The 71,214-nt window shown below is 42.8% G+C and overlaps 4 protein-coding genes and 1 long non-coding RNA gene across 13 annotated transcripts in view; 3 read left to right on the top strand and 2 right to left on the bottom strand.

Annotated features, from left to right (window-relative positions):
• kank4 (KN motif and ankyrin repeat domains 4) overlaps positions 1-19,058 on the top strand; it is a 49,544-nt gene extending 30,486 nt beyond the window's left edge. For 6 of the 9 annotated variants that reach the window (XM_042056788.1, XM_042056787.1, XM_042056789.1 and 3 more), the window contains 9 exons: positions 3,688-3,757; positions 4,156-6,831; positions 9,098-9,191; positions 11,238-11,480; positions 12,214-12,298; positions 12,511-12,730; positions 13,101-13,243; positions 15,680-15,880; positions 16,371-19,058. In XM_042056788.1, coding sequence (XP_041912722.1) covers positions 3,739-3,757; positions 4,156-6,831; positions 9,098-9,191; positions 11,238-11,480; positions 12,214-12,298; positions 12,511-12,730; positions 13,101-13,243; positions 15,680-15,880; positions 16,371-16,481 — 3,792 coding nt within the window. In that variant the 5' untranslated portion in view covers positions 3,688-3,738 and the 3' untranslated portion in view covers positions 16,482-19,058. Of the gene's footprint in view, positions 1-1,132; positions 1,235-3,687; positions 3,758-4,155; positions 6,832-9,097; positions 9,192-11,237; positions 11,481-11,981; positions 12,159-12,213; positions 12,299-12,510; positions 12,731-13,100; positions 13,244-15,679; positions 15,881-16,370 lie in introns of those variants that run through there. The other 3 variants (XM_042056792.1, XM_042056794.1, XM_042056795.1) reach the window with 3 other exon arrangements.
• A 3,463-nt stretch (positions 19,059-22,521) lies between these two features.
• LOC121677888 lies at positions 22,522-25,818 on the top strand. The gene is made up of 5 exons (XM_042056992.1): positions 22,522-23,074; positions 24,027-24,257; positions 24,530-24,844; positions 25,082-25,216; positions 25,616-25,818. Exons 1-5 carry the CDS (start codon positions 22,976-22,978, stop codon positions 25,649-25,651), a joined length of 816 nt encoding a protein of 271 aa, XP_041912926.1. The 5' UTR covers positions 22,522-22,975; the 3' UTR covers positions 25,652-25,818.
• A 5,523-nt stretch (positions 25,819-31,341) lies between these two features.
• On the bottom strand, positions 31,342-34,870 carry LOC121677985. Its single transcript, XR_006021124.1, has 5 exons — positions 34,462-34,870; positions 33,292-33,387; positions 33,019-33,155; positions 32,781-32,855; positions 31,342-32,661 (listed from the first exon to the last, which is right to left on the bottom strand). It is a non-coding gene; the product is annotated as an uncharacterized LOC121677985 (long non-coding RNA).
• Positions 34,871-35,409: 539 nt separating this feature from the next.
• pomgnt1 (protein O-linked mannose N-acetylglucosaminyltransferase 1 (beta 1,2-)) lies at positions 35,410-54,207 on the top strand. The gene is made up of 22 exons (XM_042057235.1): positions 35,410-35,797; positions 36,103-36,312; positions 36,508-36,610; positions 39,770-39,885; positions 44,138-44,203; positions 44,733-44,846; positions 45,040-45,157; positions 45,446-45,544; positions 45,767-45,894; positions 46,044-46,114; positions 46,315-46,390; positions 46,629-46,712; positions 46,920-46,961; positions 47,309-47,367; positions 48,451-48,523; positions 49,613-49,741; positions 50,546-50,671; positions 50,933-50,997; positions 51,220-51,264; positions 51,733-51,868; positions 52,065-52,174; positions 52,456-54,207. Exons 2-22 carry the CDS (start codon positions 36,193-36,195, stop codon positions 52,535-52,537), a joined length of 1,962 nt encoding a protein of 653 aa, XP_041913169.1. The 5' UTR covers positions 35,410-35,797; positions 36,103-36,192; the 3' UTR covers positions 52,538-54,207.
• A 3,705-nt stretch (positions 54,208-57,912) lies between these two features.
• Positions 57,913-68,231, bottom strand: LOC121678057 (tetraspanin-1). The gene is made up of 8 exons (XM_042057236.1): positions 68,110-68,231; positions 67,852-67,915; positions 62,955-63,161; positions 62,339-62,413; positions 59,519-59,617; positions 59,122-59,268; positions 58,649-58,732; positions 57,913-58,324 (listed from the first exon to the last, which is right to left on the bottom strand). The coding sequence occupies exons 2-8, from the start codon at positions 67,906-67,908 to the stop codon at positions 58,265-58,267; spliced, it is 729 nt and encodes a 242-aa protein (XP_041913170.1). The 5' UTR covers positions 67,909-67,915; positions 68,110-68,231; the 3' UTR covers positions 57,913-58,264.
• Between the last annotated feature and the right edge of the window lie 2,983 nt (positions 68,232-71,214).

The raw sequence follows: 71,214 nt of genomic DNA, 5'->3' as shown, positions 1-71,214 counted from the left end.
GATGTTGTTGTTGTGGTGTGGTGTGTGTGTCTGCGTGACCCTGCTGCTGTTCACAGCCACTCTGCCTGAGCCTTGTGATTAGTTAAACTGGCAAAATAGCTTGCCACAGGTGTCATTTACTGAGACCTGCAAACATACAGTGTATGAGGGTGTGTGTATCTGTGTGGGGATTTATTTTAGTGTGTGTGTGTGTGCGTGTGTGCACCTGCACCCTGGTTGGTCTCTGGCAGGGAAATTGCATCCTCCCTCCTCACTTCCTCTCTGCTCTTATTATTAAATTAATGTAACTGGATTTCAGTGCCAGAGAATGGCGTAATAAACAGTGACTTTCAATTATGGCCTTTCCATTGTGCCCTGCGGTCCCCCTATTCACACTGTGCTCTGCTCAAAGACACTGGGGCTGTTTGTCATGCATGTTTCTCCAGCTTGCAGTGGCATAAGGAGGAAGCCTAATTCAACACCGGTAGGTTTGTCCTTTATGTCGGCTGAGAGGAAGAGGAAGATAGTGGTGTATTGTTTATTTGCAGGTTTGCAGATCCCTGTGGTGCAGCTCTGTACCTCAGATAGTACCAGGGACCGCAGGAAAGTGCCGTACAGAATTGCTGTTATCAATTTCAGGTTGACATTCCCTAACATGGTTTACTTGTGTAACACAGGTGAGGGATTGGGAGAGTAAAGAGACTAAACCTGTTTGAACCCAGTCACCTTGATCCTCCATATATCTTCATTATCCACAGCTGGGGAGGCTGTAGTCATCTTTCTCTCCATGCCAGTGGAATTGATGAGGCAGAGGGCTTTTTTTGTGGAAAACTGTTTTATTTCTGTTTTGCTTTATGGTGTTCTCATTAAAATATATTGCTGTATCAGCATTTCTTTCTCCATCCTAGCTGTCTGAAGGATGTGGTTATGAGTAATGTGACATTTGGGGTGTGCTGATATAAACAGGGAGGACTGAAGTCAGCAGATCAGACTGCTGTCTACAGAGCTCCGATTAGCAGGTTTATCTGCTACATACCTCATCATTAACAGCCACTTCCTGTAGGACTCTGTATCGCGCGCGCGACTTCTACCTTGGTGACACAGTTTAGTCATGCAGAAGCGATCTGGAAAGGTGATATGGTGCTCGACTTGGCTCTATCTGCAGTTAAGATTCCTGGGGCTCAGCGGTGCAGATACTGGCTCTGGAAAACAAGCTGGATATGGAGGAATGTCCAGGAATCGAATCACTTGTTTGGTGAGACCAATTGTGCTGAAGCCAGCTGCCCTCCATGAGATTGAGAGGGGAGGAGGATGGGGGGGGCGGTCAGGGGTCATGGAGAGGGCTGCTCATTAATGTGCATGCCTCCTGCCCCCTGGTTGGCCTCTGGATGGATTCATTTACCATATCTCTCTCTCTTTTTTTCTGTCTCTCAGTCAGTTTTCTGTTCTTCATCTGTGTTGTTCTCTGCCTACCTGTCTATCCATCCCTCTCTCTGTCGGTCTCTCTGGCCCTCTGTCTCCTGGTGGGTAGAGTAGAATTAAACAGGAAGCTGGGTTCTGTGAGGGTAATTGAGAATGGGGTGATGGGGTGTATTGGTTCCAGCCTTGCTCTAGTCAGCAATTAAGAACAACATTGCAGAATGGGCTAATTAAGCCTCAAGGACTGCGAGCGCATTTGCGTCATGCTAAGCTGTTTCACTACAAGGATAACCTCTCTCTCTCTCTCTCTCCTTTTTTCTCTTTCTCTCTCTTGCTCTCTCTCCCTCCCTTCTTGATGCACCCCCTAGGATGATTTAAGAGGCTATGCATTCACCATGGCTGGATTTGGGGGATTCAGCTGTCGCTCATGCTCAGACTTGGTCTTGCCTTACCGTCTCACAGACACACACTGCACACACATGTGCACACACACACACACACACACACACACACACACACACACACACACACACACACACACACACACACACACACATACACATATATCTTAATATTCACACAAAATCACTCATATTAGTAAGATTAGTAACTATTAGTAAGATTTAGTAGTTAGTTAGTAGTTTTTTGTCTCCTATCTGAGGCAAATGTGTTTTGGAAGGTTGTGCTATTTGTTCTGGTTCACATAATGAGCAATGAGGTTTGCATTTGTAGGGACTAAGTTTGTTATGTATGATTGATGTGCTGGAATATTGAGCATACTGGTGTTAGAAATGTCTGCTAAATGAAAAATGAATAAATGTACAAATGTCTAAGAGCCATTTTCTCTGAAATAAAGACAGCTGAATTACAGAGGCTAAATGGAACATCTTGCTCAGTATCCTACAAAGTCCTACAAAGTCTCACCTTTTTGTTATCAGCTCCAGTCTGTTCTGTAATAGAGTTGTTCCACCGTTAGCTGCACTTAGCGCTGCCTTCTCTGTGTTACAGTTGAGTGATAAGGGTTTGTATTTTAGGGGAAATGTTTGTAATATCTACAGTGTACATCTGTTATTAAGAGCACATGGGTAAGTGTTGCAGGAGGCCTGGCTTTGGCATTTGTTTCTGTAATGGTGGCCTGGGGGCAAGTCCGGTTCCTTCCTGATCCTGCTTTTGAGAGTCGCACACATCCCCCTCTTTGAAGAAAATCCCTTCCTCGAGATGCCCCCTTCGTTCAGCGCTCCAATCCCTGTCAAAATTCAGAGCTCTCACCCCACGTTGCAACATCCAAATCACTGCCATATGTTTTCCCACATACGAGCAAATTACCATTCTCTACCTCCCAGGGGGGAAGTCAACATTTCAGGAGCTCTGGCTTTTACTGTAGAGTAAAACCAGGCATCGCGTCCACTGCAAAGCCCTGCACTTACACTTGTTTCATAAGACAAAATAATAGCCGTATGGTCACTGTAATGGATTTCCAAAAGGCCTCCAACATGGTTAATTACAATAGTGTTGTAATTTCATTATTGATGACACAGTAATCATACATGTTTGGTGGTATACAAGAGAAGGGAGCAATGTTGCTCTTGTGCTTGTGCCTCTACTCTGAAGTGTCACTTGTGCCATGCCCTTAGTTAGCTCGGCCTCATTTAAACCAAACCTGCAGGCGTCAACACTGAGAGACGTCTAATTGGCATCAGCAGGTATACTCACAAGCTGGCATTTGCATGGAAATTGCGTGAATAATATGTTTATCTGACAAATTGCTTCTGAAATTTGCTGTGACTCCAAGGGATCTTGATGGTTCCGTTTTTAAAGATCATCGTCAGAGAAATAAGGGTTGCGGGCTTGAGGGATGTCAACGTCGTTCTTAACATGAGTTATTCTATTAAAAGGCTTACATAAGCGGTGGCAAGAGCTCCAATGACTAAATTTGCTGGATCATTTTCCACTCTTAATGCTTGAATCCGTTCCAAATAAACTAGGGGATAGAAGGGTGGGGGTGGCTCTTGGCCTTCCCATCTGGAACAAATGTAGGAGAATGGAAGTCAAATGAGGCACCCCTTTTTTTATCTGCCTTGTTTGTCAGATGCCATTGTGGAGACTCAACGTGGTGGCATTTTCAAAATATGCAGTTGGAATGTTATTCTTTCAGGATGTCAACATCTGAATGCAAAACTAATTCTGCCACTCCCACAGCTATAATTTCCTGCAAACTGTGCTTGTGTCTGTGTGTAGCATGTTGTGGTGTGTTCATTCTGTGATCGTGTTATGTGCTCTCTCTTCCAGATTGCCAGCCTTGAAAAATAGAAGCCAAGTCCATGCCATTGAGAAACACAAATGATGGACAAGAAAAGTGGTAAGAATCCCTCATTGTTTGTTTTACGGATGTATGCAAGGTCTCAAATACCTCTCTCCAATTCCATCTATTCCGGGAGCTTTACTTTAATCTATATCTATGAATAGTAATGTCACCTTGGTCTCCAACTTGGTGATCTAATCTAATAGGACACATAAATCATGAAGATGAAAAGAATCCACACATGCCTTCATGTGGCTACTACTGTAGCTCAGTTGGTGCAGTATACGGTTCAAATTTCAATGTCACTGATCAGTAGTGGCCTACAGATAAACTGTATGGCCTCATTTTACTATAAGGTTATTGCTCCATAGTGATTTAATTTCCTCTCTGGTTAAGTGTGTCAACTAAGTGACCGAAGTGGAAGCAAAAAAGTTTTTTCTCTCTCCACACTGTAGCAAATGGCTATCCCTCCAAAGTGGCTGAGGGAGGCAGCCAGAGGAAGCAGATCCCTTACTCTGTCGAGACACCCTATGGCTTCCACCTGGATTTGGACTTCCTCAAGTATGTGGATGACATTGAGAAGGGCAATACCATCAAGAGGGTGCACATCCAGAGGAAAAACAAGGGTCCCAAGTACAGCACACTGCCACGCAACTTCAGCCTTCCTGGACATGGAACCCGACCTCCTCCAAAGGACATGTGGGCATCTGGCACCTCCACCCTTGGGCCCAAGCCGAAGTCACGGGTCACTGAAGTCCAGCAGATCTATGACTTCAAACCCAGCGATGGTGGGTCCTCCAGCCTCTCCAGGATCCAAGGGAGCAGCTACTGTCCACCCCTAAGACCAGCAGAGGAGGTCAAATCTCGGGTATACGAGGAGCAGCCGCTGAGCCTCCAGGTGAGGCCTAACCTGCTCCGAGCCTCCAGCATGCCTGTAAACGTCCCCCGCAGGAAGGGCTCCGACTCCTCAGAGGACCGCAGCCCCGTGGCCACCAGCGAGTCACAGAAGGAGAACGGCTCCTACGAGAGGCTCTTCCGGGCAGTCGATGGAACCGACAGGCGGGGAAGTATACCCCAAGACCGGGCAAGCCTGCATCTCCAGATTACAAATGCATTAAAGAGAGTGCGGGAGCTAGAGGAGCAGGTGAGGACTATACCGGAGTTGAAGGCTCAGATCTGCTCCCTTACGGATGAGAAAGAACAACTTCTCAAGAGAATAGAGGAAAAAGAACAGCAACAGCAACAGCCTCCACCTGTTGCCCAGGCTGCAGAGGAGCGGGAGGAGGAGGAAGAGGAGGAGGAGGAAGATGCTGAAAGTCCCAAGCAAGGAACAGAAGACTCCTGCCTTCCAACCACCATGATCTATGTTGAGCCTCCTACCCCAGAGGATGAGACCAAAACTCAAATAGAGGACTCAGAATCAGCCCAAGAAGAGCCAGAGGACGAAGCTGCTGAGACACAGAAACCTTCAACGCAGATGTCAGAGATGCAAGCAGAGTCATTAGAGAAAGGACCAGAGGAGATCTCAGATGCCTTGGTATCGGTGTCAAAAACAGAGACGCAGGAAGACACATCAGAGAGCATCAAAGAGCAGGCAGATGGCACAGAGCCAGTGGAACAAGCAGAAACACAAACAACCCCAGCACAGGAATTTGAAAAGCCAGCTGAGGCATCCAGACAGGGTCTAGACCAACAACAAAACAGGGCAGAAAGTCCGACAGACCACTTTGGGGAGAAACAAATAGAGCCATCGGGGGCTGTTTCAAAGGAGACAGCGATGCCAAGAGTCCCATTAGAGTGTCCCGTATCTGTTGTGATAACAGAGGCAGAAGAGGAGAGTGAGGAAGCTGATATTAATGAAATGGAGGGAAAAAACGCTGACCAAGTTGAGCATCCTGTCAAAGAGAGCCAAAGTCTCATCATTCAGAAACTGCAGGCCAAACTGCAGGCCTTGGAAGAGAGACTGAACAGTTCCAGCCTAGAGTTAGAGAAGACGCATGCCTTACTGAGGGATCAGGTGGAGGAGAATAGGCTGAAGGATGAGAGAATACAAGAGCTTAATGAGAGAGCAAGAGAGTTAGCAGAAATGGCAAAGAATGATGCAGTAGAGAATGATGAGAGTCAGCCACAACCTGAGCCACTTCAAACCAGTGATGCAGCAGTTTGTACTGATTTGGACCACGTAAGTGTGTCTGAAAAGGCTGTGTCCACTGATGATGAGGCCCAGCCAAACAATGGCCCCAAAGAGACAGATCTGACATGCTCCAGTACTCAGACACCTTCTGTTGAGGCCAAAGATATGGAGGTGCTGGCCCAAGTGCTCACCTCAGAGAAGGAGGTAGGAGTTGAGATTATTACCTGTGACCAGGCAGTGGAGACAGAGGCCCAGATGGACATGGTCTCTGGGACAGAGGAGAGGAACGAAGGAGCAGAGGAAGTGGCAGAACAGGAAAGTGTGGTTTCCGTGGCTGTGGAAACCACAGAGAGCACGTCTATTGAGAATGTGGTGAGTGAAGTCAAAGTACCTGAGGAGGTCGCAGTGGAAGAGAAGGCAGTTGAGGATACTGTTGAGAAGAGCGTAGAGGCAGAAAGTGAGACAGAGGAGGAGAAAGTGATTGAGAAAATGGTGGTTGAAGAGGACAGGGTGGAGGAGAGTGCAGTTATAGAGAGTGCAGTCGCAGAACCTGCCCCTGCTGAAAGTGCAGCTGTCGAGAATACAAAAAGGGAGGATGTTGCCAAGGATCCTGCAGTCACCAAGGAGACGGCGGAATCTCCAAGTTCATCAGAACCGGACCTGAAACCACAGAAAGAGGGCCAGCCTGCCCAGGAGGCTCAGTCCCAGTCTCGCCGGTCCAGTGAGGGCTCAGGCTCAGGCTCTGCATCACCGGCGGCCATCGGCCATGTGGTCACCCGCATCCAGGGCCTCCTGAACGAGCAGTGGAGCAGCCTGGGCAGTGGGAGCCCCCAGGAGGCGTCGCAGAGCGCCCCCAAGCAGCAGAGTGCGCCCAAGCCGCAGCAGCCGTCCAAGTTCAGCTCCATCCAGAGTCAGCTGGTGAGCTCGCTCAGCGTCCTCTCCGCCTTCTACTCGCCCGGACAGAAGGAGAAGGCAGCGGCCGCCTCACGGCAGTCAGGTACCATCACATCTGTTTCTGTAAAATTGTGTAACATTATGTGAAATTGAATATGTATGAGCATGTACAATTTCTGTTTTCTCTCATGTGGGAGTAAAGGGAGTAGACTGTAAACCATTTGTGATAGTTAGTTTAAATGTTATTTAGTTGTTTGTTACAAATCTTGGATAAAAGTCTACCCAATAACAGTTCACAGATATGATGGGTGTCTTCTATTATGCAGTAGTGACATGAAAGTAGCAGCTTATTCAATGGCTGAGAACAGGCCTCAGATCAGAGGTAGTGTAGGACGTCTGATCTTAGCAGCAGAAATGTACACTTTAAGGTGAATCCACTAAATCCAGCCCACATGTTGGAGTGAGCAGGAGGAGGAACTGCTCTAGTGGCAGTTGATTTCATGACAGCTCCTTACTGTTCTCCATAAAAACTTATCCAGAGTACAACCCTGTTTCCAAAAAAGTTGTAAATAAAAACAGAATGTGATCATCTGCAAACCCATATTTAGTTGCAAACAGGGCATAGGCATTGAAACTTGAAAAATCTGGAAAGAAAACTGGAAAGCCTAAGTTAATGATGAATTATGTGCAGGTTTTGAACAACATATGCTGCTATACAGACATCTTTTTCAGGGAAGACCTTGAATATTTCAGCTAAACAGTGTCAAACTGCATTCTGCGCATATGAAGACAGTAGGCCTATGGCTCCATAGTAGAAGAGTTCAGGTGCTAAAATAGCCTGCCTGCAGTCTAGACCTGTCACACTGGGTGTATCATGGAATTAAAAACATGATTAAGAAGACCCCAGACTGTTGAGCAGCTAAAATCCTATATCGGGCCGGAATAGGGCAAAATTTTATTTTTAGAATGCCAGCAACTGGTCTCCTCAGTTCCCTTGTTCAGACTGTCGTTAAAAGAGTAGGCTTCAGTAGATTCTGTTTTTATTCACATTTGAAACAGCGTCCCAACTTTGTTGGAGACAGGGTTGTAGTTTGAAGCTCAAAGCTTTACTATCTCTTTCTGATGTTTGGCCTGCTTATTCTCTGTTGATATCACGTACCAGAGCCGCTGTGATGAGTGCAGAGGATCAGAGGGATTCTCCTGCATTACCTCTATTAAGTTTGAAATGCCAGTGCCCTGTAGGTCTGCCATGGTTGAATCCAGTCCGAAAAACAGGAACATGTGTTGGGCAAAACATTGGCTGTGTCCCAAACTTTATGTATGTGTAACGGATGCCAGCTAGCTTAGCTGTGAGTGTGGAATGTTGGTAAACCTCACTTCCCGACGCCTCAAGAGTGATGCTGGCATGCGAGCTAGTAGCCTGGGCTTTTAGCTCAACTGTCAGCACGCTCGCCTCCTGATCTGAGGTGCTGCTGTTCGCGGGTTCGAGTCTGGGCGTATTTAGGGCTGAATCGCGCAGGTTCAAAACAACGCAGGTTACAACATTTTGAATAATTTCAGATTTTTTTAATACATTCTTTTGACTAGTCCTGCTTCCAGATCTTTGTTATTGATTCTACTCGCTTCTAATATTTTTGTCCCCAACCTTCCAGAGACTCCACTCCAGACCTTTTGCTTTGCACCGCAGGCAAATTAAGACAACAAAAATATAAACCTGCCAATAGCGTTTCACTCTGGACTATCTAATTAACACTTGATTGAGGAGAGTCTGTGTGACTGGGGACCAGCAGCTGTCAGTTTGGGGCCCTTTAAGATTATTTTTGTTAATAATAGATACAAGTTAGTCTATTTCTCCACTCTTCATGATGGCGTTACACTGGAGGGTTGTGTGGTGATGGTAATGGGAATATGTGATAAATAACATCACATCTCTACATAGCAGTCCATGATATGGGAGAGTACTGGGAATATGTGATGAATAACATCACATCTCTACATAGCAGTCCATGATATGGGAGAATAATGGAAAAAGCAGAGGATGAAAACACAACATGAAACAGTGGAACCCAGGCCATTGGCCTGTTCAAAACACTGTTGTGTATTTCACACATAATTTGCTTTCTGTTCCTCACATGTAGTTTTATCTTTAACAAAATCTGTTATGATGGCCATTACAGCAGGAAATGTGCTACATATTGTTAATTAAAGGTTTAACCAGATTTGTTGGTTGTCCACCCATCAAAAAAGGCTGATCACCAGGCAGCCAGCCACATGAGTATCTACACCACCTGTACAACCATATGGGAGGGTGCACAGCTGAGGCAAGTAGCCACTAAGTAGCCTCTACGTACCTGTCTCTCTCTTTGTAGGTCTGAAATCCATAATGAAGAAAGATGGCTTACCTCAGAAGCCAGGGAATGGAGCAGCAAAGAAGAACCTAAAGTTTGTTGGAGTGAATGGGGGGTAAGACTTCTGACTCGACACGACTGACATTCTTCTTTTTTCCTCCCACGACTGAGTCATGCTAATATTTTGAATCTTGACATTAAGGTACCACACATGTCTCAACCCTAAACCCCCCATTCCTGTAGATAATGTACATGTTTGTCAGACTGAGAAAAATGTTTATGAATTGCCTGTAAACATTTTGAAGCCCTATAGAAGGTACTTTAATGGAAAGTGCCAGTCTATAGGCCTACTGTGTACAAACATGCATGATGATGGGGAAGACTTGCCTCTTGTGCAAGCCTGTTGTTTTCTCTCTCCCTCTCGTTACCCTTTCTCCTTCTCTCTGCTCTGCTCTGCTCCAACTCTCAGTGCAGTGTTGAGATAGAGAGAGGGCACTAGCTATAGAAGCTATCGCTGTGTATGTGTGTGTGTGTGTGTGTGTGTGTGTGTGTGTGTGTGTGTGCGTGTGTGTGTGTGTGTGTGTGTGTGTGTGTGTGTGTGTTGAGGAAGTGGGGGAGAAAGTGAGAAGGTTTGTGAATGTTTCTGTGAGAATGCCTTTGTTTGTACTGTATATGCATGCACGCACTATATGGGGCAGGGATGCAGGAATACATTCTTGTGTGTGTGTGTGTGTGTGTGTGTGTGTGTGTGTGTGTGTGTGTGTGTGTGTGTGTGTGTGTGTGTGTGTGTTGATGAGATCTGAGTGAAAGAGAGAGCACTGCCGCAGAACAAAGGCCCTTATCTGGGTAGTGGTACTGACTGATCAGAACAGCCTCTGAGTGTCATCGCTGCCCTCGCCATCGCCGAGCTACAATTACCTGGCCATCCTGCAGACAGCTCTCCTACCCCATCCCTCATCAGAAAATAACAGGGGCCTGTTCAAGCCATCTATCTCCCTGTCTGCCAAGACCCAGGCTCAGTGCTAGCTGTGGATGGAGACTGTAAAGTGCTGATATGGAGCCCATGTTTGGGCTATGGATCTCCGAATGGGAAGCAGAGGGCACAGCGGGCTGGCTAGTGCGAAGGTAATGCAGCAGCCAGCAGTGAATGGACAGAGGAAGGCTTTGGCAGAGGTGTTGACATTGCTCACTGGAGGTGAGTGTACGCAGGGTAGTCACATCAGGCGAGGACGGACAGATGAGCTAATAGTCTGGAACACATGGAAGCGCCGGAGGTTCATTTGGAAATGGAGGAGGTGATGAATGCAAATTTAGAGGCTTTTGTCAGTTTTATGGATTAACGTCTTGGGACAGCTTTGTTATCTCACTATTAGAGTAGGTTATATCCACATGTGGTTATGTGGTACGTTCTTTTATCCCAAACAAATTACATCACAGGAAATAACATGTATATGTTAAAGCTTGTGCATAGATGTTGAGGATTACATAGATTTGTAATGTATTGAATTAAAGCATGACTTGACTTGGTCTTTTATACGCCTGAATGGAGTCCCCATAAGACTGTTACTTGATCCTGAGATGAGGGCCTTGTGCAGCAGGTTGGAGGGTAGCACAGTGGTCCGATTCATTGGCCTGTGGTCAACCATTCACCAACAGCTGTGCATCCCTCTGGTTAGTTTTGCCCCTCAAAGCTTTACTCTGTCAAGAGGCGTATGAGAACAGCTCCACAGTAGTTCCCCTCACAGACACCCTTCAGTAGCGGCCTGGTAAAAATCTGCTGTTTTTCTTGCCACTGCCCAAAACAACTCGTACACGACTGCTCTTTATCTCACCACATTCAAGTGGTGCATGTGCAGCTACCATAGCAGCCTCCATGAGGCTCGGGTCACCTGACTTCTCTCTATGCCCGCCTCTCTATTCGCTCGTGTCCTTGAGGGATTGCGGGAATGCTGTGGCCCCTCGCTTCTGAAGAAAACTCTGATGAAGGAGCAGATTCTTCTGAATAGTCAGTTCAACAGGGCTCCTTCAGAATGCAGTTTTGAAGTTCTCTGCTTATTGAAAACACCCACACACACACACACACACACACACCTATCATCTACTACTCGAGTCGACACAGTGAAGCCGAGGCCCCTTCATCGAGGCTGTTTGTGTTGTCCAGCTATGAAAGCACCTCCAGTGAGGAGTCCAGTGGGGAGGAGAATCAGGAGGAGCAGGAGCAGGAGGATAGCTCTGAGCCGGAGGAGGACAAGAAGGAGCAGGAGCAGGGCGCCGAGGCCCAGGAGGAGGCCATCTCTGCTGGGGCTCAGGGGGAGGAGGAGGAGGAGGAGGCTGGGGGGCCAGAGGGTGCCGCGGAGCCCAGAGGAGCAGAGGCCTTCATGAGCTCCCCAGAGCTGCCCGTCAGGTGAGATCAGAGGACCGCCGGGGGGCAGCCAGGCGAGGGGATGGGGTCCGCACTCAATAGAGAACAAGACACGGTCAGGGAGTGGGCCTTTGGGTGTGCCAGGGACAATAGGGATTTAAACTGTGAAGGGTGAAGTTACCCGCCATCCTTGGCAAGACACAGTAAAACAGAGGCAGTATGTTACAAATGTGCCTCACATGTGAGGAGAGACAGAGAATGGATGAAACCAAACACTAATAGAGTCAATTTTAATAGAGCCCATAGACAGAGGCCTTCAGCACAATCGTGGCTTTTGTTCAGACCATCTGCAGCCCGTAGCGTACCATGTGTAGTATGAGACAGGTGTTGAGGGACAACCTCATAGGTCATACATGCAGACCTAGCCATGCGAGGCACAACAGGTCTGCTAGTCTCCAGCAAAAACAGGGCTAGACTCTCATATGGGTTTCAAATTGGATCTGACCCTGATCCATAGTAGCTGTCAGCATGCCATCCCAACAGGTAGACATTACAGGCCATTGTGGAGAGAGACTGTGGAGAGCAAGCGCAGCATGGTCCCCCTCTCTGCCCAGCATGACAATCATAAGTGAATGTTTGACATTGCCTTTTCAGTTTATTTTCATGGCATTATGTTTGTAAACCCTGAATGACTCAGAGAATGGATGTGAACACATGAAATGTTTCTTATTTATCAGCCTGTTTTGGTTGCTATATCACCTCTCTATCCTCACAGTGAAGTTGTTGATAAAGAGTTCATGGCAGCTTGTTATTACCTGAAGGATCGCAGAAATGAAGTTGACAACCCAAATAAGGAGATGGTAAGAAGCAAACTTAATTGCTGAATTACTGTTCTGACCTTATAATTCAACACCCAGGGCCGTAGACTATTCCACTTTCCTTCATGAAATGAGCTGAACTTACTTGATGGTCATTCTGTGATCAAACAGTGGAGCATACCTGTGGATTTTGTGTGTGTTTGGACACAGTGGTGGTGGTCATTGCTGGTCTGGTGCTGCTTGTGTCTCCACAGAGGCAGGTCCTGATGGTTTTGTACCAAGAGTGGTTTCGCGTGTCCAGCCAGAAGGACTCGCAGGCTGACATGGTGACCCTCTACCTGAGAGAGGTGGGCAATGCCACGCCCACTCTCCTCAGTTACATCGTAAACCTGGCCGACGGCAACGGGAACACAGCGCTGCACTACAGCGTGTCCCACTCCAACTTCCCTGTGGTCAAACTGCTACTGGACACAGGTGACCCTTCAACACACAGAACTCATACACACACATACACACTAATATAAACACATGACGACATACTTTAAACAGTACAAATGAATGGGTCATTGAGCGAACCTGAGGACGCTGTATGCGAAACGCGCTGTTCGCTTTGAATAAAATCGAGTAAAAGTCAACAGTGTGCGGTAGAGCGATCTTTATTTTTGCTATTTGAATGGGTCATTTGCATTTGACTTTATTTATTATCCTGGATGTTGTGGTAAATAACTTGCACAGTCCCTTTTATCAGTCCAGCTTTCTCAGCAAACTCTCTTTTTTATATGAATGTGAATAGACCAACATTACACGTACACCTGCCTGAATGGCTATATTCTCAATCCCTCAGAGCTGTGTGCAGTGGACCACCAGAACAAAGCGGGCTACACAGCCATCATGCTGGCGGCCCTGACTGCAGCAGAGAGCCCCGAGGATGTGGAGGTGGCCCAGCACCTGCTGCAGAAGGGCAACATCAACGCCAATGCCAGCCAGGTAGTGTACAGCCCTCCCAGCTGATCACCTGGGGAACAATCACTGCAGCCATACACAAGCAGTTTTACAGTTTTACATTCGCTGCCTTTCTCTGCAGTATTGAGAACAAGATAAACAGTGTACATATTCAAATATACAAAGAGGAATGAGTTTGGAAATTAGTAGTTAGGCTACTCAAACAAGTGTAGCAAAGAACTGGCATGTGTTCTATTTGTAGAGATATACACAGGTGGTTCATTAGTTGTGCAAATAGTGAGATTATTGCGGTCACCATACTGTAGATCGGTTTCTATTTCATGGATTAGCTTAATCCTTGTTATCAGAGAGAAGAAATACTATTTTCTGATTGGCTGGTGGGGTGGCTATTAATTCAGAATAACAGGACACCGTTCCATATCAATGCTTATGAATGGTAACTATAACAGTATATAGTAGGACAACGGTTGCAGGCTTCGCAACAATGGAATCAACTGTAAACAAGCTAACTGTCCATGCTATCGCTGTTATAGGGCCAACGAAAGTTGTACAACAAGCTAAACGGAACCGCGTGTTTACTTTGCTTTACGGTGGCAACCGGGTGATAAGTGGGATAACGGCCTTCGAGGTGTGTCCAGTTATACGGAATTAATGGACTCGGGCGGAGGCAACTGCCCCTCGCCCTCGTCCATTAATTCCGTATAACAGGACACCTTGGCAGCCGTTATACCTTACTTATTTGTTTGTTTTTCCCCCTATGAAGATTCCTATTAAAGATCTGTTTTGGTAAAGGACTAGGCTTTATCCATATGGGAAACTGGCCCCATATGGCCAGTTGAGAAAAATGAAACAGTTGAGTGAAAAGTTAAGTTGTGAGTAGCTGCTCAACACAGCTGCTGATAGCTATACTACCCCTGGTTATGTATTATGCAGTTACAGTCGCTCAACCAGGCTCAACATGTGTACACAGCCATGCAGCATGTCTCACTTCACACATGTACTGTACATTGTGTCCAATACAGTGGAGTTCAATACCTGTGATATCAAAAGGTCCTGATTTACTGCTCTGTTAAGTCACACTGGTTGCAGATGTCAGCAGTAAATAATTGACTGTACATACATACATACATACATACATACATACATACATACATACCTTCTATTTATGGTGATGTTATCCCTACCCCCGATTAGCACTCTCTCAAGGAACAGATAAGATGTTGATGAGTTACTGTAAGGCCTCCTCACATAGGCTCTGACATAAGTGTGGAACACTCCTCTCTGGACATTTGATTCCATTGGTTTCAGTACAACTCTGCACACCAGCATCAAACTTTGCCACTCCTGTGGTGTCCACTATGATTCAGTTCAATGTTTTTCACTGTCATTCAGTAAAATTCATTGTGTATAGAATGCCTTTCACTTAAACATTCAGCGCTGATGTGCATGGCAAGTGACAGCACACTCATGTGGGCGCCTATATGTGGAGCGTTTTAAGCCCATCTCTGTCTTATGGAACAGGATGGTACCCAACCCCGTATTCTTGGTCAGACAGGCCAGAAATCCTTCTCTCCGTTTCCTCACAGAAATGTATGATTGTGATATTCCACTTTAATGAACTGGGATTGCACCAAGTGCATAGCAAGTCTCGACTCCCTCTGTGTGCTGTAGGCTACTGCTGGCAATTGGCAGCTCCCTGTGATTTGGAGATGCGTCATCATCGTGACCAGTGAGCTAGATGACAGTCCCACTGGGTCATTGCCTAGAAGGCCCCCTGCTGTGTTGATCTGTCTGGATTCGGGAGTGTTATTTCAGAACTAGTGAGAAGCTCTTCTTTAGAGGGACTCTCATTGTTGCATGCTGAGGGACTCCCAGAATTAAATGCAAACAAGCTCCTAGACAGCGTCTGGCTAAAAATAGTGCCACACTCTAGTTCTAGATACAACTGTGCCATACCCGGTCATTGTTTACTTACATGAAAGGAATTCAATGGTGATGCGTCTTGTCAAGCACATTGAATTTGTATGCATGGGATTCTCTTTTTTCTTCCTCTTTTCCTCCTAATGACCTGCGTCTTGTGTCCTCATTGTGACTGTCCCACTAAAAATAGTGACACACTTAAGTAGTGTGACTATTGCAAAGTACTCTGAACAACTGTGACTGAAACATATTGCATGTCAAAGTAATTAAGGATAACATCTGATTAGTTATTCACTAATGAAAACACCCTAAATGTACAGGATTCTCTGCTCTCTCTGAATGCTTACATAACTCCTGATCCTTCTCAATGTCTATACCCAGAGAGTGAGCCCAAACATTATACCTGTTTTCCTTGTCATTTAGGAAATGTTATTGATCAGATGTGAGCATGAATGCTCTACTGCACTTCTTTACAGTCCCTTTAACTCTTTTATCCTTCATCTCTCTCTCTCTCCCTCTTCTCCTCTGGCGTGCATCCAGACAGGGCAGACGGCTCTGATGCTGGCGGTCAGTCACGGTCGCACGGCAATGGTGCGCGTGCTGCTCCACTGTGGGGCCAACGTGAACGTGCAGGACCACGACGGCTCGACCGCGCTCATGTGTGCCTGCGAGCACGGCCATGCCGAGATTGCACGGGTGCTGCTCGAGCACCCCGACTGTGACACCAGTCTCAAAGACAAGGTAAAGGCAAAAAGACAAAACACAACCCCTAGGAAATAAAAAGAAACGGAACACATTGCCATCTGGTGGCCAACAGTAGTAAGTGCAACTTCAAACAGGATTGCTGTTGGGAAAGGATGAACACACGCTGATATCCGGGTCCTGTTCGGTCCTGATGAAGACAATGGCCGAAGTCTTTCAGAGCAGTGTCAGCCACATGACCGTGAGACTGGACAGGCGTTAGCCCCTTGATTAATGCCTTTCTGCGTAGTGAATCCCTTTGGATGAGATACACTATACTAATCCCTTTTAGAGTGTCAGACTTGCTGTTAGATCACAGAATTTGACCATTTCCTCTCCCCTTTCACCCTGCCTCAGCAACAGATAAATATTTGATCATGCATATGACCTAAAGCCTACCTGGCCTGACTGGTAATCATTCTGTATGTTATCCAAGCCAGAGTGTCCCACCATTAACAGTCTCTCTCCCTCTCTGTCTTTCTGTGTCCAGGATGGTCACACAGCTCTTTCAGTGGCCACTCAGGCTTCCCACATGGAAGTCGTTGACCTTCTGCAGGCCCACACAGGTGCCCAGGCCTCACAGGCCGCGGCTCCCCACTGAACCAGGGGAACCTGGACGACATTCCTCCTCTCCAGGGAAACATCAAGGACAAAGGCTGCTTTCACCAACCAGCTGCCTTCCGTTGGCCTTCCATCCAGCAGGCCTCTGCAGACCTTCAGAGGACACGACTCACAACCTTACTGGTATTCCAGAGCCTTGGCCAACATTCCTTTGGGACTAATTAGAATCTGGCAGGTTGCCAATGCGAATCAGAATTCCTTATGCCAGGCAGAGGAGGCTCAGTGGCATGGGAACAGGGTCCTGGTTACTAAGAATTCCGAGGTCTTTCTGCTGCAAGACAAAAACAGAGGTGTTGAGGTGTCCTCTGAAGCACATATAGCTACTCTTCCAGCTCTTAATCTGGACCAAGCAGTGTCCACCGATTATGTTATTATTTCTCAACTGTTATTTTTTACCATTTACAATTGTTATATTTTTGTCAGATAAGCCATCACCAAGGCAATTTTATTATTGATCCACATTATTTATTTTGTATTGCACTTTGTTTATATTTAGTCTGTTCTGTTTAGCCCATTCTGATTACAACCTGATAAATGACTCACAAGTCTTCCAATATGAAGGTTTAGCAGTTGGGTAGCCAGGTAAGTTTCCTATCAATGAATGCATAGTCATGTACTGTACATGACACCAAGTGAGCTGGACAAAGAGGATGAGCTAAAGCCAGTATAAGCTCTACAGGATGACAGGAGAATCCTCCAAGGCCATGATAGGTGCTCTCAAAAGACTCACTCAAAAGAGTGAAAGGTATTTGTATATGAGCCCTTTTATAAAAACAGGTATCCAACCAGTCTGGACAGCTCTTTCTTAATATTCTTGGACCACAGTCCACTAAAGTGCAAGTTAATGGAAAAGGTGAAGGGCAGAAAGCAAATAGCAACGTAGCAAACAGGTTTCTTGACAAAGCCAAAAAAGCAATTTAACATGCCACTTGCCAGTCTCATATTCTGGTAAAAAGATCCATTTTAGAACATGCACGCACTGACACAAAGAATCCACTCCCTTGATTAAGTCTTAATCACATGGGTTACTTTATTTTCATAACTTCCACATTATGAGGGCAGACAACTCCGCTCCATGGGGCCTTTGGTGCTCTGGTATCCAACTCCAATATCAACAGAGCTCTCCAATTAGATTTCCAAGTGGAGGCCATGCAGAGTCTGTCTTAAGTCCAGTAAAATCATACGGGGCATCTGTGAATGTAGGCCATGACTCACAAATATTTGTGGGTGTGGATGTAAAGGCTCTCTGTCCATCTTTCCCCTGTTTGTCTCTTTGTAGAGCAAAGTATGAATCCAGGACAAATAAATGTAGTTGTACTATATCAAGTACAGGGTTTTCTATACTATCAGTAGAATACATGGACAGCTAGCTTTAAGATGTACCATGACAATATGTTGTCCAGATGAGTATGAAGCCACTTTTGAAATGCCATCCTTCTTCACACATTAATATACCCAATGCCATCCTTCTTCACACATTAATGTACCCAATGCCATCCTTCTTCACACATTAATGTACCCAATGCCATCCTTCTTCACACATTAATGTACCCAATGCATTTCACCCTCTCTCCTTCTTGCTGTCTCTCTTGCGATCCCTCTCATCACTACTCTTTCATCCTCATCTTCATCATTGCCCATCAGCTTTTCTGTATCACACCATACTGCCACTTCTGTCCTCTTCATCCCTTTATCTGAAGGGCAGCATTCTCACTCATCTGAAGGAAAACTAACAGAATCTCCACTCATGAGTTGTTCCACACACCATTTGCAGCACAACTTGCACAAGTTAATGAGTTGCACAGGCAGACAGGTTTGAGACGATGGCGACAAGAGTATATTTGAACAATAATTAATTGTAGAGACAAATATCTATTAAAAGGAGCAAAAGACTGTTTCCTCCTGCAAAGCCAAGACATTACAAAAGACTTAAAGAGCACATGATTAATATGCCTAAAAATGAAGTCATCACCCACAGCTATGTTTTCCTATGTTGAATGTCTTTATGACCCAAAACATCAATCCTATTTTTTAAATACCAGCAAAGTTATGTCTGGCTTTGGAAGAAGAAACACATACTGATGACAAATCACTATATCTCTATTGAAAAGTATTTATTTTAAAGTCTATATTTTCTAAATATATCTATATATGCATGGGACAAATGTTGGAATTTAACATGTATGAATTCAATTCTGGTCTGGTCTTCTAAATCATGTCTATGTAACAAAAAAAAGATGTTCTCAAGAAGGGAGGAGGTTATAGTTGTTTGCTTGTTTTCTACTTTGGTTATCTTTATATATATGTTGTCTCTCCTCTGAGGCATTGATTGCAAGGTCAATTTCACTATGGCTCACTGGTTAACTAAAATATGGGAAAGTGCATTTTTCCTCTGGTTTCTTGGTCATGATAAAGTTGTGCATTACAGGGCTGAAACATTTCAACTGGATGTCCTCGTGTACAAATCAGTACCCATTAATATTATTCCAAATATATTATGGACCTGTTGTATCCTAACCATTTACATAATAGAATTCTAAATAAACAGGAAACCTTGTTTGTCATGTTCTGTTTATTTTATATCAACATCAAGCAGCCATGAGCATGCAATGTAGACTTCACATTGCAGTGAACGCATATGGTACTCTTGTACTCCATTCTGATTGAGGCATCACCTGTAACATTTCACACAGCTGGCATTCATCAAACACATAGGACAAAATTTCTCAACACAGTGTATTAGTCTAGTCGTGATCCCCATAGGCCCAATAGTAAACCCAGAAATGTTGAGTACCCTAAAGTTTTATTGCAGAAATGTCATCTATAGGCCTAGTGGGTGGAATTCAACTTGGTTGCCTAAAGTTGCACTTTGGACAATTTGCATAATTAGCATAAATAGGCAATTAAGGCAAGGCAGTACAGGTGAATACGGTAAAAAAATTAAATAATAGATATCACCATGAAACTTTCTGAGTTGATTACTTATGTTAAGATGAGAAAAAAATGTATTGCATGTTTTTTATAATTTAATGTTTACATATGCAAATAAGGCCCTATCTCATTAAAAATGCTCTAATTTGCATACACACAAAAGCAGATAGTGTGATAAAGTCAGGCTCAAAATTGTTTTTCCAAGGTAAACACGTGTACTTGGTTGGGTGAGTTGGTGAAAACCTTTAAGAAACTTGGTAAGGAGGCAGTGTTGACCTATGGACAGACAGATTAAGAAATGAAGTGTGCCATGCAAAACTAGAAAAGCACTCCGAGAGTGCAGACCTCCGCCAAGCGAAAACATAACCGCCTCCTGGATCCAGACGGTGATCCGGATCACTCCCAAACTTTTTGAGTTATCTTGTGAATAAACAGATGAACAGACAAACAAACAAACAGACAAACAAACCCTGATGAAAACATAACTTCCTTGGCGGAGGTAATAACTATATAACAGCATGCACACACAAACCCACAAGAACTATATACAATATGCAAAATAACCATATCCAGCATGCACATGTACACAAATGCACAATAACTATATACAAGAACTATATACAACATGCAAAATAACTATATACAGCATGCACATACACACAAACCCACAAGAACTATATACAATATGCAAAATAACTATATCCAGCATGCACACATACACAAATGCACAATAACTATATACAAGAACTATAACATGCAACGCGCGCGCACGCACACACACACACTGTAAACTATATAACTATATACAGTATGTACACACACACACACACACACACACATATTTAACAACAACCACACAATTCCACTCAATAGCCTTCATCATTTCTTTCCTCATTCCCTTCAGTCTCATCATCTTCTTGATCTTTATTATTGTATTGTGAATGGGTTGCAGCATCGGACCTCACCCCCTTCAAACTTGCAATAGTCAGTACAACTGACTGACTGCAACTGAGGCTCTCTCTGACCTGCAGCCTTCCACAACATGACCTGAAGATGAGCACGCAGTATGTGCAGCATCAGGTTGGCATCTGTTGGAGGAAGCTTTTGAAGCTTAGGAGGCTTTTTGTTGCGACTGTAAATCTGGTAGCGAGTGTTGTTCATCGACTTGGCCTTCTTCTGCCCATACAGTGCAACAAAGAAGTATCTTTTAGGTCACTATGAGTGGCATCAGGTTCCCCAAGCACTGTATTGAGACCAGGAATGGTATTTCCTAGGAGTACTTTCAGCGCTGATGTCTTGCCCTTCCCATGGGATGTGACACTGCCTCCTATCCCTGTGGGAGGGGTAAGACATCTGCGCTGAAAGTACTCCTAGGAAATACCATTCCTGGTCTCAATGAACAACACTCGCTACCAGATTTACAGTCGCAGCAAAAAGCCTCCTAAGCTTAAAAAGCTTCCTCCAACAGATGACAACCTGATGTTGCACATACTGCATGCTCATCTTCAGGTCATGTTGTGGAAGGCTGCAGGTCAGAGAGAGCCTCCTGCAGAGGCCAGAGACATCACACAGTTTGGGTGGGAGGTTGATAGTGAAGGGGCTGTCATGTCCGCTCTTGCCATTCATGCAGTGGCTCCAGTAAATTTGCTTGATGTCACCAGCTGTAGCTGCAGCACATTGAAAGCCTGCAGCAAAGGAAACTGCAGCTGCCATGCTGCAAGTCTCAGTTGCACTGACTATTGCAAGTGTGAAGGGGGTGAGGTCCACTGCTGCAACCCATTCACACTACATTCAGATAAAGATCAAGAAGATGATGAGACTGAAGGGAATGAGGAAAGAAATGATGAAGATGGTGAAGGCTATTGAGTGGGATTGTGTGGTTGTTGTTAAATATGTGTGTGTGTGCATACTGTATATAGTTATATAGTTTACAGTGTGTGTGTGTGTGTGCGCGTGTGCGTGTGTGCGTGCGCGCACTTTGCATGTTGTATATAGTTCTTGTATACAGTTCTTGTGCATTTGTGTACGTGTGCATGCTGGATATAGTTATTTTGCATATTGTATAGTTCTTGTGGGTTTGTGTGTGTGCATGCTGTTATATAGCTATTACCTCCGCCAAGGAGGTTATGTTTTCATCGGGGTTTGTTTGTCTGTTTGTTTGTTTGTTTGTCTGTGTGTCTGTTCATCTGTTTGTTCGCAAGATAACTCAAAAAGTTTGGGAGTGATCTGGATCACCGTCTGGATCCAGGAGGCGGTTATGTTTTCGCTTGGCGGAGGTCTGCACTCTCGGAGTGCTTTTCTAGTTTTGCATGGCACACTTCATTTCTTAATCTGTCTGTCCATAGGTCAACACTTCCTCCTTCCCAAGTTTCTTAAAGGTTTTCAACAACTCACCCAACCAAGTACACGTGTTTACCTTGAAAAAACAATTTTGAGCCTGGCTTTATCACACTATCTGCTTTTGTGTGTATGCAAATTAAAGCATTTTTAATGATAGGGCCTCATTTGCATATATGTAAACATTAAAATATAAAAAACATGCAATACATTTTTTTCTCATCTTAACATAAGTAATCAACTCAGAAAGTTTCATGGTGATATCTATTATTTATTTATTTTTACCCCATTCACTTGTACTGCCTCGCCTTAATTGCCTATTTATGCTAATTATGCAAATTGCCCAAAGTGCAACTTTAAGCAACCAAGTTGAATTCCACCCACTAGGCCTATAGATGACATTTCTGCAATAAAACTTTAGGGTACTCAACATTTCTGGGTTCATGAAATCACGACCTGACTATATGGTCTGTTTTATGAGAAGAAAATCTGTGAGGAGCGCTATTTCACACTGTGAGCATGTGTGTTGATTGGATAATTAATGTACACACTGCAACACACTGCCCCCCCCCCCCCCCAAGACGCCACAAGACTCATGTTTGATAATAGAGCAGACAACCACTCAATTACTTCAGTAGATAAGCCCATCACATGATTACAATGATTAGTTGGACAATGAAGAGAAATTGGCCAAACGTATAATGCCACAATGTAAGCTGGGCTCATGTCTCTTTTCAGAAATGTTTTCTATTTGTTTATGTATGAGGCATGCTACCTACCTTAATACACAACGTAAAATGAGTTAATTATAATCTGACACGCTGGCTTTAATGATGTTAACACTCTTATATAACATATAGACTACTTTGTTTGTAACACTCAAATCAATCGCACCTGTGGCTGAGTGAGGGGTGGAGAGACGTTTACAATGATGCGGGGGGAGGGATGTCCCTGAAAACTGATCAAACAGCAAATTGATCGCGCATGAGGTCGTGGTCTCCATGTCTAAAGTGTTATCACAAAAACTTTTTACATGAACGATGTGTTTACACACTGATTGAAGACATTTTTGGCTACCGGTACATTGTCTATACTCAATAGACCATCCTGTCGGGAGGTGGGCTGGAAAACAGATTTTTGGTATCCTTCAGAAGGACGACTTGAGGAGTTGCTGCTGTCGGTAAGGTTGACAGAGGCTGGTGCACCATGAAAACCGCCATCATCGAGAATATTGAAATGAAACTTTTCGCCTCATTTGGGTCATCTTTACATCACTGGACAAAAGAGGACACCAAACTTGTGCTGGTATGCTTATTTAATTTTGTTACAATTGAGGTTTCTTTTAGTTTCTTATGTAGGCTACAAGTTGATTTACCAAATGGGCTAGGCCTTCTTACACGTCGTTTGGGCTAGGCCTACGTACACGTCGCTTTATTAAACCAGTCAGAGTTGTCGGTCCTCACTGTGGAGAAGGACTAAGCTTTGTACAGAATTGATTTGGGCTCATGTGATTCATTGACTCAAGAACACTAATGATAAAGAGTAGGCTGCTAAAGGAATAAATATTCTACCTTTGTGCCACAAATATTTTAAAGTATCTGCTGGGTAGTGCAGTGATGGGATCTTTCATCTCTACAAGTAGAATATTAGATTAGATTTCCCTTACTTCTCTTACCTTCTGTCATTCTCTTATCCAGCTGTCATTCATGGAGCTTTTATCATTGCAAAACGGCTGATGAGGCTCTCTCGTCATATGCTGTGTCACTTTAGCCTTTTAACAACTGCCTTGTAATATCCCATTCATATTGCCTTAACAGTGGCCTTTTGCTTTAAATAAAAGGATGAAGTTGTTTTCAAACATGCAGTGTGTGTGTAGAACATGATATAATTTAAACTTGTGAATGTTCTGACATTGCACACATGCACAGTGGTTAAAGTGGGATTTGGCAGGTGAGGGAACCCTAAAATCCAGTGTTGGTTCAATGGGGAAAAATGACTCACCGTTGGACAACATATTGAGTATCGTGGTGTAGCAATAGTTTTCGGAGACCTCTGCACTCGAAAAATTAACTCACCATTTATTTTAACAATATCATCGCATATCGTTGGTATGAAAATATTTATTATTAATTTATCTGAGGTGGCGGAACTGCGTTCCTCCCCGTTCCCCCCCCCCCCACACTTTAACCCCTGTATGCATAACCTGCAGCCTCATTATTTACTGTCACTTGTGGTATTTGTATTTTCGTCATCTTAGAGTCAAACAAAACCAGAAGTGCCTTGTAAGGGCAAAAAGGCTGAGGAGGCCTTGGATAAACCGGTGGGAAAACATGCCCCAGCAGTGATGTATGTGGAGGGAGAAGGTAGCCCACCAGTAAATGAGACAGACCTGCCTGCTGAGGCCATCGAGATCGAAATGGAGGTCTTGCACCCCTATAAGGATGACATTATGGGTATTGAATCTGGAGACCCCTCAGTTTTGTCCCCTGTAAGTCTACCATTCAATTTTCAAAAGCTGATTGTTCTGCTATAGATAGGGTGGAGTAACCTACTCAGAACTAGTAGGACTACAGCAAAAGTGGTATAAATGACATCATGCCTGTTGGACTATTCAACTACAAAAGCCACATCCAATTTACTCAAACCAAATTGTCTCTAGTAACTAGCACAACTCTTTTCAGCTATTTTTATCATTGGAATGTTTTCCACTTCTGTTTGTTGTTTAATCTCTACATTATAATTCATGAATGTTATTTTAAGGATCCAGAGAAACCCTTGACACCCTGGGATTGCAAATCAAACAAACCCAAATGGCGAAGGATGGAGGTGAAGAGTATTGGCTTGGTGGTGAAGGACGTCATCTGCCTCCCCTATGGAACATATCTTAAGCAGGATGACCTATACAATGTTCCTAGTAACAAGGAGAGGGAGATTCTTGCCTCCATGGGGCTTGTAGCGAGAATAACAATTGATTCCTCTTGGCTAAATGAAGAGATGGAGGGCCGCCTGGCTTCAATTTTCAAGCACCGATTCTGTAGGAGCCATGCAGAAAGATTCCTGTTTACATATTTAACGGTAACAAATATTTCTCATATTTGCCCTTGTATAATTGGTCATTTAAGAGTAAGACCTATTGCATATTATTACAGCAGTTTTGCCTTGCCATGCTAGTGAACCAGCCATTGTTTGTAGAATTAATCAGTGGGGTCTTCTAACAAATAGGCTACATCTCTAATGTAAGCTGTACTGTTGCAAGTGTTGGCTAAATGGGTAAAATAAATGAATGACACAACTTTTTTTTCTCTTTTTTAGTGTTTTCGGGGTTCCCATGTGCTTCTTGATCCAAAAGTTCCATGTCAATCTTATACTGCGCAGGATGTTCTCAGGATTTGTGAAAATGGCTCTCTTTACATCCTGAGTCATCATCATATTGTAACAGACACAGTGGTAAGTTGAATGTTGAGTTGATACGGCTATCACTGAGGTTAGGCCATTAGCTCTGGCATCATCATTCTCTGATATGGGACAGGCCTCTGTGATGATGCAGAGGAGCACTTGAGCATTAAAGCACTTTAGATCATGTTTGTATTGAATGACCTGGACAGCGTATATTCTTCTAAAAGAAGTACAAACAACTGAGCTCTCGTTGAAAAGACAGATGTGTTCGCATTGCTTCCGACAGGACTTGTTAAAAGTTTACTTAAACATGAGTTTAATTTATCCATTTGTAAAGCCCCTAGGTAATTGAAAGCAGATCTCCAGATCTCAACTGAGAATTGACTTTGTGTTAGCCAGGCTAGTTTACATATGAATTGTTAATTATTTCATAATTATTTTTCATTACAGGAAGACAAGTTCTCCGACCCTTTGAAAGCCTGTTGATTTTCACCGCTGTTTTCATCTGTGGAACCTAATGTAACAAAGCAGCTGAGGACTCCTGGGCTACAGCGCATCCATTTCTCTCTCAGGGACAAGCTACTGCTATTTAGAATCGCATGATGGGTGGGTTGCAACACAATTATGAGATGTTACTTTTAAAACAATATGGGGTCTCAACATTTTTGATTAACCTAAATTATTGTATGAAATAAAGTTTTTATTAGTAAATATTTTCTTGCCTCTAAATAGTGTTTTGAAGGCATTGTGTTAAATTCAGTCTGATGCATGCAGTTAATTTGTAATGTCAGTTAGCTTATCACACATTACTTGCTTTTATGGAGACACATTCCCACATAATTTATATGTGGAATAATTGCAGAACAGACAACACTTTGTGTGCCATCATCTCATTATAATCTGGTCATACTTAATCCCCACACTGCATTGGTAACAGATGTTGACTTGTATGTAGGCCCGCTGGTTAAAATGATAGACTGTTAGACATATTCAGAAAGATCCAATATTGTAGAATATAACCACTATGGCTGGTTAATGTTGGTACCAATGACCTCAGATTGCCAGGGTTTGTGGAGCCAGTGGGGTATACTATGAAGCTAGATTAGTGTGTTAGCGAAGTATGTTGCGTTCAAAGACAGGGTATGCTGTGACACGAAAGTGGCTCTGTTTTAGCGTCGCTGTATCACCATGGTGTCTTATGCTGCCAACCAAACCTGGTCGGGAGGAGGTTATCAGCCAAGACTTTCGGGTTAGATCAGCTACTTAAAGCACTAAGCACAGCTTCGCCCCTCCTTTGACAATGGTGTCACCTTCTGTGGGTATTCCCTTGGACCTCAGAGCCCGCCTCGTAGGCCTACAGGGGTCTTTCCGGAGACGGCGTCTTTCGGGACCGATCCAATCTCTTGGCATTGCCTAAGAATATTCTTTATTCTTTTTGTTTTGTTTGTAGGTGGATTTTTAATATAATTTTTAGGTGTCTTCTATGAAGGAAGTGTTTCAATTAATCTTTTTTTTTAGAAGAAATACAATATAGACAGATACATTTGTTCATCTTTATTGCAGATCATATTTTTTTTGCATTCGGTCAGTCTGGCTTAACCAAAGAAAATCTAGGTAATAAACATAATAGCCTAACCTCTTGAGGAGCTGAATCTCTAACTTGACCTTTTTTTTATCTCCAGAATTTTCTTTTCGTTATACAATTTAAGGTTTTGCTTAAACAGCGCCCTTACATTGTCAAAGCCTTGTGGCGCACCTTACAAAAGTAAAATAAAAACCTTGTCTGTCCCACGAGAAGGCCTTGTGGAGGACTCCTCTATCGTCTCATCCCTCTGTAGAATAAATGATCAAAAGGAAGAGCCGTGTGAAAGTTACATGCAGTTACAGCACTGCTCGGTTGAGTTTCCCACTGTGATGGCTCTTTAGAAAGTGCAAAGGTGGCACAACCTTCGACGCACATTAACCTGGGATAGTCGAGTGCCGTATCGTCCATTATCCCTTACACAACCAACAGCTCTGTCAGTGACACAATAGGCATTTTTTATTCTGCAAATTCATATTATAGGTGTAAGAATTGTTGAGAAAAATCACATAGTCACCATGGACTCACAGGCCGACAGAGTCTCGTCATCGTTTATTTCCTGAAAGAATCAGGGAAATAATATTATAGGCCATTCTTTCCAAAATTCTGCCAACATTTAGAAGAATACATGACACTTTGCTTTGACAGTTAGGCTACCTCTTTTGGAGAGTGAATATATGAAGGGTTCAGATGCAAAAGCCTCTAAATGCCACCTATGTCAAAAATGAGATAAAGATGGTGAGGGGATGCTCTCCTCACATAGTATACGCTAATCAAATAATTTAACTTCTAAACCCACTAAATACCACTCTCTTCCTGGTCTGAAATATCGATTTATAGGCAAAAACCTATAGGAGCCTGAATTTAAATGCTCATTTAAAAGAAAAGTGGTCAGACGGATTTAGAGGGTTTTGCATCTGAACTCTTCATATCCACTGTTGGCTGCTCCCTTAACACCATGTCGGTAGCCTACCTTCAACTTAAAATTACACAACTTACTCATCACTCACATTTGATAAACAAGACAATTATGTATGTTCATTGCCAATACATGAATACATACCCATTACAAACGCATCGGTTGATAATGAGGCAGTGGGGTCAGGTGACATCCCCCCCATCCACTCGGGCCATCATCGGCCGCCCTTCATTATTAGCAAGGGGCAGCTCCTCCGAAACAGTGAAGGGCGGTGGAGCTGACCCCCTCCAAGTGGAGTTGCTAAAGTTTTTTTTTTAATTTGCTACAGGTAATCAATATCAGATTAAAGGTTAGAGCCTAGCCTATTGCAAATCATAGGCTACAGTCACCTAAAAATATAAATTGATGCTTTAAACTTACCACACTGAATTTTTTTTTTTGCTTATTTCTGACTTGAACCCATGTTTTCAAGGCTGTTTTGGCACCACATCTAGAATGGGGTAAAAAGCAACGCATACTAAATGATGATGGACAGGCAAGAAATGAACCCCGGCATTCGAGGAGCATACTCCACTATGCCACCGCCTCTCCCTCACAGCTGAAAACATATGCTTTATAGTTTATGATATTCTGTTATCAAAGTCACCATATGCTGTTCCTCTACCTCGTTGGACATAGGTAGAGGAGAGGCTGTTGCACAAGAACTGACCAGGAGGCCAGCTCAGGACTAGCCTTACATTAGGGCCTGTGAACGTTATTGCTCTTCATGCAAACACAACCAAGAATTGTGTTACAGCCATCAGAGCTGACTGCCTCTTTGTAAACAGATGAGAGACCATAGATGCGAGGCTGAGCTCCTCAATAGTGTTTGCCCTGTATATAGGCTCCCATCCCCATCTCCGTAGAGAGAAAGAGGGGAAATGGAATGACTCATGTTATTATGCTTTTTATGATTTTCACATCTAGAATACCCAGGCTACATTGAATCATTTTGTCTTGATAATGATCTGTGCAGCATTTTAACAATTCAATTTGTGTGCTTGGGTCTGCATAATTAGTTTAATAATTCACACAACAGTGTCTGTAGCACACCAGAGTTTGGCATTCTTGTGACTGGGCTATGTTATTCTAAACCACATCTGATAATTTAGAAGCAATAATTAAGTCTCCACATGAATTCACATGATTTGCAGTTGTCTAATGCAGAGCTACTGTAACAGATAGGGACAGGCTATTCAAATGAATGAATGAAAAGGCAAAAGTATAATCAAATTTTAGATTTTATTTATCTTAACTATTTTAATTTATACCACTGATTAATATGAATGATATCAGCAATAAGCATTTCAAGTAGAAATGGCAACAGCAATGATTAGTGCTGTGAAATTCTGGTAAATATGACTTTTCCAATGAGCCAATATGACTTCTCCTGGGCTTATCACAGATTGTAGAAAACAAGTCTTGTCCTCCTGTTAGTCTAATTCAAGTATCGGCAGGTGTAATTAGTCCAGTGGTGTATGTGCTCTATGGCTTCAAATGTTATTTTCCTTCCATTATTAAGAGACAATGTTGTGTTCTCTGTCTGAAGCTTAATTCCGGCTTGTACATCCATTGGAAGAGGACAGATCATTGTCACATTTGTATCTCCTTCAGGAAGTCTTAAGTTTGTTCACATCTGCAGTGTAAAAATAAATATTATTTCTTTGTTGTTCAAAAATAATAACATAGCTTTATTGTGGCAAAATTAAATGGAATTTATTAGGCAATCTGAATGTATAGAATATTCTTTACCAACCTACAACCAATACAGGCACTGGATCACTTTGCTCTGATCTTATGTAGTCCTTCCACACAGGCTCATATGTGCAGGTTAAGTTGATTGGGTTGTATGGGGAAGTCTCTTGCCACACCAATGTGATTACATGCAGATAAATACAAGTGCTTTCAGTTGAAAGCATCTCGGTACTCACCCCATACTATTACTGCTTTTGTGTCACTAGGAATGGACACAGCTTTGCAGCTCATAGTTACACCACAAAGAGGTCCGGGTCCCAGGCCGTCTACGTCTCAGCACTTCCTGGGCAGACAGATGGAACTCACAAGTGTAACTGTGAGTTTGCACTTACATGAGTGGACGACAATTACCCCTTCCTATGAAGATGACAGAATCCTCCTGTGTAGGCAATAGGCACTCAACACAGAACATGTACCTATAACAAAACTCAGCCTATTAAAACCATGTTAACCTTTTTAAGATTTTAAGATCTAAAGATTTAAGATATTTAGGATGAGGGCCAACCCTCCCAATTACGCACTCCGTCACCGGGGGCTATATCAGAAGGATCCACCCTGATCCATGGCTTATCTGTAAAATAGATGTAAAAAGCAGTCGTGTCATAGAGCAGTCTTTAGAAAACATTTCAATTCTAAATCTCATCTGTAAAAGACGGGATACATACTGCTCCAAGTTGACCTTCCAACAACTCCATAATCTGTGATAAATTTCCATATAAAAACAACCTCAATGTTAAACATGTTTTATCTTATGTCATATGGCACTGAAACTACTAAACTGATATTTTTTGAAAGTGAATCAATGGCAGCTAATGCGAGGTGAAGACACAGTACATTCAAGGCATATTCAATTACATTATGTTACATTCACAATATTTTTAACTGCTCTACAGTAAAGTGCTTAAGAAGACAGAGGGCATGCTTTTGATACTATGTTCTATCATAAACCACATCTACTCAGAAGTGTTGTGTTGTGTTGTGTTGAGGATGTGTTGATTTGCACCTTATTTGTTGTGAGTTTCATGAAGGTTTAACAGATACTACATTATTCTAATCAATTTATGCAGAAAGACACATTGCCCTTTTCATACTCAAACAATCCAGAAAAATAAATAATCTTCCAAAAGTGATCAATTTCAATCCCCTGCGTTGTTCAGCTGCACGTGTGGCTCGCTTGACTTTCCAATGACGTATGCAGTGTGTTGAATTCTGACCTTTACTTGTGAAAACAACCCTCTGGGGGGCCAGCCATGTTTGTTTAACAGATGTCCACAAAATCAACTAAAGAAACATGTTTGCACTCAAAACCAAGACATATGATAGGGATTGGATACATTTCATTGACACTTGGGCAGTGCAGGACACCAATAAGTTGTATACTACACTGTACAGAAAGCCTATACTGACAAAAATAGCTTTTTGCATGCGTCTAGTTTCCACCCAGAGCCCAGTGGGGCGAAAGGGAGTATACTCAAAGTCACCATGAGAAGCAGTGGGCAGTTACATACTGGGAAGATACCACATAAAGAGGGGGATGAGAGCTGTGTGTGTGTACGTGTGTGTGTGTGTGTGTGTGTGTGTGTGTGTGTGAGTGTGAGTGTGTGAGAGAGAGACTGAGAGTCTACATGTGTACATGTATTCATACTTATGTAAAGGATCATTGTAACCAATCACATTGGTGTATCTAATATAGGCGGGCCAGAGGCAAGCTAAACAGATGACGGCAGCGCTGCAACGAATCAGTGAGTAAACATTGGTCATAGTGTTATCCAATTGCGTCGAAGTCCGGAATCAGTCATAAACATTGGTCGTAGTGTTATCCAATAGCGTGCAGTGAGATTTTCAAATGCATGCTTGGTGCCGCCCCTCGAGTTGGGCCATTTTCATTATTCGTGGCCAGACCCTTAATCTTTCTAGATTAACAGGGTCTGGATTTTCCAGGCTACAGGAAGCGACCGAGGGAAACAGAGACATGTGAGTACCTGTACAAACACTGGATGTACACTGTTTCTTCACAATTATTGAGTTAAACACACAAATTGGTGTCTCGTAAGGATCCTGTTTGTGTTGCACAGAACTTGTAATGACATTTTGAGTCTGTTAAGAGGCACAAACACTGTCGGAAATCTGCCCCCCATAGCCTAGCTTTGTAGCTCCCTGGTTGTGCTTGTCACTAGCATATCAACTAGATCTATGTAGCACCTATTTTTCTATTTATCATTTGTCTACCGACAATACAGTACCGACAGTCACAGAAGATGATATGGCACACACTGCATGTAACAGATGGGCAAGTTCTTTTCACGTAGCACAATGATTGTCCATTGGAGACTGGTGTTTTGTTGATAATGTTGACAGCACAAAGGACATTGTGATGAAGTCAACCTCTACAGGCTGTCCTCAAGAAAATAATCACAGCTCGCAGAACAGGCATAAATTGCAGAGGAACACAAAGAAAAGCATGGTGAATATTGGAATATACTTCAGAATGATGATAAACAAAATAAACTTGTTTGAATCAGATGTCCAGCATGATTTCCATGGTGATTTTGTGGGGCTGCAAGGGTGCACAAATGTAGGACTGATGATATAGATGTCAATATAGATGCAAGCTTGTAACCCAAAAGCTGAATGAAAGGAAGAATCTCAAGGTGACATTCAGGGTGATTGGTGAGAGGAAATATTTAAAACAACAAGGATCCCAAACTACTGGATCAAAACGAAAAAGAGAAAACAATGACCAGGCCAGGCACAACCCCAGGCTGCAATCCAGGAGAACATTTCCAAAGCAATCTGAAGTAGAATATGGAACAACAGAAGGGCAACTGATAAGAGAGAAAACTCTAGAATTGTGCATGACTGGTGTCATCAATGCCCAGGAAAAATAAGGTCTAATATGTGAAAATGTAAAGAATGGAATTTCACTAATAAAGTGAAAAGAGAAGTGAAGTGAGAAGTGAGGTCCGCTCTAGCGGTATACTCTTTGTATATTTTTTAAACTCTATTTTAGTATAGGCTATTCTAATTAAGTAGGTAAATTACAAGTTTTGGCTACATTGAGTGTGCTAAATGCCCCAAGGTCTGCTGTCCCTCTACCATCTTTCCATCCCCTCCACAACCTTCCTATCTCAGTGGCCAGGAGATCTTGGATGAGTACAGATGGTATCAGGTCAAGGTCTGCTGCGTGGGGTAAGGCAAGTGCTGTGAGGCAAGGAAAAAAAATTGAAAACATAATGTATCAAGATATTCATCACATAATTTAAAAAAAACAACACTGCTACAGAAGAAACAAAGAAAAGCTAATCATATTTCTGACTCACTCGTGTATGGGGGATGTGATGCAGCCATGTTCTCAGGCTCTCTGAGCCCCTCTGGTGCAACGGTGTTCACCTTCACTATAAAATTCACAAGGTGTGAAAAATAAACAAGTTACAATCAGTCCTGTATGGTAAGGAAACATTCACCATATGGATTTAAAAAAAAGAAAATCTGATAATGGCTTCTGGTTTTCATCTACAGTATTCCAGAGAACCAGTATCTTTCTCATTACTGACTTACTCAGGGCAAAGGGGTTCCCGTATAGGCCAGGGTCAGATACCAGCTGTCCAAGTCCAGGTTCTCCTCTCCTGACCGTACCTCAGGCCTGTGGTCCTCCATGCAGAGATGTGGGTCAGTCAGGCAGCTCTCACTCCAGCCTGATAAACAGAAGATCCCACAGGAGTGAGCAAATGTAGCCTTGAACTCTGTTTCCAGTGTGGTTTCACTGTGGGTGGTGTACACTAACAAAATTTACTGTCATAGGCATAACTGAAACATTTATCACTGACTTACTCAGCGCGAAGGGGTCCCTGTTGACCAGAGTCTGCTCCAGGCTGACCACCCTCTCTGCCTTCCTGAACCTCCCCAACTCAACGGTGTTCACCTTCACTATAAAATTCACAATAATTGTTGTTGTTTGTAAAATCCCCCACATGACTTGTCTTCGTGTATTACTAACGCAACTCCAGCACCTGGGCTACTGGACAGCTCCTGGCCAGCCACCCAGACAAAACAAAAGCAAAAGCCCCATGGTTAGGGGGAGGCGAAGAGGTGGAACCTCGGATGGACCCATCAACTGGCATCAGGGCTCCTCACTGGAACTAGAAAAGAACCTTGGCGGGTAAAAGATAAGATCAAACTGATATGTGATTGTTCCATCCACAGATTTGGACCATGTTCAGTTTTGCATTTTATTCAATAGTATTTGGTTAGAAAACTTAGACTGTCATACAGACATATGAATTAGATATGCGCGGATGGTCTATTATTTCAACCGTAACTGCACCAACGTTTTTTGACCAATTTTCAAAACCGCACCCGCCCGCCATCCGCTGGTTGTTATTGGTGATGCGGCGCTGCTGACGTGAGGCTAGAAAGCGCTTGCCTGTTCTAGGAAGACTGATCCAATGCAGCAAATATATTAAAAGGATAAAGTCCTACGTTGGCTATAGCCTATCCCCAGAATATCAGCAGCAAACTCAGTCTCTGTCTGGCAAACCAGTCTCCAAATAAAACGCACATCGGCCTGCCCACAATTTTGTTATTATAATAAAAAACGCAATGTGGCACATAATTTCAACATGCTGCTATTTAGCCTACTAATTAATGCCTGTTGTACTTTATTTTTTGCAAAAAGAAAGAAATCCTTAATAAAATAACAAGTCATTCACATTATAGGCTACTTTATGCACTGTCATGTCAGGGTGACAAGCCTGTTCTGAAGACTCCCATTCATTTTGACTGCATGAAGAGAGCGCGTCTTTTTCAGACAGACAGCGCAGTTCATTTTATACCAGCAGGCCGATGGACAAACTATAGCGCCTTGATATTAAAGAAACGACGACTATTAATTCCGAAAGTCCACCGCACAACAGTGCAACGTGCATGTTCACATTTTTAGTAACAACCGCCAAACTTGCTTGCTTGACTTACACATCTAAGTTTTCCGACTATTTTTCTTACCTTCTTTTTTCCGCTGTGGATGTTATTGAGCTTGTAGAAGTTTTAGCTCTTACGTTCTGAACATCTCGCACTGCCGTTGCCCGATGTCATTTCTGAGTCATATCACTCCATACTCTGTGTCTCTTTTAAATGCCTATATTCCCTGAATGGTAGGCTACAATGACCGTCTCATCTACGAGATGTTTAGGCCTCCTCCAATACTGGCAGCTGGGCTCATAGGTTGCAGATTTGCTTAGTGGCCTACCAAGGCTCTGCAACGAGACGCGACATGGGAGATGAATCATCGGTCAACTTGCACTGTAGCCTATTCTACTTATTGCACACCGGAGAGGAAAACATGCTGGTAGGCTACCATAGGCTACTTGATTTAAAGTTTTTGTTACCTTTAGTGTGTGTGTGCGTGCGTGAGAGGGGTTGCTCAGTGAAACATCGGAATACACCAATTCCGCAACACCATCTAGTAGCCTAGGCCTAAACAAAGCAGCATGCATAGAGGATCTAGGCCAAATTACTGCCTGATGAACATTTTAATATTTCAAAGTTTGCTCGTTTTTATCGGATGTAGGTAACACAATTTAACAATGTATAGGCTAGGCTATATATTTTTTTCATTTGATTGGTTCAACCGCCACCCGCCCGAATTTAATTAAAATATTATATTTCTTCACGTCATCCGCCCGATCCGCGGTTTAACCGCGGAGTCCGCGGCTGTAACCGCGAACCGCACATCTCTAATATGAATATAAACAGCATAATCTGAGTGCTGAGCAATGGTTTTGAAAAAAAAAAATCCATTGCATTGTATCTTATCTGATCGGCCTACTTCATTATTTCACGACCAAAAATAAAGCTATGATTTACACAATTCCTTACTTAATGGTAGCCTGAAAGCCAAGTGTAACTTGGTAGGACTGGTAAGTGTGCATAACGAGATTCCAGTCGGATCGGTCTTTGCGTTGCACATGTGTGTCGACGAAATACGACGTACTACCATTTAGCAATGCTTTTGCAGTCAGCATCATAAGTAGTTTGCACCAGCTGGCCATGCTAACACATTCATGTAGCTAATAAGAAGATTAGTTGGCTGAGGGTGCTTCTTCGTTTGCATCTCTTATGACGAAGACGTGAGCTGAGGAGCGGTAGTGCGGTTGAGTGGTCTCTAACGTTACCTCTCTCTCTATGGCTCTGGTCTCTACGTGATCATTTAGCACTCTATCAAGAAAGCTAGCGAGTTAGCTTGCCATGTAAACTAGATAATCATTGGTGGGCTTATGAACTTTTAAGGTACCTCACAAGTCAACAACCTACAAAGTGTGATGGAGCCTGCGATGGAGAGGTAATCGAATGAACAAACTCGATTAGAATCAGATTCAGAACCGATTAGTGGGGAAACAACATCTGCTCTGCCTTTGTACCTTTTAAAAGTTGTAAGCCTAGTACTTGACCAAAAACACCAATGGACTAATCGCAACTATCTTCACACTTGTAACCTCGCTACAGATTTTTCTTGGATGTACTAACTTTACAATTAAACTCAGTAATGCAACCGTGATTGCCGTTGCTGTTCAGGGCTTTGCTTTTACGCAGATATTGGCCTGTTGTTGCATACTGTACCTCTCATGTTTTGGCATTGTTATGTAGATGACGTGACCAAAGATTGCCTTGAGCTGAGCTGCTACAACAGACCAACGGGTGGAAGGTGAACAGAACACGTTGCCTTCAGCTCCAGTGATGGATACCTGGACGCCCAATCCTCGTGCCAAACCTTTCATCCCGCGCCACCAACGCAGCCTCTACCTCTCATGGAAATACAAACTCTCCAACAAGAGGGCTATACGACGATTCTGTCAGGTGTGCCTGGTATTTTCTAATGCTTACCATTTTCACGCAAATACCGTGTGTTCACGGTTCATTCCCAACTAGACACAGACTGTGTATTACTGTAGGCCTAGTTGATGCTCATTTGGCATCTAACTATCATGTTATTCCTGTTGACAATTTGCAAAATCTCTTGGTGTATTCTCATGTACTCTGTATTTATGGCAGGCTGGTGCAGTGCTATTTTTACTGGTGACAGTCATTGTTAATATAAAACTCATACTGGACACCAGAAGAGTGGCCAGTGAGGAAGAGGCTGTACAAGAGTATGGTGAGTTGTGTTCAGATATTGCCAACCCTTCTACATTACTCGTTAGGAAGTTTTGTTCAAGAATGTACACTTGCTGTTCAGGGAAAAAGTTGTAATATCTGTAATATTTCATCGAACCACGTTTAGTTTTGATTACAGCTCCCATTTGCCATGACATTGTTTTGATAACCTTATGCAACATCACAACATTTATATCCATCTAGAGCTGCATTCATGTTTCACAGAGATCTTGTATAGATGGCAGGAAAATCGAACCACTGCGTAAAGGCTTCTCCAGAACACACTGGTGGCCAGTTTATGTGTGAAAATGATTCCTAATGCCCCCTGAACTTCTTTTTCATCATTTGAATAAATTAATTCTGATATTGTCATCTTAGAATATGCATGTGCCATTAGGGAAGAAAAGGGGATTACCTGGTCATTGTGTACATTCAGGTAGTCATCCGACTTTTGATAGCCACATAATATAGCTGAATCTAGACCTGCCCAGTTGAGACTTGTACAGTGGGCACTATGCCCATCACTCTGTAATTGGGTAAATCTGGAGTCATCAGACCACATGAGTTTTCCCATTGCTCCCTAGCAGATAAATGCCTTCTTGCTTATCAGCCTCACTATGGTCACACAGCTATAGAGTACCGAAGCCGTGACGTAGCGTTTTCAAGGCAGCAATTTCACTGGATCTAAACAAACAAATCAAGTGGTGGCTTTCTTAATCTATTTAGAGAATTTTAAAACGTTTTCAAGATGTTAGTATATTTTTTTTACACTGTAGGAATCACACTACAACATATATCCATACCAACACGATCAAAATTGCGACTACAGAGTTTTATTTTAGCATTTTCCTCCGTAAAAGAGACCTGCATGTAACTTCACAGCACACGGTTAAAATCCATAATTTCACGGACGTGTCTTGGCTTTATTTTTTTGGCCAAAAACGTCACACTTAACATATTGAAGAGGTTCATTAGGCTGTTTCTCTGTAACAAGCCAATAAGGTAAATTTTTGTGTACCTGACAAGTTTCGGCTACCTTGCTTCTGTAGCCATCATCAGAGGTGTCACGTGATGTTGGTGTGACGTCGTCTGAGATGTGTTATATGGAGTTTTCCATCCCACCTGATGTGGTGGGATGGCTGTGTCCCCTGGGGAGTACCTCTGGTGACTGAAAGTTAGAATGGTGGTCATTTCGGTTTTCATTTCAGTCCTTGAGAACTTTAAATTATTTGTAGGATATTTACAACTTGAGCTTTGTATGCAAAGACACAGAATTCAGAGTTCACACATTTTAATAAAATATACTTTTGGGACTCCCTGCTAATACTTTTGGGAATGCAAACGTTTTTTTATTAGTATTATTTAATTTTACACTCATATGGCATGATGACAATATAAACACAGCTAACAATGGTATTAAATTGCAGTAGCCTATGATTAAATGTAATAGAATATTCAACTAAGGTAGACTGCTGTTGTTCACAGCACTAAGCTATTTATGGTTACTGATATAGAACTACTCCGAGTCTCTGGCCCTCTCTTGGAGCCAGGCATAGTGAGCTGGCCCTCAAGTTTGGGGACCACTGCTTTACAACATTAGGAAGATCAGACCTTATCTGACACAAGATTCCACACAACTTCTTGTTCAAACCATGGTCATCTCCAAGCTGGACTATTGTAATTCACTATTAGCTGGCTTACCCGCTTGTGTAATAAGATCATTACAGCTGATTCAGAATGCTGGAGCACGCCTGGTCTTCATTCAGCCAAAGAGGACACATGTAACTCCTCTCCTAGTTACTCTCCATTGGCTCCCTACAGTAGCCAGAATTCAATTTAAATCTCTCACTTTGGCCTATAGGACACTGACTGGATCTGCTCCTAGTTATTTTAATTCAATAATCAAGGCGTACATCCCCAACCGCCCACTGCGGTCTTCTGATGAGTGTCTGTTATGTCGACCAGTCATAAACACTAGGTCTAATTCAAGACTCTTTTCCTCAGTGGTTCCGTTTAAGAGGGGTCTAAAGACATTCCTGTTCAACATGTACTTAGTTGTTTAAGCGCTTCTTATGCGTTATGGTTTGTATAATATTGTTTTATTTCCATTAGGCTGTTTGATTAATTTGACATTATTGTTTATTATTGATATTCTCCTTAATATAGTCTTACCATGTCATTGTTTTTATATTATTGATTGAATGGACATTATTGTTTATTATTGCTTTTTTCTTTTATTGCTCATTTTCGTTGCTTATTTTATTAGGCTATTGATTGAATTGACATTGTTGTTTATTATTTCTATTCTCCTTATTATAGTTTGACCAACATTCTGATCTGTTCCCTGTTATATCAAACAAATCCCATAAATATAACCAGAAACAGAAACGATCCCACATGTCTACATTCAATGCTATGAAGCCACCAGGCTTGTGCAAAATTCCAGAATTGAATTGAAACTGGCTCTTAAATTCCAATTCAATTCTTGAATTTTACTTGCATTTCAATTGAGGTAGCAAACAGGAAGCAGAATTGCAATTCGAATTGTGCGCAACCCTGGAAGCCACTTCAAAAGTTTGTTTAGATCCAGTGAAACTGCCGTCATGGAAAGGGAAAGTCACACTTCGGTACTCTATTAAGTTCCAGTCCTATGAGTTCTTTTGTCATACTGTATGCATTGAAATGCATCCATCATGAATACCCTCTGTACAAGCCTTTGGACGTTATGAGCTGTTGTTGGTTCAATCTTTTCATCTTGATGGTATATTATGTTATATATTTCAGATTTAAACCCCATAGAAAGTCTTTTTGACACACTGAAGAAGACTTAACAAATGGTTGAGTCTCCTGTCATTATTTGGCAAAAAATCATGCAATTGTGGACAAAAACAAATATTGTGAAGTTGCATAAGTTGAAACAATGCCATTGTGAATGCATGAATGTGTGCCATAATCATAACAAATGACAATTCAGTGAATATTTGGAAGGCAGTTCAATGACAGTTTTATTTTTGTGTTTATAACAAAAAACAAATGTTACATTTAAGGGACATAAGGGCTGTCAAAAAAGGTAGTGTTATTTATACTGCCAAATGTTATTGTCTTATATTTATTTTTGATATAGTTATCTGAATTTGAACTTCTACATATTGCTCTCTAGATGATGTGCTGCCTAATATGGAGACCCCAAGAAGACCGTCCAGTGGCCGCAAGGTTCTTGATATTGAGGTGTACTCCAGTCGCTCAAAGGTCTATGTGGCAGTGGATGGAACCACTGTGAGTAAGCCTACATTGTTTATTTAGCAACTCTTTCCAAATAATGTGTGTTCATCAATTCCCTCTTAATTCTACTGTTACTTCCTTGCAAAAAAACAGGATTCAGGAAGTCCTCTTCATTGATGTTTGGATTATTGTTAGAAATTGCCTTATGAAGTGTCTGATTTTATCAGCATGTGATATTATATAGCAGAGGTGTGGACTCGAGTCACATGACTTGGACTCGAGTCAGACTCGAGTCACGATTTTCATGACTTCAGACTCGAATTGACAAAATTAGAAATTACTTGTAACTTGACTTGGACTTCCATGCTATTGACTCGACTCTGACTTTGCCCCTTTGACTTGTAATGACTTGACTTGCGGCATGGGTAAAATTATTTGTGTTTTATAAAAGCAACTATTTTCTGCCCATACCAACTTCAGCAGCCTCAAGTTTATCGTTAACGTTACACCTGCATTGCAACGTTATTTTGCATGGAATGCAGGTCTCTTATCTATTGTGAGAAGGGATGAACATCACTGAACATGCTACCATTTGTTGTCTGACTTGGATCATGTGATATTGTGATGGACCTCTGATCCCTTTGATGTGGTTCGATGGGTTCGATATAGCCTAAACAATTTAATTTGCTTCACAGAGCTAACCGAAACTATCAATACCCATATCAGCGTTGTGCTTTGCAACATAAATATCAAGAAATGTGAAGGTAAATAAATGTTTATTCACCTGGTATTGAGTAGCTTAGGCTATGGCCTTCATCAAGATGTTCGTTAATGCCTTGTTATTGTATACTCCTGCGGGCATATTTATCCATAATCCATTCAGTATATAAACTATCAAACTACGGCATAACATAACGGCTATCTGTTGGCTACTTGGACAGGAGTAACATAGTTTGGAAATAATTTTAAGAGTGCAGTGCATAAGGATTCCGAAATAACTATGGTGGCGGATCTTGATGTGCACGATATGAGCGCTTGCAGGGGGGGGGGTGTCGTAGCTTTCATTTGCAGTTTTCTATCGCTCATTTGCACGCCAGTGGGGGCCGCAAATTCTGTACTGGACCGTGTTGCTGCTGAGAAGGTCTCACACACAGAGGTTAGAAGGAGGATGGCTTTGCATTTTGTATCAAAATACTTTAAAGGTGTGTATTTTTGTAGTTTAAAAATACTGCCAATTATTTTTGGTAAAACCAATAGCAGAGGTGAACAAAGTAGCCTACTGTACACAATTCCTTAAGTGACCGTACAGATACACCTTGTCAAATATTACTCCAATACAAGTGAAATTTGCAAAGTCAAAATGTTAATTGAGTTGAAGTAGAGAACTACTGTTTTTAAAAATATTCAAAAATCAAAAGAACAACCATTTTTCCTTTTTAATGTAATATTTTCACGAGTGCATTCACACTGATAATTTTGACAACAAAGTGCGCTGCAAGTAGGCTACACGGATGGTGCACTCATAATGGTAAACAAGTTGAGCATAGAACGCTGGACACTCTTCGCCCCCAAATAATAGCAACAGCCAACAACATATTTGGGGACATTGAGTACAAGGCTCCAGGCATCCCAAAGTGCTTGGAGGAGAATATACTGTAGGCCTAGTTCTTGACTTGTCAGGGACCAGTTGGGGCAGTTTCATGTCTCTGTTGCTGAGAGTTTCGATTGTCAAAAGGTCAGAATCGCCAAGCATCTTGTAGGGGCTGTTTTTAAAGAGTAGAGATTGTCTGTGCTGTGAGACTCATGTGTTGTGTGATGCATGCATACTTGGTACTATGTTTACATTCCGGCGAAGCAGCTATTTGAAACACCTGAAAAGCTCTTGTGTTATGCTGCTATCCATTTGGCTAGCACTGCCCGAGTTATGCGCAAACGTGATGTAATTGCCTGTAGCACTTTAGCATTCCAGTTCATCTTTGTGGGAAAGAACATGGACACCACCAGGGCAGCAGCTTTCTCAGTAGTGCTGGGCGCTTGCCTAGAACACGAGAGCTAGCTTGTGGCTCATCTAAACAAGCTACGGGATGATTTACACTTGCGTTCATATTCATTCATAGTCATTCAGACTAAGACAATGCATGCAAGGAGGCAAAAATGCTTTTGCTCATCTAACTCTAGGGGAGACAGGGAATAACCCATTTTCATACCACATACTTGGTAGGCTACTACCTACTTGGTAGGCTACTATGTTCACATTCTGGTGAAGCACAGCTACTTGGGCGAAGTGATTTGCAAGCAGCACCTGAAAAGCTCCGGTGTTAGGCCTACTTCTTCAAACCCCAAGGAGCATTGATTTCCCTGAATGAAAACATAGTTCCAACCAAGTAGCCTATGTATGCTTACAAAAGGGCTGTGTCTCATATGACATTGTTATTTGTACACATTGTAAATACAAATCACAGCATGTAAATAGGAAATTCTTTTGTCACTATTGGCACTTGACTTGGACTTGCTTGGAACATCTCTGTCTTGGCTTGGGACTTGACTTGGACTTCAGTGTTAAGACTTGAGACTTACTTGTGACTTGCCAAACAGTGACTTTGTCCCACCTCCAGGGCTGCCAACTTAACAAAAAACCTTGGAATGAGATTTGGTGGGGCCAACCAAAATTTTGCTGCGGAAATTTTTGTTTGGCTCATTCAGCATTATACCGTACAGTAAAAAAAAAAACGTACATCAGTGGTTCTCAGGTGTAGGGACCAGGCATGGACGGATTATGAACTTTCGGGCCCCTGGGCCCACATGTATTAAGGGCTCCCCACTAATTGTCGCATATGTGGAAGCGGGGTTTGGGGGTCCTCCCCCAGAATTGTTTTTATTTGTTTGATGTGATTTCCTGTATTCTGGTGCATTTTGGTAGCTTAGAAATCTAGACACACCCTAGCGGCAGCAATTTACATTTGCTTCCAGGGCTAGTCTAGCAACTTTCCGTTGGCTTGTGAGCTCGAAAAATTAAACTTCTATCAGGCCAATCAAATCGTCTATAGAGTCGTTAGGGGGGCATAACATAATGATTGATGGCAGAGTTGCAACGGTTTGGCTTGAATTCCCTGCTACTTGAAAACAAAGCAGATGGATATTGCTGTTGGCCAACAGTGTGACACGAGTTAAGCTTGTTTTGAGATGGCAAAAGTTTGAACTAGCCAACTAGCTCCGCTGGTGGGAAAACGCATGGGACTCAGTGCTGTCCTATTGCGTGCAGAGGGAATTTTAAAGACAACCGATTATCCCGCCCCTCGGACTGAGCACTGCGAACGGTGAGTGCCCAGAGCCTACATTTTAATGTGGGTCTGGCTCGTCAGGCTAGCATTTTGGGGATGGCCAATACTAAATTCAATGAGATTCATAGCCTACATCCTGATGTGTTGATATTGAGGCAATGATTCCATGCAAAGGCTTGGGCTTCAGGGCCCCCTGACACCTTGGGCCCCTGGGTCTGGGCCCGGAAGGCCCGTGCAGTAATCCATCCCTGGGACCAGGGTCCCAGAGTTAAATGAACATTGGTATGAAAGGGATCTAGCCTACTACTAGGACCATGGGCATCGGAGGCATTGTGAAAGTCGGTGGGACATTTCAGAGTGGGGGTATGGGGGTCCTCCCCCAGAAATTTTTTTTTGGACTAGATGCAATTTCCTGAATTCTGGTACATTTTAACAGGTTATTTAGATACTTCTATATAACAAAATAAAGCCAGCCTACGAAATTAATAAAAAGTAAATCATGCATAATTTAAAAATAACTCAATAGGCTACTTGACTATGCAATAAGGTTTCCATTACAGCACCGCAGACGTTCAATGAATGCATGAAAGCGGATGGTTTGTTTGAAATCCCGACACACTTTCAACCACATGGAACGTAATAGTGATCATCAAATACCTCCCCAGAGTTCAGTGCCCATCAGTCCCAACATTTAACAATATAATCAAACAGTCCAAAAGTAAATTAAATATCAAACTAAACCGAAAATGTCATGCTTTTTAAGGCCTACCAGTATGCCGCTCCAAGAAACTCATGTCTCAAAATAAAACTCGCATAAGAAATAAAGGGCTGTCTCAAATACAGTCCTGCCCCTAAAGGCCTGTACTTTGTCTTAAGACCCCGGCCATAATTTGAGGATTTACAGTATCTAAGTAGACAAACTTAACCTGACGGCCAATGCGTGAGAGTTGGCACCTATGGGTCACCTCTGTTATATAGTCAACTGTACTGTTTAGATCTTCATCCTGTCTCTGTTCCTGTTTAAGGTTCTTGAAGATGAGATGCGAGAGCAGGGCAGAGGCATCCATGTGATCGTCCTTAACCAAGCCACGGTAAGGATTTCTCAAATGGCTCACTTGGACACAGCATCTCAAACATTGTTTCATATCTCTTTCTTAGACTTGACCTAAAATAATGGTGATTGTTTTGAAAGCATTGTTCATCAAAAACAATATTGGCCACTGCTAAATTACTGTGCTGTCTAAACCTCATTAATCTGTGTTGAAGGATAAAGTTCTTTAGACTAATCTTTATCCCCTAGCTCTGCTGGACAGAACTCCATTGTCAAAATGTCCTAAAGAATGGCTGGATTCAACGCCTATTACTACTCTATACTCTTAATTTGTTATCTCTTTATGTCTGGTAATTGTTTGGAAACAAATTTTCTATGTTCGGAGTGTTGTATGTCCAGTATATGTTTCAGATTTGTGAATGTATACAAATGATGCTACTTTTGGTGATGGAAAAGGCTGGTATTACTGCATTAGTGTGTAAGAATGCTTATGTGTGTATTGGAAAGCAGTGGTGTATGTTAGCAAACAAATACAATTAGTTCCATTCTGTAATTTTGTTTCCTTGCAGGGCCACGTCATGGCCAAGCGGGTGTTTGACACATACTCTCCGCATGAGGATGAAGCCATGGTCCTCTTCCTTAACATGGTGGCGCGTGGCAGGGTGCTCATTTTCACCATTAAGGTTTGAGTTCAGACTTTTTGCTTTAGTCTCACATTGTGATTCTAGTGTCCCTAAACTAGAATGGTACTCCATGAAGTACCAAATTCTGTGTCTTGGAATGTGTCCTGTATTGTTATTCTGGTTGAGCAAGCACAGAATAGTTTTGGGTGAAGTATTGTTTTGTGGTGTTTTTACAATGTTGTCTTTTCTGTAGGACGAAGGAACGTTCCATCTGAAGGAGTCAGCGAAAAACCTGCTGAAAAGCCTGGGCAGCCAGGTGGGCATTGGCCTCAGCTGGAGGGACATGTGGACCCTGGTGGTCAAGAAAGGAGGTACAGTAAATGGGGAAAGACATACTCATTTACACATGCAGACAAGCACACACTCTCAAACATGTCCAGTCAAAATGTGTTTAGTCAGTTACTGGTGCAAAATAACAATGAAGATGCATTTTAGATTTAAACCTAATGTTAACATGTGAATTGAGTTACGGTTAAGCTTTTATAAATAAGACCTGAAGTTGGACAAACCCCTGACAAGTAGTTGAAGGGTCTTGGTACAGTTGGTGTGTTTTAAGCTTTTTTAAAATTGAAGTGTCTTGTTGACCTGTTTGTCCTCAGGTCAGGTGTACGGAGAGAAACACTCCAAATCCCCAGCCCTCTCCACCTGGGGTGACCCTGTGCTGCTGAAGACAGAGGTGCAACTCACTGCGTCAGAAGGTACAATAAGCTGCACTCTACCCACACCACCTACATCCCACATATGTGTGGGATAGATCTGGCCTTGATCTAGTAGGACTCTGGTACCTGTTGTGGACTGCTGTTTCCTCTGCCTTTCTATTATATCACAGCATTGTTAAAAAAATGATTGTTATTTCAGTCTCGCAGTGGTCAGTTCTGAAAATGGTGAAACCTTTCTTTAAAATTCTCTGTCCCTGTCAGAGGCCGAGTGCCACTGGGCAGACACGGAGCTCAACCGGAGACGGAAGCTCTTCTGCAGTAAGGTGGAGGGCTACGGGAGCATCTGCAGCTGCAAGGACCCGGCACCCATCGAGTTCAACCCTGATCCAGTAAGCCAGCAGTGCGCAGCCACAGCATGTCCTATGTGCTATGTAGTGGAACACACAGCAGACCACAACGCATCAAAGCTGATGGTTAATTGTGTGATTACAGGATAACATTCATGTATTTTTTTTTTTTTTTTTTTTTGCCTTTTCAGTTGCCTGTCAATAATGTCCACAATGTCCCACTGGCAGTGATAGCAGGAAACAGGCCAAACTATCTTTACAGGTTAGTTGTTATTTTGCTGAATGAAATGGCAGCCTCTTTAACTTTAGCCTCCTGTGGTCATTGGGTCAAAGGTGGTGATTGGTTTTCTGCTTTGTTTCTGTTCTGAGATTAAAAAAAAAAAAAGATCTGCTTCGGTATTTGTGAGTTAGGCAGACATACTGTATGTGCGGTCAACTTGTAGCATTCTCATTTGTTTTCAGGATGCTCCGTTCACTGCTCTCTTCCCATGGGGTCAACCCTCAGATGATCACGGTCTTCATAGATGGCTACTATGAGGTATCAGTGTGCTCTTCACTCAGCATTTACTACTGAGCAAGTATACTGTGTAACCCGGCTTACAGCTCCCTCTGTGGCCAGTGTGCTTTTAGGATGATTTTTTACCAATACTGGCAGGTTGACTCCCTAATTAACATAGTTGAAAAATATCCAGTTCTAATGGATGTTATACCCCGGTGATAAGACTAATGTTTGAAAAGATGATATAGCCTACCTGACGTGTGTTTCTACTGTATAGGAGCCCATGGATGTGGTGGAGCTGTTTGGCTTGAAAGGGGTCCAACACACACCTATTAGCATCAAAAATGCACGGGTGTCACAGGTAAGGTCAACGCAACCAATGGAAAGGAATGCTGCTTCTCGAATTCACTTTTCCTATGTAACAATTAGCTTACTTTGGGGGTTTTTTGCATTACAAGCTGAAATATATTCATCAACCCTGTTTTTAGTTATTTTGTCTAGACATTCTTGCATATGTACTCCTGTATATTGAGGGTTGAATTTCATGCCCGTCTTTTCTGTTGTGCAGCACTACAAGGCCAGCCTGACTGCTACGTTCAACCTGCACCCTGTGAGTGCCTTTGGTCCACATCTATGTAGCAAAAAGAATTCCTTATGCTGTCTCACTCCCTCTAACCACAAAACTCTCTTCAGTCATTGAAGTTTATTCAACCACTTATAAAAGCAGAACATTGGCAACATTGGTTATTTTGAGTGTTTTTCTGAGTGCTTCTAACTGCATCATATTTCTAGTAATTAGATCAGGGAGGTTCTTGGAAGAGCTTCATCAATGGCAAATATTTTCAAGTGTAAAGTCATCTAAAAGAAGTATACCTCAAATTATCACTGTAGAAATGTTTGTCTATCTGCTTGTAGAGAGTCTGTAAGACTCACTTTATTGTTAATTTGTGATTTTAGGATGCTGAATTTGCCATTGTGCTGGAAGAGGATCTGGACATTTCAATAGATTTCTTCAGGTAAGGAGCTGTCCATCCTGGTCTTTGTTGTAGTAGAGAAAATCAGTCACTAGGGGGCAGTAAGACCTTTTGATGCAGTGTGAATGGAAACCCTCCAGCTCATTAAATGTACACACACCGGACTGGTGGTTTGCCCACTGCTCATGGTGTTTAACTTTTAACCAGAAGTCAGTCCCTGGAGAGCAAACTGCAACGCCTGGACTTCTCCCATGGAGGGTTAAGCTGTTTTTCTACAACTCTAAAATAGATTTCCCCTGGTTACATAAGTGTGAAATAAATACATAAGTGTGAAGTTAGTACGCTGTGTAGACACACAAACTGCCAGTCTTTAAAAAAAAAACGTTCTTTCTGGGAATTGAACAAATGTTCCTGGTTTTGCTTAAGCCTTTGCCTATCTTGTCAAACTCTGTGGTGAAGGTCCTGCATTTTTCATGGCTGTAACTTGTTCTAGCTATATTTATGATGTTCTTCTTAAGAAGTCTTAGCAGGCACTTTGTGTGAACTGTGCAGCAATAGTCATTATCTTCACCCCAAATTACACTGTAATGGTGGCATTTTAAGCTCGCCTCATCAAGGCCTCTTTGGGAAATCATATTCAGTTGAGAGAGTATCATATTGGTCTATAGAGAAAACCACAGAAATTACATCAATTACACCATTCAGACATGAGCATTACATCTCAATTGAAATTATTAATCTAATCACAAATGAAAAATAAAAAAGTAGTGATGGTAATTTTGATATCAATAGTTAGTAGTACTTAGTATATTATAATGCAATGTAATATCTTAATTTCTAATAGTAAATATAAGACAGCAGTGACAGTACATCATGGATTCATGAAAAAGATGGAAATTTGTAATTTCTCAAACCTGGATAAAAATGAAACAGATAGACGGATTTGATATACTTTATTCACTAAATATCTGGAATCTAGAATTTACATTTCTTCAAATGAGTGTCAGGAACAAAGAATAAATAAATAGCCTATATGTAATCTCCCTCAGGCGTTAAGTGCAGAGTATTGTTCTTGTGTGTGTGATATTCTATTTCTCCCCCTCTCCTTCTCTTCTCCTTCTCCAGCTTCCTCAGCCAGACCATTCATCTGCTGAGAGAGGATGACAGTGTCTATTGCATCTCCGCCTGGAACGACCAGGTCAGTCTGCCGCGGTGGCAAAGCACTGCTTCAGTGGTTTACACAAATGGCAACTGGTTTTTGGATTTTCCAGTATTACATCAGTATTGTATTACACCAGTATTGTATTACACCGGTATTTTCCAGTATTGTAGACGTGCGTTATCACAGTATAGTCATGTTATACAGCTCAAAGCATCTGTAAGTGGGTAAGATGGCACCTCTGGTTAGTATCCTAGCTAGCAGTTGAGCACAATAGGAATCCACATGCTCCCTTCTGTGTGGTCTGACTGAGGAAAAGAAATGGCAACCACAACCCTCTCTCTCTGTTTGTGTTTTGATTTGTTAAACCAGCTGCAGCCTCTGGGCTCGGCCTTGAGTATTCGTTTGAAGTATTCCAAAAGTTTGTATTGATTTAACACTCCACAAGTTTGCTATGAGAAACAATAGTGAACATACATAATTCAATTGATTTGCTTGAAATTGTTAATCGTGTTGACGTTTGTGATTTGTGACTTTGTGGGCAGCAAGGCAGAATTCATAAGTGAAAGCGGCTGCTGTAGTGCATGTGTTTATAAGCTTGCTCTGTCCACCTGAGCTACCTCACCTGTGGCAGAATTGCATAAGGCCATGTTGGGTGTGTGAGGAGAGGTTTGGTGTCAGCCTGCAAGGCCAGAGAGGACCCAACAGAAAGGGTCTGTCACGGCGCTGTCAGGATGGACTTACTGGCCATCAGTGTCATGTCCATGAGGGGATTGGGTGTGGCAGGCAAGGATCCATGCCCTCTTATGGATATGACCACACTTTTGTAGCATTCTGTAACATGTTTTTAGCACACAGTAAAAACGCAATGAAACGGGAAATGAAATATGTAATAGTTAGATTATATAATAAGGTAGTCCACAATTTAAGGCAAAATAAGTGCTTTAACAAAAATGAATCAGTATTGAGAAACTATATGCGACCTTTGTCTTCTCTTTATGTCCAGAACATATATGATGATCTGTTTGTCACTGGAGAGTGATGCACTTAGGGCAGTGTGACTGTGTGTCCGTGTGGTGTGTGTTTGGGGGGATTGTGTGATAGTAAAGTATCTCTGACCGCCTGCAGGGCTATGAGCACACGTCAGAGGACCCGGCGCTGCTGTACCGTGTGGAGAGCATGCCTGGCCTGGGCTGGGTGCTGAAGAAGAGCCTCTACAAGGATGAGCTGGAGCCCAAATGGCCAACACCAGAAAAGGTACTGCAACAAGCCTCAACCGTCCCTTAGAGGATTTATAATCTCTCTTTCCTCTGACCATCACAGTTTGTATTTAAGCACAGACAATCTAACCAAATGTCATACATTGCACATTAAACATGCAAATTGCTTACACATTCATTGCATTTAGCACTGTCATTTTGCTTGATATTGTTTTCATTATATATCACATCAGCGTCTAAACTTTGAGTTATTGGAGTAGTGTTAATTTGTCAAAATGAGAATTGTTAATTAAAGTATGACAAAAATGCCAGGGTTTGATAAATTAGGACAATTTGTCTTGGTGAGAAGCCGCATCAGCACCACACCCTGTTTAAGCTGTTTCTGGTGGTAATGTGTAATAGTATTTGGTATGTTTACTTGGAGAGTAATTACAGTTTTGCTTACGTTTCCTTGTCAACGAGAGATACTTGCTTTTGTACAGTATGTGCACTCTTAAAACTAATGTGTTGTCCCTATCTGGACAAAGACGTGTTAAAAATAACACAAGTTGTGTTGCTTTCAACGCAAGTTAGGTTATTTTCAACACATACTGTGTAACATATAACAAAAGCAATGTGTTGGAAACAGCACAAACTTTGTTGTCCCTATTTGGACACAGAGATGTGTTAAAAACAACGCAAGTTGTGTTGTTTTCAACACATTTGTTTTAAGAGAGTGTCTGTCTGCACATCCGTATTTATATGTTTGTATGTATTATGCATATGCATATATATGTGTATGCTTATTTTTATGGATATGTGTGTTTCTGCATTGCTGATGGTGTGTGTGTGTGTGTTGCAGCTGTGGGACTGGGACATGTGGATGCGTATGCCAGAGCAGAGGAAGGGGAGAGAGTGTGTGATTCCAGATGTGTCGCGCTCTTACCACTTTGGCATCATTGGCCTCAACATGAATGGATACTTCCATGTCAGTACAGCTCTCTCCCCAAAACATTCACATTTCATGTAGTATGTAGAATGTAAGAGACAACCCAATCTCCATAGCTGTGCTTCTAGTTTTCATGCTGGTCTATTTTTTTGTAAAACCAGCTTGAAGGACATTGATTAATATCTACCGTATGTATGTAGTAGGCACTGAAAACAGTAAATATATATTTTAAAATAAGCACCATAACAAACAAACTTTTTCTTCAAATGACTAACACGGCTGTTTTCATCTTTTGTGTAGGAAGTGTATTTTAAGAAGCACAAGTTCAACACTGTGCCAAATGTCCAGCTGAAGAATGTGGATGGGTTTGTACGAATTCCATTTCTGTTCTACTAGTCCACACAACTCTAGTCAACCTTGTTGCTAATTTAAGTTCAACACTAAAGCCAGACATACAACAGAACTGTCAACAGTGACAATGTAATCATTGTGTGGAAGTCTGATCCAGTGTTCTCATGCACTCATGAAAATAATTTCCACTCCGATAATATCATTTGCTATAAAAGTGTGTGTTTAATGTCCCCCAGCCTGAAGAAGGACGCCTATGAGCTGGAGATTCAAAACCTGTTACGGTAAGCAATTTGAAAGTTTAAGAGCACTCTGTACAGGAAATACTCCTGTGAGCCCAGTGAAAGGATATATGCAAAACAAGGACTGATAAAAACAAGAGCAGGTGGAAGTGAGGAGTAATAAAACAATGGTGTCGCTGTGAATATGGAAGTGGACAGGAGACTTGCTAAGACGCAGGGCTAGCAGGGAGTGGACACAGGCCCAGTAAGTTCCACTGTATGCTTTATAGGCATGTAAAACTCTGCAGTGGGTAAACAGGGAGCTTTTGTGAGGACAGCTAAGTGCTGAGCTCAGTGGACGCCCAATGAAACTGTATTCAGTTGAGCAGCTGGAGGCACAGAAAAGGACTCCATGGAATGCACCAGGGCCGGTCTCTTGTCAGTTTAGGAGATAAAGTATACAGTATGTAATGCATAAGGCTCACGTTTGTGTGTGTGAATCTGTGTGTGTGTGTGTGTGTTGACCTTTAGGGATGCTGAGATTCTGGACCACTCTAAGAACCCCTGTGAGGACTCCTTCATCCCTGATACTGAGGGGAAGACGTATGTCATGTTTATCAAGATGGAACAGGAGAGCGACACCAACACTTGGACTGAGTTGGCAAAGGTGAGGTGTGAGCACAAGGACGTATTTCTGTTGTGCATGTATGGAGAGCCAGAATGTGTGGAACACATGTAGCAGAAAATATGGAAGTTGAGACGAAACAGTTATTGATATTAACAGCCAGATATTTGCTTTTCAAAAGCTGTAGTAAGCTGCTGTTTGTTTGTTTGTGTGTGTGTGTGTGTGTGTCCTCATGTAGTGTCTACATGTGTGGGACCTGGACATGCGGGGCAATCACAGAGGCCTGTGGCGCCACTTCAGGAAGAAGAACCAGGTGCTGATGGTGGCCGCTCCCTTCTCCCCTTACTCGTGAGTATTCACTTCCCAATAGGAAGAGCTCAGCGCACCACCTTATGGGCATTCGCCATGTGCCCTGCCCTGTGTGCCAGGGTCCAGTCGGTTTGGTGTGCCTCCATGTGCCCTGCCCTGTGTGCCAGGGTCCAGTCGGTTTGGTGTGCCTCCATGTGCTCTGCCCTGTGTGCCAGGGTCCAGTCGGTTTGGTGTGCCTCCATGTGCTCTGCCCTGTGTGCCAGGGTCCAATTGGTTTGGAGTGCCTCCATGTGCCTGATCCCTCTGCTCCTTTGCTCCAGGTCCAAGAAGCCCCCCCAGATCACTCCCATCCACCTAGAGCCTCCACCCAAAGAGGAGGGGGCCCCCGTGGAGCAGATGTAGCCCCCGGCCCCGCTGCCTTAACACACTCCGTCCGGCCTTACAGCACCACCACCACCCACGACCCCCACTAACTGCCCGGTAAGCCTCACCTGAGGAGGCCAGGCAGCTGTTGGGGAGGGGTGACCAGGGAATGGGAGGTCAGTCTCCACCATGCCTGCTTGCGGGGACACTGGACTGAACGAGCACCTGACATAATGGCCCCAAGGAGGAGGCCGGTGTTGGGTGGACTGGGATACTGTCTGACTGCACTGTGGGCACAGCTATCTTCAACTCTCACACAGACACTGTGTGTGTGTGTGTGTCTGTGTGTGTGTGTGTGTGTTGAGGTACAATGGAATGGTCTGCTGTGTGTCTGTGTGCGTATGTCTCTGTGTGTGCTGATTCCTCTCAAACATAGGCATCTAAGGGACTGGCTGAAAACACTACTGAGAGCTTTTCATCCTGTAAATGCATTTTAACTTAAGTCTATTTATTTTGCCAGTACTGGACTAAGCAGTGGTTTATTTTATTTAATCCACTTTTATACAGAAAAGAGAAGAAAAGCCTAACATTGCTTAAAGTACATACATATATTTTTGGAGGTAAAAAAGTGAGTGCATTATTTTACAACATAAACTGAAAACCGTGTGTAAGGTACCTGAACTGTATTGCAATCCTCAGATGAAAATCATTGAGATGATGGTTGTATCACACTTTAAAATCCTAATTCCAATCAAATGAAGGGATTAGGAAGCAATGATAAGTACAAGAGTTCAATGTCATATCACTATTCCTGCTGCACACTATTAAGCAATAGTGCACTGTATCTGAAATCTGTAAGCCCTTAATAAGGAATTCTTTAGTTCTGTCAATGTTTCACTTGAGGGCAGCCAAACAAACTAACACTTGAAAATTATGTTTTTTTATTGTTTGTTTGTTGTTTTTATTGCATATAACTCTAAAGTTTGATCCATGAAAGTATTGCTGTGTGATTTGATTTTTAGAATGTTCCGGCAGAATCAGACTCCCCGCTACTCCCGTAGGGTCTTTTTCATTCACTCTTTTTATTTTTATTACCTGTGGCACCAGATGGTGGGATGCGTTTAAAGTCATGTGCTCTGCAGTGCTTAGTTTTGACTTTGCTGTGTTGTGGGTTTTTAAGCACGCAGCTGAGAATGGTTCTAAATGATGAACAATCTTCCTATTGTTGTCAGTAGTATTTCTAAGGCATCGCTGAACAGTCACAAGGTACCTTGGCCTTCTGCACTGTGGATAATGTTCAGTGTTAGCAGTGTGGAAAAGATCATTTGAATGACTGTTGATGAGATTGTTATATAGTCTCCTATATGTGGACACCTATTATGAATTTCCTTTAATGTTGCAGTACAATTTGCTTTTCTTTGCAATGGCAAGAACGGCATTTGACATCAATTGATGTATGCCACTTATACAACTGTGATATCACATGTTGGTGAAATCACTAAAACATAGTGTGGACACAACTCCTGCTGGTCTTGGTCACCCAGCAGGGTACAATTCAGTTGTTGACTTGTTTTTAGGAACACCTGGGGATGTGATGTCTGGAGGACACCTTTTGTCTTTTTCAGATACTGGGTTCTTCTTTGTAATACCTTTTTTGTTGATCTCCTTTTGAAAGTATTCACTGAATAAATGATCTTGTTTATAATAAACCTTGCCTTCGTGTTTTTTCTTCTCCATTACGGTTGGCCTTGTCGTCCCCTTAGAATAAAACTAATTATACAAATGCCTTATCTGACATTTTTGTCAAAATTGAGTTATTGACCAATTCTTATTCTGTGATGAATTAAGAAGGTGAGGTGATTCTTGTAGTTGTATGCCTTGTTGGACATTATATCTAAAGAGGTTTGTTCCGCTTATCAGTATAACTCTGGAATCCTAAAACTTTGAAGCTCAATATCTCAGAACGTGGATAGAACCATAATTCTAAGGGGACGTTGTGTCTGATCTGTCCTTCCTCTCTCCTCGCGTGGTTGTTACTGAGGTGTTCTGGAGGGACACAAGGTGGCTCTGCCCTGAAGATCTGTTGTCCGCACAGCAGACACAGTGACGCTGTCCTCCACAAGGGCACAATGCTGAAGTGGACTACAGAGGACCTGTCCAGGAACTTCACCCGTGTCTCCCACTGTGTTTATGGACGAGGAAACCGATTTGAAGTACAAAGAGGAAGAAGTGACAAGCCACACTCTAAGGAAGGCCAAGACAAGGTTCCCGCGGATCCTTAAAAAGTATTAAGTCTTAAATACAACTTTCAGGTTTTAAGGCCTAAAAAAGTCTTACATCGTCTGGGATGTCTTGAATTTTCGAAAGGGAAGTATTAAATTTGCGTATGGGACCTCCAGGCGCCAGCGAGTGAAATGTCTCCATCCCGTTTCGTGTATTTAAAACGCAATTGTAAGTGACAGGCTACGGGAGGAAGTGTAGTGGTTGCAGAGTGAAGATATTTTTCACGGGTGTGGTTAAAGATGTGAAAACGGTAATAATACAGAATGTACAAATATGCCTGACGTTTTCGTGGTGTAGCCGAGGCCTGAAATACGCAGGTAGCCTACGTGAGCGGGAGAAAGAGTTGGTAAGCCAGTTAACAATAGGTTGGCCATACGTTCGAATTTAGGCCAGACATGGATTTTAAAAGCCCTGTCCGGCGCAGCCTCAAGCCGGACGCGCATTTGTCCTCCTTTTTGGAGTTGCGCTGGGCATCTACAATCTTTGCTCGGACGCAGAATCGTTTCACAAACTATGGACGCAAAGACTGCTGGTCAAATTATGTTCAGTGCTTCTGTCACTCGTCTGATAATTTGCTGCGGAACATATCTGTCTAAGTTATAATACCTGTAATATCTGTCAGCAGCTTGCTTGCCAGCGTTTGCCAGTAGGCCTACTTCGCAAAAGTTGTGAAATATAACTGCATATTTTTTTGAATGTCGGCTACTGGCTACATTAAAAAAAAAAAAAAAAAACATGCGTTCATAATACGTGCGTGCTTGAGATGAAACCAGCAGTTTTCAGAAGGATCATGCGAGGAGGACCTGTCTCTTAATTAATTTAAAACAAGTCAATGGTTTTACGATGTTTCAGTCAAGCTTTGGTTGGTTTAGATACAACTGATATGCAAAATGTAAAGTAGTGGATTAACTTTAATTTGCTGTGCTGCATATGGGAAAATAGATGCACATAGTAAATTATATAAAGTAGGCCTATTAAAATATTTAAATAGCTTAGTCTAACTTTTTTAAAATATTGAAGGGAATCCAGTCCAGTGCACATGTCTTTGGCAAGTAGCCTAGGCTACTACAGACACCGGTGAAGAACAGTCAGCCTCAGCCAGTAAGCACAACCAATGTGCAGATACCCTGCAAGAGGGCTGAAACCGGTTGCCGTCTTTATGCCCCTACCTTAAATAAATACCTTAATAACTTTGTCCTTTGTCAGCCCAGTAGCCTTGTTGTTTGAACAAGAAGTATATGGTGGTGTATTCAGTGTATCTTCAGGTTCATACACACCCCCCCCCTTACCTACACAGTGGCAAATAAGTAGGCTCTCACAGAATGTGTTTTATTGCAGTTGGGTGAAGGCATAAACTGCGTTAGTGGACCCTTGGGTAATTTCTGATTTGATTCCTTTGTCCACTGGGCGTGCAGGGTAAGCCTCGTGCCAGGTAAATGACTGCGGAGAGGGGAAATAGGGTGGCTATTGAAATCTATGCAAATGCGACCTACACAATTTGCCTGGTAAATGTGACCGAACAGGGAAAACAATCTGCCTGGCCCCGTAGGGGTCTGGGGTCATCTTCCACCCTCTCAGGCGCTCAGCCATTACAGAACACTACTGCTCTAGAGTGGGGAGGGAACAGCCCATTGTGTGCTGCAATATTTTTGTGGTGAAGTGTGTTTTGTGTGTCTCCATGTGCTCCTTGTGTGTATATTCTTCAATACTTTTAGGGTCCATTTTCTTTCCCCCCATGAAGTCAGTATGCAGAGAGCATGTGCTGGGGGTGACATTGCTTCCGGCTCCTTGCACATGGACACTCAGGCAGTTAAAAGCCGCTTTTCCTCCCAGCATGTGACAGCACGTCTCTGTGCCATTACCACTGAGCTCCTCTCTTCGCCCAACAGAGTGCTCTGCTCCCCAAACCACTGGACTGAGAAAGTGACTTAAGTGGTGCACATGCTGCAAATGCCATTTCTACATACAGTATAGTGCACCACCGCTGCAGTGTCTTTTCCCCAAACCCACTGAAATTGCTGTTGAGATGTTTCAGTACAGAGTCCTGCATGAGATCTACAACAACTCACATGCATACATGACAATTTATGAAGGCTAATCCTAACTTTTGTCTGCTGTCCTAATCACATAATTCATAACTTAAACAGATACTTATTGTTTGAAGAAGTTATTACCAATTCTTAGTCTGAAGGAGATGGCCAACAATGACAACTGACTTGATTAACGACCTTAACTCTGGTATGTCAATTGATGTATTGGTTTAACAGCAGTTGAAATATGGAGGCAAATCCTTATACTGTATATGACGCCTTGCAGTAAAACGAACGTAAATTGGTAAGCTCACTTAGTTGCAACTCACAATTTATCATCTAACTGACAACAATTGGAATTGTCCTTCAGAAATTTTTATATGCACACATATAGTACACATCTGCTCTATGATTCATTTAATTGAGGTGAGCAAAGAATGGGGAGCGTCTGAGGAAACAATAACAAACATATCCTCCATGCCACACCGCACATCCACACAAAGCCTTTTGGTTGCATCAATATTTGCCATGCAGCACTGCCACCCACCCACAGAAATCTGGGAGACTATGACAAATAGATGCAGTGAGACGTAGCGTGCTGTTTGCATGAGCCTCTCCAGAAAGCTTTCATCTAGCTCGCTGAGGCTGGGCACAGCAGATACCATATCAGCGTGTACAGTGAATTTCTCTTTGGTAACCCCCATTCAGACAACACGTGCACTGGTGTCATATGATAGTCAAACATGAGCGTGAATGTACGGTATTATGCTGGAGATCAAAGCAGGAGAATATGAGGAGCATCTGATTGTCTTCTTGCTGTTGTGTAGGTCATCAGTGGAAAACAACTACAGTGGAATCCTGGGTTACCCTATACATGATTTGTATTTCTCATAGTTGCCATGTGGGCATGCATATTGCATTCATAAGCAGCAGCTGAATGCACTATGCATGAGTGTGTTCACAGTTAAAAGGAACACTAGATGTCATGGAAAATGATCAACACAGCATTATAAAGAACAACAGACAATATCATATTAAGACTTATATGATGTAGCAATATTTTTTATTGTCTAATTTAGTGAAATAATATTTGTTGGTTAAACATGAAATTACCCCCAAGGTATACATGTTATAAAAAGTGATTAAGCAAATTTCATTTTCAATATAATACAGTTTAGGAGGAAAAGTAAGAAAATAGAATGAAATTACTTATAGGTAGCATTTCATTCCTTTTTGCTGTTTCCAACGTAATGTTGATCAATTTATTACTTTTTCAAACTATTTACATAATGTTAATATCTCCTTATAAATGTCTCTGTTATACTGTTTTATGTAGACCAGCCAGTAGAAACTCATGTTTGTGTGCATGCGCGCTCACACACACACACACACACACACACACACACACACACATAGACACAGCCATACTTTATAGTTCATGAAATACAGTCGTTCATCTGGCATGTTTGTCCAGGTAGCAGTATAAGTACATGGACACAACCATAGCAGCCACCTGAAAGAGAAAAGACAATGCATTTCAGTGACTGGGTGAATCATGTCTGTTTTTAACTGCGGCTGCTTCTCTGTTCACATCTCCTAATGGAGGCCATGGGACATTTTGTTTTCCAGAACCATCCTCCCATTTCCTTTGGACAAATCAGATAATGTACAAAAAGCCATAAACACTTATGTGCTTCTCGTCACGGATCGTTCGACATGCAAAACAGTTCTCTATAATAGCAAATGAGATTTGGATGACAAAAAGAAAGATGAAAAATAAATCAAAGAAAAAGACAAGAAAGGAAGAAAGCAAGGGAGGAAAAATAAAGGCTTTTACCTCCACTCCACAGATACCTGCGGCAATTCCTCCAACAATATTGGCATTCTTCTTAAGGATCGTCAGCAGTTGTTCAAAGCAGCCCTGAGAGGAGAACACAATCACTGTACTCCAAGATGCTGAGCACAACATAAATACACACACACACACACACACACACACACACACACACTGCTGACTCCTGAAGTGTGAAAAGGCTTAGAGACAAACTCGAAAGCTTTCGAAGCAAGCACATAAGCACATACCCATTTAATTTAATAGCGCTCGTTCACCATGATCACATACATCGATCTACATTCACATTTACCAGATGTTTTCATCTCAAGCAACATGCACAACACTGACACCAATGTTTTGCCTGTTGGGCTATTGTGTCCACACAACGGGTATTTTGACAGATTGTTTATCACGTAGACAGGGCAGCACAAAAACGCTATTTTTGTACTGTGTAAAGTAAGAGCTTTCTGTCTCACCTGAATTGCACTGTATTTCGCAGTTGTGTTGCTGCAGGGGTTGGAGCTGGAGATGGTGCAGCAGGCTGGTGGGTAGTTCTGGGCGTTGTGGTTATAGTAGTAGGAGTCATGGAAGTCCGTGTAGTTGGTAAAACCACAGCATTTAAGCTTGAACAATGAAAAGATAAAAAACATATGTTATATAATGAGAAACAGCTGACTTTTGGACTTACACAAATTCTTCTTCTTGGTACATTATACGTGTGAGATTGAATGTTTTTTTTATTGGAAGTATATCAATGATACATAACTGTGAAAATGATTTGATAGAATCGGACAGAAAACAATGAAACATGGATGTGATGCTAGTTTTTAACAGCTGGTGACACACTTCAGTCCATTTATGTTTGAGACTTACTTCAGTCATGGTGGTGTTCCATATCTTTGTGACAACTTCCACTTTGCCATACTCTTCTTTTAAGGCTGTGGTTGCCCAGGCTTTGAGAATGCCCTCCGCCTGGAAAAAAGACAACCACACACACACACACATTCACATGCACACACATGCACACACGCAAACACACACACACACACACTCACATGCACAGACACACACACACAAACACACACAGGATGCATAGTGATAGGCACTGATGAATAAAAGGCAAAAAAAGATCACTAAAGTTAATTTCAAATACACGGCACACACACAACGCTCTTTAACTTCTGAGACATGCCATTCACTCCACATCAATGGTCCTCAGCTTTTGTGGTTGTTGAGAGTGATCTAGAGCCTCTAAGCATCAGTAATGGGATTGATCCCAACCAGAGCCCAACAAAAGGATGGGAGCGCTCTCTCAAAGCAATTACACTGAACACCAGGGAATTTATCCTTTTCAAACGTATCCTATTTACATTTGTGTTAATCCTTTTTGTACTTTATTTCATTATTTCTAAATAGTTTTCATCCAAGTTTTGATGATCACAAAGATCCAGAAGATGCACTCATGCAGCAATTGCCTTTGTTCAACAAAGCAGAATAGCAACACATAGGAGGCTTTTGGACTTTCTTTCTTTCTTTCTTTCTTTCTTTCTTTCTTTACGTTTCCCCTGTCATTCTTTGCTTTCTTTTTCCCCTAGTCTCTCTCTCTCTCTCCTCTCTCTCTCTCTCTCTCTCCTCTCTCTCTCTTTCTCTCTCTCTCGCACTATTTGTTGAGGTTTGATTAATAAACCCACATGACTTTCCATACACAAAGACTTGTTTAAAGATGGGAGGTGGGGGTGGGGTCAAATTGTACGTCTATCTGTGTGCAAGTGTGTGTGTGTGTGTGTGCCTGTGCCTGTGCGTGTGTGTGTGTGTGTGTGTGTGTGTGCCTGTGTAAGGGGGGTGTTAGGCTGTGCCCGTGGGGCTGCAGCAGAGACAAGCCACAATTAAAAGTGTCCCCCGTGAAGCGCGGAGAGAGGCGCAGATCAGCTGGGTTATTACATTCAGGCTAATCCATCACTGTCTCAGGGCATTCCCTCACACCACTGACAGGACAAAGCGCACTACCAATAACTTTCCCCTCCTGTGCTGATCCAGCAACCCAAGGTTCCCATCCCCACTCTTCATCAAATCTATAATCAGCTCACCAGTAGACCATGGCTTCTTCCACACTAATATTCAGTAATACCTTCAACAATACCCATGGCTTCAACCAAACCCAGCTAGCACAAAGTAAGAATGAAAAAAGCCAGAAGTAACTCACAACATCAATCCCTTGACCTTCTCAGCTTATTGCATGTGGAACATAGCTCTCCCAACATGCTATGTGTAGGCTGTATATTTAGTCTGAGATCACATCTGAAATGCAAAACCTGACCTAAACCAAGCTGCCACGCTTTGCTTTCCACAGTCAGGCCACTAGACTGTAATGAAATATGGCAACGCCTAATGCATGGCCAAATTGGTTATATTGAGGGTTGGCTATCTGAGGATATTGCATTTCCTGTGAGGTAGAAAACTGCCATAATGGTTTAGAGGGAAATACAAAGTATGCACCCGATAGAAAATATTAAACGCAAAGTGAGAAAGGGTGTGGAAAAAAACACCTATGCATTTCATATGTAATTTAGCTCAGTGTTTTCTTATCTAAGCTCTGATGTATTCCCCTAAATGGGCACATTATTCAAATGCATTTTGTCATGTTATTGCTTTGCTTTGTGTTCTCTCTATCTCTGTCTAAAAACAGGTATAAGCAGATACTCACAGGCTGTCATATACATTATTAAAACTACATTTTCCCTTGTCATGCTAATGAATAAATGACTGACTGAATGACTGTGATGTTAACAAACAGCACTTTAAATAGTGATGTGCATAGCTAATGTCCCCTAAGCAACAAACATGGCATGTATAATTCAGACGCGTGACTTTCACTGGCACCCACCACCTCAGCCCCCCCCTCCCCCAACCACCATGGTACACGCATGCATCAACAGAGTGATGGCCCAGGTGCTTGATGGGATGCCATCCTCCCACTGGGCACTGCGGTGGGAATGTCGACAGGCGAGCTGATTTATTCTCTCACAAAATAGCCGCAGGACGAATTTGCAATGGGTCCTCGAAGGACGACAGCTGCAATCACCTTGCGCCGGGCTGCTGTTTGATGTGGGGTCTGCAGAGAGTTTGGGCAGCTGGATATTGGAACAAGGAGAGCCACTGGGACACCTGGGAGTCCAGCCTCTCTGAGGCACACAGCGTAAAACAACAAACAACTGTGAAACGCTGGTCTCAGAGGCAAGCACTTGTCAGGTTAACTTGTTCCCCTTTGGAAATGCCAATGGATTTTGCATGAGGCACCATTGCTTTCCATGGACTCTTGATGGATTCTTTAATTATAAAAATGTAGTTTTTATTTTTATTTGTCTATAGAGATGCATTCTTCTTTTTCCTTCCCTATGCATAACTCATCTCAAATTGTTGTAATTATTATACATTTCACTAAACGGGGGGAACCTATATGTAAATCGCCTGCTTTGCATATAAAATGCTTTAACTTCAATATTCCGGCATAATAAATTGCTAAAAGTGAGAGCCATCGCACACTGCCTGAGGCAATCCGGGAGTCATTAAGGGGGCAAATGTAGTGAGGCAGGCACAAACCCCCATAATTTAATGACGGATCGGAAAATATGATAGGAATTTACATGGATATAAAACACAAAGGGAGCAGGAGGGAGGTGAGTGGAGACTTACAAACGACGAGTACGCCAGGGCCACCACTCCAGCTGCCACCTCGGCGATGAAAATGATCAGGATGATGGCGAAGAACTGCAAAGGCAAGGAGGACAAGGAGACAAAGGAGGAATCAGCATTGTCAAGAAACCAATGATATTGAAATGAACAATAATGTCATTTCCCCATTCAGTGTCACTGTAATACAGGTTGTGATAGGACTAATATTGAAGAAGCGATAAAAATGAATTTGTTATTTTGCGCTTGGGATTTTAGTGACAAAAAAGTCAACAAAAGCCAGCAGAAGCTCATACAAAAGAATGCATGACAACATGACAACAACCATTCTGGCAAACAGTGAATGACGATGAAACGCTCCCTGACATTTAAATCCAAGCACACAGCTAATGAACTCCCTAAGTGGCAAGCCAGTGGGTGGCGCGCATAAAAAGAGCCTTGGTAAAACAGTTCAACAGTTGTGACAGACAGATCCCCTGAAGCAGCAATCTGAAACTCTGTGTTTCCTTGGAAAGTCCTCCCTGACCTACAGTGCAGTATATCTAAATATGGCCGTGATAGGTGATAGCAGTCCCCACCCTATAGCCTTCCTCAGGCAGTGCTGGGGTGAGACACCTACCATGATGAGGAGACACCTGCTCTCCTTGTGAGCCCCGTAGCAGCCCATGAAGCCCAGCAGCACCAGTACGGCCCCGATGGCAATGCAGAAGAAGCCTACATTGACAAACTGCATGGCGTTGCCCGAGAACGGGCCCAGGACCTTCAGGAAGGAGCTGCCGTCCACACTCACCCAGATGCCCACGCCCATGAGGGTGAGTCCAGCCAGCTGCAGAGGACAAAAGGTGTGGAGGGTTATCTACTGGGCAGCAGAATCCCATATCTGTAGACAGTGTTAAATCCAGCTGAGGTGTTAGGGATATTCCATGGTTGTCAACACAAGCATAACAAATCTTCCTGTGATGTGCTGTCTTGAATCCTTCAAGGTTCATTAGCCAGCTGAAGAATCCTTTAGAATTGTACATGGCACTTTTAAGGGTTTTGTGCCGAACCTTTGGGAACCTCACAACAGTAAGGGCAAACCCTAAACCACACATACTATCGAAGCAGCTCATGGTCACATTACCGAAACAATCAAACTAAAGGAAGTGTTAATGTGAACAGAAAAATAATACAATACATTCATAATACATGATGATGCTGTTTTCAATTTTAAAAAAGTCAACAGATTCATACAACAATCTAACCTTGAGGTAGGCCGCAACAGTGTACTGTGTATATAATGTACAGCATTCTTTGGTGAGGAGAACATACTCATTACTTTAGTTAAGGCAGTGAATTGGGGTTGTCAAAATATCTTTTTTTACTATCAATTTTAGAAATAGTCAATTTTGATCAATTAATTCCTCAGAGAGATAACAACAAACAAAAATGAATAGCACAGATCACGCTCTACACTCTCTAATGCCCCTTGACCATATGTAAAGCGCTCAGAGTCAGTAATATTGGATAGATTGAATAGTGGCCAGTCTGTGTGGTAATACTTCATATTTATCCCACTGCTTGCTTTTAATATGAAGCAATCATCAGTGCTCTGGGTGGATGGACCCATTCGCTGTCTACCTATCTACCTGCTTACTTGCATGTACTCCCATGCCCATCACTGAGTTTCTTCCCAATATCAGGACTGCTTTCAATGAAAATTGATGGGACAATAACATAGAAACAACGACCCCTCAGACTATCCATCAGTGCACATCACGCATGGCAGACATAACAAGATGAAAGCGGCATAAAAGACAGAAGAGATAAGAAAGGGAGGCTCGACCTTGGAGAAAAGCAGAAGGTGATGCCCGTGACTGTAAGAATTAGGTTCAGAAGTAGGCCTAGTATCACCATAGATGAGAGTGAACCAGACAGCACTGCTGACAGAGCAGATTCAGAGCAGCAAGACATTCAACATCCATGGTGTTGGACGTTGTCAGCTCTAAAAATGATTCTTGACGAATGCATTGTGCTGTGTGTCAAACCTGAAAACCATGAGCTTCATTAGACTTGGCTTAATTAAACCTGAAGTGTGTGCTCCTGCTAATAATATTTCAAGGTCTGTTGCTAACACTGAAAATTGTTTTGTACATTGGAGCGAAATTAATGTTCATTATATTCAGTAAGCCCTTTATATTGTGTTTTATTTTAGTTTAAGCTAGAATGGTTTAATTGTCTTAGCATTATATTAATATGTTATGAGCTTCAGTAAGCTTGGCAAAGAAACATTTCCAAGCCTGTACTTTTTTCCTTTTACTTAAGTAAAGAAGTTGAATCAGATTAGACCTTTTTACACGGGTATCTGTACTACTTGAGCAAAGAATGTGTGTACACAGTGAGGTTTCCTTCCCCCCAGCAGATCAGCTGAGGCAGGGGCAGGGGGGGTTTCTTCACACCTCTTTTTGTCTGGCTTAAACAATGACACGGGTGCCTGGGGCCCTGCACTTGATATCTGCGAGCCAGGATTTGACCCCTTTTTTAACATCCCAAAGAAAATCCCGCCCTATTCCCATGACCCTCTTTTCCCTGGGTCTGCATCGCTCACTCCACACTGAAAGCCCTCTAATGACGAGCCTCCTGCTGGAAGAGCACTGCCGTAGGCCCTCCCGCACTCTCCTGCAGTGGGAAACACAACAAGCTGTCTTTTCATGCAGTACATGTGTTCCGCGCGCCTTCCTCTGATGAAATCGCTGCGATTCTAAATCTCAGGCCTCCCTGCTGCTGTGCTGCTAGTTGGGGCAGTGGGCTAAAACCATTTTGCTCCCCCCAATGTCAGATTCCTCCATAATAAACACCAGAGTCACTCACTGCAGCGCCATAATTACTCCACTGGCCAACACCTCATTAAGACTCCCTCTTAGCCGAGCCATTACATCTCATATAATTTATAGTGGAGTAAGTGAAGTGTAATACAAGTCATTATGTGGTAGATATTATATATTACTTTATGAAATACTTCGGCCCCTTACAGCACCTGGAGCCAAGCATTTCCAACACTCCTTCCACAGTTGCCGGGAATGTGTGACATTTAATTTAATGGAATGTCATATGGTTGAAGACTGTTTTTTTTTTTCATCTAAAAGGGTAATATAAGTCCATGAACAACCCTATGATTGGCTCTCTCAAAACCCAATCTACACATTTTCTGATAAATGTAATTGGTAGTAACTATGGTCAACTCACTTTCAAATTTCTATTGTGGCTCTTGTAGAGCTCCATTTCAGAATAAAAGGAAGGCTTACATTACTGATCAGATGACATTCCTTCCTCACTCTTATCAGGACACACTAATGTGCATTAAAGCCAATAAAACAGGGCTTCAGCAACATTTTTTACAGCAAGGAGATATGATGAATGACACCACGTGTTCTTTGTAATAACAGCACAGATGCAGAAACAGCCTGTGCCCTTTAGTCGAATCTATGTATTTGCAAGCAAGTTTCACAATGCATCTTCCCACACATGTGCCAGAGTTCCCTTGCTCTCTCGTGACAAGCACTTTTTTGGCTTTTGCACCTCAAAGCGCTTGTGGTGCCGGTGGGAGCCGAGCGGGTAAGCGAGCGTCCTGAACCTGATATTTCCTGTCACAGCCAATCTGGCCTGTCACCGCCACTCAGAAAGACGCTCTGGCAGCTGTCTGCGCTTACATGAAAGGCAGCCTGCCTCTGCCTCTGCCTGTGCCTGTCTCCCCCACATCAGGCCTGATGGCTTCCACATGAGAATAATCTTCTTTTTCTCCTTCCAGCTGGTTTTGGGAACACACTCTTCCTTGGGTCCCTTCTCTCGAACCCTCCTCCATCTCACCCCCAACCACACCCTGCCCCACCCCCGCCCCTGGCTTCTGCCTATGCTCAATCGCTACCCCTCTTGGCAAATACGATACAACATATTACCCCTTACTCCTTGTCAACCAACATTTCTCCGCAACATCCCATAATTACTCCTGGCATTCGCTTTTTTTTAGGCGGGTAATCCTTTGATGAAATGCCACGTGTGTCGGATGTCATGTCAAAGGAAGATACAACTGGCACAGATTACATGTAAATCAGGTTATGTCAGGGGGGACCAAGAACAGGAAATGAAACGGCTCGCAGCAGAGGAGGGAAATGGAGTCTATTAAACTAGTGGAAAGAAGCCGACTGCTAGCAATAATGCAAAGGAGCGCTACCTGTTCCCTGAGTCCTACTTAGAGACAACAGAGATACATGCGTGGAGAGGGACCCTACTGCGACTGAGACAGAGACATGGGAATGCGTAAGGAAACAACACATACAAACAACACAACAACACAACAGATGTGGTTGGGACATTAAAATAATAATGAAAAACTTTTGAAGAGTTCAAGAGCCTGAACATACAATTTCAAGTCCAACCTGAATATATCATGCCGTCAATAGCAAAAGACATAGCGTGTGGGAAGAGAAAATATTATGATTTCAATCTATTTGGGTTTTTGTATGTGTATCTCCAAATATTTGTGTTTCCAAGACCAGAGGGGATTGAGGGAGAGAGCCGCGGTGGTAGAGCTACTTTATTATTCTTCTCCCAGATTCTGGTGTGAGGAGATGAATGGAGGCTTGGCAGCTGTTAAACGTACCAGGCCCACTGCTTGCATAATCAACCCTCCATTTGTTTTCCTTTCTTCTCTCAGCACCCACGCACTTTTGAAATATACATTTCTGTTTGATTTTCTTCTTTCTCTCTATCTCACTTTATTGTTTGAAGTTGAATTTCAACTTGAAGCTCATGCTGGAAATATGCAAATTAACATGCTAGATTTCATCCACTGAAAAAAAAAACTGTTACAAGCCTTTACATTAGACATGATGCTCTGAAAATGTCACTTCTGATCCCTCAAACTGGTCTCATGTCCAGTCCTCTTATAAGCTACTGCATCTGACCTACAGCTAACCAACCAATCAACCGACCAGTCAAACAGTCAACCAATTCCATTTCTGAAATAGTAGCCTCATTTTCCGCAAGAAAAAAAAACAAGCCTGACAAAAAAAAAACAAAAAAAACATGAAAACTAGCATGGTTTCCACACTTTGTTGTTCAATCGACAATGACTCTTTATTCAGGTGGCAAAAAATGCGCTTACTGATGACAAAGTTTCCCTCCGTTTCACTCGTGTCATTAAGTAGAGAGAAGGTGGCGTAATTGAAAGATCTTAAGTTAATGGGATGAAAAGTGCTGTGTGCGAGAAAGCAAGCGTGCAAATGGTGTCATTTAAACACTTCTGTTCAGTGACGTGAAGTATGTCGGTAACCCCTCACATATCTGTTTGCATTGCCTGATTGCAGTGAGTGTAAATAATTTGTTGTGCTTTCAGGCTCTGCAAACACACACACACACCCACCCACCCACACATATAAACATTTGAAGCCATAAATTAACAAAGGCAATCACTATCAGCAGAGTGACTCTCTCCCACTCATGCACATACGTATACATACATAGGCAGAGATACTCACAAAGATAAACATGTTGAACAAAATCATCATTACTTTGACAAATGTGAAGCACCCCATGTTGAATCTGTAATAAAAGACATCACAGCGTGAATATGTTATGAGGTCTCACGGGAGTAAATTGCATATAGGCCCAGAGTAAAGCACACACTTAAGTACAGCTCTTTCTTCCAGCAACCAAACCGAATGATGATATGCCACATCTGACTGAATGAACAACATTTATTAATTAAAATCAGTGATTACCTGTATGAAACTCACCTGGGTCGAGGCACTCTCGTTCAGCTGAGACTCTTGTGAATTCAGGCAGTGGATTGTGGTGTGCTGTGTCTCTTTCTCTTAGAGTGTGCATAGATGTATATCTGTGTGAGTGTGTGTATGTGTGCCCGAGGAAGAGACCCAGATAGTCACAAAGAGATGGGTGTGGTTGGGACAGGTAAAGCACACCTGGTGAGGAGAGGGAGGGGAGAGAGTGTGTGTGTGTGTTTGGAGAGGCGTGTGGGGGGTGGGGAGGGGTGGGGTTGGGATGGGGGGGATCGTGCTGTTGCACTTCATCAGTCCCCACATCCTCTGCCAGATCAGCATCATGAGGTACCCACGTACCGAGCCCTGGATCAGTGAGCGCCAGATGAGACAGAAATTGACCAGTAAATGAAGCGTGCCCGGGCGACTAACACACCAGTTGACTTCATGCTGGTCTTCTTAGGGTTGCATGAACTGACACACTTAGCGTGTGTGGCCTTTGTTCCTTTGTGTGACTCTCGTGAGTGATGCTTTCACCACCCAGCACTAGAGGGCAGTGTGACTACACTGACTCCCTGGCTCTCTGCTGCGCTCTGTGTTTATGAATTCATTGTGTTGTCTTTTATTGAGGTGGATGATTGATGGCCTAGCCTGGCGAGAAAGTGTCTTTCTTTGTCCACTTTGCTGAATGAGAAATGTGCAACAGAAAACAAAGGAGCTAATCAAATCAAGGAAGCCACCAAGCAGCTCAGATTCTCCAGTCATTTAAAGTGGGCGCAAAAAAACTGTTCAATAAGTGGGGGGAAAATACTTTTAAAAGATTTGAAGTATTAGTCCATAATGGAGAGATGAAATGACCCTTTTATTCCACATATTAAAATGTGTCCCCATCTATATTTGAAATGAAATGTATGATGTTATTAGCAGTTTTTATTATAGAGTATTAGCAGCCCATCTCAGGGACCAGTAAGCATGAAACAGGGAAGACAGGGTCCATCCAGGCTTCCTCTGGCCATTGTTCTCAGTAGGTGAGCAGACCTGAAGGCACGCTCTGAGCGTCTCATTCTTACTTCATCCCTTACCTGTGTACTCACAATCATTCCCCTCCTTTCTTTCTTTCTGTCTTGTTTTTCTTTTCTTTCTTTTTCTTTAGTTCTTTCTATCTCTACAGTATATCTTTTTTCTTTCTCTCTTATCTTCCTATGTGTCTTTCTTTCTTTCTTTCTTTCTTTCTTTCTTATGTGTATTACTCTTATAAGTTTGTATTACTCTCTTAGACAACATAGTTTCCCCTTTTACTTGTGTTTACCTGTAGTTCATTTCTGTCATTCCATCTTTCTTTCATCCTTTCTTTCTCTCTCCCTCTATCTCCCAGTTTGGGATTCTCTGCACATCTCGTTAAGGTCCCAGTGGGCAGTGAAATCCCATGAAAAAAGTGATAGATGGCCCAGTGCCACCTTGCTGGAGTTAAACACATATCTGATCCAGTCCTCCCCGTAATATCACTTTAATGGCCCTATTGTGAGTTATGACAATCTCACCAATACCATCATTAACCCTGAAGTCTTTAATCTCGGCGGGAAGAGCACCTGTCAGGCATCGTTAGCTATTAAACCAGTTAATAATATCTGTGCATACTCTGCACGTTGAGAAGAAAGGAAATTATTAGGAAGCCACTTTTTCATCATCACCCTGATGATGGCGGTGGCAAGGGCCGGTCAGCACTGAGATGTTGGCCGAGCCTGTATAACAAGGCTAGGTGGGGTGGGGTGTGTGTGTACTTGGAGGCGTCGTAATGAGGTTGGCTGGATTGAGTATTACACCCCCCCCCCCCCCCGACCCCCACCACCACCACCACCTCACCACCCCCCAGGGCAGCACTCAGGTGATCCATCCAGCAGCGCCGGGGTCCTGGCTCCAGAGGAGACGGAGCCATTAGGGAGCTCCCCGAGATGGAGTCACTATTTATGGGCTACCGGGGAGATGCGACCCCTGAAGTCACAAAACAAGTATCAGCGCTGTAATGGAAAGGAGTCCGCTGAGAGGACCGTGGCGCAGAACAAAGAATACGCCGATGTTTACTCGGGCGTCACTGTGGCTTTCTGCAGTTTTATGGTAATGGCTGGATCCTTGCCAGAGAATAATAGACGACCAGAAAGGTGGAACAATCTTTGTGAAGGGACAGTAAAAAAAAATGAGAGTGTGGATGATAAAAAAAAGAAATTACACATTTTCGATTTATTTGTCTAATCTTTAATTTCCACTCTCCTTCCCTGATGCGAAACCCATTACAGGGTAAAAATCATCCCTGCCAGCATTTTAGCGTGCGGTCAAAGATATGTCCAATCCTTTAGCACAGACATGTCAAAGTCAAGGCCCGCGGGCCGGAACTGGGATGATATTTGATTAGTATTAGAACCGGCCCGCAGGCCACAGCCGCCGGCTGCTGTTTTGCACGCACAAATACTCCATTCCCCACAATGCAACGGTAGCCCGCACGAACTCACTGCGGCGCCGCAAGTGGGCCTCGGCTTCATTATTCATCGGTATTCAGTCAGGGCAGATGTCAACTTTCAGCTACCCCCCTCATAGACATAATATACATAGACGCCGCATCGACCGCTGCTCCCTACTAGCGCTGACGAGATTTGGAGCCGCCATCTTGGACCGGTCATCCACTCCACTCAGTGTAATCTGTTTGGCCGGTGCAATGAGCTGTCAGCACACTTAATTAATCATATCTCACTGAATACCGAACAGATTTTCACGCGGTTTTTTTTGCTGCAAAGGTCATACATGTAGCTATGATACAGGCCACATTGTTCGAAAATACAAAATACAACCAATAGTACGGTAATGTTAAATCTTACTTGTGAAAAGTAAATCCCCCGAGTATGGTCCGCCGATTTGAGCAGGAACATGCTGCACAGTGCTGTCATCTTGTGTTTTCTGCTGCAACGCAATGAGGAGTATGACCGGTCCAAGATGGCGGCCGCATTTCTTGTTTCCAGCAGCCAATGCGGCGTCTATGTATATTATGTCTATGACCCCCCTCCCCAGTGTTGTGCCTGAACGCGTTCATTGAACGAAAGTTCATGAACTCGTTCATATTTTGAGCGAACG

Source organism: Alosa sapidissima, chromosome 12 (genome assembly GCF_018492685.1).
Source record: "Alosa sapidissima isolate fAloSap1 chromosome 12, fAloSap1.pri, whole genome shotgun sequence".
Classification (NCBI taxonomy): domain Eukaryota; kingdom Metazoa; phylum Chordata; class Actinopteri; order Clupeiformes; family Clupeidae; genus Alosa; species Alosa sapidissima.
The sequence above is the reverse complement of the archived record's forward strand: the minus strand, read 5'-3'. Positions and strand labels throughout refer to the sequence as shown.

Bases quoted from the DNA above. Each gene is read 5' to 3' on its own strand.
- LOC121677888 (XM_042056992.1), top strand. From the start codon at position 22,976: ATGAAAACCGCCATCATCGAGAATATTGAAATGAAACTTTTCGCCTCA. The intron at 23,075-24,026 runs GTATGCTTATTT...TCGTCATCTTAG, and splicing joins AGGACACCAAACTTGTGCTG to AGTCAAACAAAACCAGAAGT. The intron at 24,845-25,081 runs GTAACAAATATT...TCTCTTTTTTAG, and splicing joins TCCTGTTTACATATTTAACG to TGTTTTCGGGGTTCCCATGT.
- pomgnt1 (XM_042057235.1), top strand. From the start codon at position 36,193: ATGGATACCTGGACGCCCAATCCTCGTGCCAAACCTTTCATCCCGCGC. The intron at 45,158-45,445 runs GTACAGTAAATG...GTTTGTCCTCAG, and splicing joins CCTGGTGGTCAAGAAAGGAG to GTCAGGTGTACGGAGAGAAA. The intron at 45,545-45,766 runs GTACAATAAGCT...TGTCCCTGTCAG, and splicing joins GCAACTCACTGCGTCAGAAG to AGGCCGAGTGCCACTGGGCA.
- LOC121678057 (XM_042057236.1), bottom strand. From the start codon at position 67,908: ATGGGGTGCTTCACATTTGTCAAAGTAATGATGATTTTGTTCAACATG. The intron at 59,618-62,338 runs GTAAGTCTCCAC...TCTTTTTTCCAG, and splicing joins CCCTGGCGTACTCGTCGTTT to GCGGAGGGCATTCTCAAAGC. The intron at 58,733-59,121 runs GTGAGACAGAAA...TTCTCCTCTCAG, and splicing joins CGAAATACAGTGCAATTCAG to GGCTGCTTTGAACAACTGCT.